This window comes from Salvelinus fontinalis, chromosome 8 (genome assembly GCF_029448725.1).
Source record: "Salvelinus fontinalis isolate EN_2023a chromosome 8, ASM2944872v1, whole genome shotgun sequence".
Lineage (NCBI taxonomy): Eukaryota > Metazoa > Chordata > Actinopteri > Salmoniformes > Salmonidae > Salvelinus > Salvelinus fontinalis.
This window is the reverse complement of record NC_074672.1, coordinates 32,801,865-32,873,953: the sequence shown is the minus strand read 5'-3', so window position 1 is coordinate 32,873,953 and position 72,089 is coordinate 32,801,865. Positions and strand designations below refer to the sequence as shown.

Here is a 72,089-nt window from a genome sequence, read left to right as displayed (position 1 = left end):
TGCAAACTTCCGACTTCAACTGTATGTCCGTAAACACTCCAGCCAGCTGGTCTGTGCATTTTCTGAGTATGCGGCTAGAGATACCGTCTGAACAGGCAGACTTGCGAGGGTTAACACGCTTAAATGACTTACTCACATCGGCCACGGAGGAGAGCCCACAGTCCTTGGTAGCGGGCCACATCAGTGGCACTGTGTTATCCTCCAAGCGGGCAAAGAAGGTGTTTAGCTTGTCTGGAAGCAGGGCTTCGGTGTCTGTTATGTGGCTGGTTTTCCTTTTGTAGTCCGTAATTGTCTGTAGAACCTGCCACATACGTCTCGTGTCTGAGCCGTTGAATTGGGACTCCACTTTGTCTCTATACTGACGTTTGCCTGTTTGATTGCCTTACAGAGGGAATAAATACATTGTTTAGATTCGGGCATATTGCCCATTACCTTGCCATGGTTAAATGCAGTGTTTTGTGCTTTCAGTTTTGCGCAAATGCTGCCATCTATCCACGGTTTCTGGTTAGGGTAGGTTTTAATAGTCACATTGGGTACAACATCTCCTATACACTTCCTGATAAACTCAGTCATCGTATCAGTGTATTTGTCATTGTTATTCTCGGAGGCTACACAGAATATACTGTATCCCAGCCCGTGTGATCAAAACAATCTTGAAGCGTGGATTCCGATTGGTCAGACCAGCATTGAATAGTCCTTAGCACGGGTTCTTCCTGTTTGAGTTTCTGCCTATAGGAAGGGAGGAGCAAAATGGAGTCGTTGTCAGATTTGCCGAAGGGAGGGCGAGGGAGGGTCTTGTAGACATCTCGGAAGTTGGAGTAGCAGTGATCCAGTGTTTAGCAGCGCGAGTGCTACAGTCAATGCGTTGATAGAACTTCGATAAAAGTTTTTCTCAAAATTGCTTTGTTAAAATTTCCAGCAACAATAAATGAGGCCTCACAAAATATGTTTTCCAGTTTGCATAAAGTCCAGTGAAGTGCTTTGAGGTCTGTCGTGGTATCGGCTTGAGGGGGAATATACACGGCTGTGACTATAACTGAAGAGAATTCTCCTGGGAGGTGATACGGTCAGCATTTGATTGTGAGGAATTCTAGGTCGGGTGAACAAATGGACTTGAGTTCCTGTATGTTATCACAATCACACCATGAGTAGTTAATAATGAAACGTACACCCCCGCCCTTCTTCTTCCCGGAGAGATATTTATTCATGTCTGCGTGATGAACTGAGAACACAACTGGCTGTACAGACTCAGACAGTGTATCCCGAGAGAGCCATGTTTCCGTGAAACAGAGAATGTTACAATCCCTGATGTCTCTCTGGAAAGAAATACTCGCCCTCAGCTCATCAACTTTATTATTCAGAGACTGAACATTAGCGAGTAATATACAAATATATGTTTGTATCGTGGTACAAAAAACATTCCTGTGCAGCGGTGGAAAAAGTACCCAACTCTCATACTTGAGTAAAAGTCAAGAAAATGACTCAAGTAAAAGTGAAACACGCCCAGTCAAATATTACTTGAGTAAAAGTCAAAAAAGTATTTGGTTTTAAATATACTTAAGTATCAAAGTAAATAAAATTGCTCAAATATACTTAATGCCTTAACTAGACTGCACCATTTTCTTTCTTTTTGTTGATTAGCGGATAGCCAGGGGCACATTCCAACACAGCCATAATTTACAAATGAAATACGTGTGTTTAGTGAGACCGCCAGATCAGAGGCGGTAGTCATAACCAGGGATGTTCTCTTGATAATTGTGTGAATTTGACAATTTTTATTTTCTGCTAAGCATTCAAAGTGTAATGAGTACTTTTGGGTTTCAGGGAAACTGTATGGTGTAAAAAGTACATTATTTTCTTTAGAAATGTAGTGAAGTAAAAGTAAAAGTTGTCAAAAATATAAATAGCAAAGTAAAGTACAGATACCCCAAAAAATGACTCGCTTGCTTGCTGTTTGGGGTTTTAGGCTGGGTTTCTGTACAGCACTTTGAGATATCAGCTGATGTACGAAGGGCTATATAAATAAATTTGATTTGAAGTAGTACTGTAAAGTATTTTTACTTAAGTACTTTACACCACTGCACATGTGAGAATGTTGTTCATTGACTAGAGCTCAGTGTTCAACACCATAGTGCTCACAAAGCTCATCACCAAGCGAAGGACCCTGGGCCTATACACCTCCCTCTGCAACTGGATCCTGGACTTCCTGACTGGCCGCCTCCAGGTGGTAAGGGTAGGCAACAACACATCTGCCACGCTGATCCTCAACACGGAGACACCTCAAGGGTGCGTGCTTAGTCCCCTCCTGTACTCCTTGTTGACCCAGGCCAAGCATGACACCAACAACATCATTAAGGTTCCTGACGGCACAATGGTGGTAGGCCTGATCACAGACAACGATGAGACAGCCTATAAGGAAGAGGTCAGAGACCTGGCAGTGTGGTGCCAGGACAACATCCTCTCCCTCAACGTGAGCAAGATGAAGGAGATGATTGTGGACTACAGGAAAAGGAGGTACGAAAATGCCCCATTCACATTGACAGGGCTGTAGTGGAGTGGGCAGAGAGTTTCAAGATCCTTGGTGTCCTCATCACCAACAAACTATTATGATCCAAACACAACAAGAAAGTCATGAAGAGGGCATGAAAAGGCCTTTTCCCCCTCAGGAGACTGAAAAAAATTGGAATCGGTCCACAGATCTTCAAAGAGTTCTACAGCTGCACCATCGAGAGCATCCTGACCGGTTGCATCACCGCCTGGTATGGCAACTGCTAGGCATGTGACCGTAAGGACATACAGAAGGTAGTAATTACAGCCCAGTACATCACTGGGGCCAAACTTCCTGCCATCCAGGACCTAAACTAAAAGAAATGTCCTCTCACTGTCAACTGCGTTTATTTTCAGCAAACTTAACATGTGTAAATATTTGTATTAACATAACAAGATTCAACAACTGAGACATAAACTGAACAAGTTCCACAGACATGTGACTAACAGAAATTGTAATGTGTCCCTGCACAAAGGGGGGGGGGGGGGGGGTCAAAATCAAAAGTAACAGTCAGTATCTGGTGTGGCCACCAGCTGCATTAAGTACTGCAGTGCATCTCCTCCTCATGGACTGCACCAGATTTGCCAGTTCTTGCTGTGAGATGTTACCCCACTCTTCCACCAAGGCACCTGCAAGTTCCCGGACATTTCTGGGGGGAATGGCCCTAGCCCTCACCAACCGATCCAACAGGTCCCAGACATGCTCAATGGGATTGAGATCCGGACTCTTCGCTGGCAGAACACTGACATTCCTGTCTTGCAGGAAATCACCCACAGAACGAGCAGTATGGCTGGTGGCATTGTCATGCTGGAGGGTCAAGTCAGGATGAGCCTGCAGGAAGAGTACCACATGATGGAGGAGGATGTCTTCCATGTAACGCACAGCGTTGAGATTGCCTACAATGAGAACAAGCTCAGTCCGATGATGCTGTGACACACCGCCCCAGACCATGACGGACCCTCCACCTCCAAATCAATCCCGCTCCAGAGTACAGGCCTCGGTGTAACGCTCATTCCTTCGACGATAAATGCGAATCCAACCATCACCCCTGCTGAGACAAAACTGCGACTCGTCAGTAAAGAGCACTTTTTGCCAGTCCTGTCTGGTCCAGCGACGGTGGGTTTGTGCCCATAAGTGACTTTGTTGCCTGTGATGTCTGGTGAGGAACTGCCTTATAACAGGCCTACAAGCCCTCAGTCCAACCTCGCTCAGCCTATTGCGGACAGTCTGAGCACTGATGGAGGGATTGTGCATTCCTGGTGTAACTCGGGCAGTTGTTGTTGCCATCCTGTACCTGTCCCGCAGGTGTGATGTTCGGATGTACCGATCCTGTGCAGGTGTTGTTACACGTGGTGTGCCACTGCGAGGATGATCAGCTGTCCGTCCTGTCTCCCTGTAGCGCTGTCTCAAAGTACGGACATTGCAATTTATTGCCCTGGCCACATCTGCGGTCCTCATGCCTCCTTGCAGCATGCCTAAGGCACGTTCATGCAGATGAGCAGGGACCCTGGGCATATTTCTTTAGTTGTTTTTCAGAGTCAGTAGAAAGGCCTCCATAGTGTCCTACGTTTTCAAACTGTGACCTTAATTGCCTATCGTCTGTAAGCTGTTAGTGTCTTAACGACCATTCCACAGGTGCATGTTCATTGACTTCTGTGGGACGGTTGAGCTAATGTAGGCTAATGCGATTAGCATGAGGTTGTAAGTAACAAGAACATTTCCCAGGACATAGACATATCTGATATTGGCAGAAAGTTAAAAATTAACTGCACTTTCCAATTTACAGTAGCTATTACAGTGAAAGAATACCATGTTATTGTTTGAGGAGAGTGCACAGTTTTAAACATGAAACAACAAATAACAAATTAGGCACATTTGGGCAGTCTTGATCAAAAACATTTAACAGAAATGCAATTGTTCATCGGATCAGTCTGAAACTTGCACATACACTGCTGCCATCTAGTAGGCAAAATCTAAATTGCACCTGGGCTGGAATAATACATTATGGCCTTTCTCTTGCATTTCAAAGATGATGGTACATGATAGATCTTTTACAAGATCTAACGTATTATATTCTCAAACATTCCTGTCAAATTTCCACAAACAACTTCAAAGTGTTTCCTTTCAAATTGTACCAAGAATATGCATATCCTTGCTTTAGGGCCTGAGCTACAGGCAGTTAGATTTGGGTATGTCATGTTAGGTGAAAATTGGGGTCGGGTTCTTAAGAGTCAGCTGAGGTTAATTGTTTATGGTTCATTGAACAAGCATGGGAAACCCTTTACAATGAAGATCTGTGAAGTTATTTGGATTCTTACAAATTATCTTTGAAAGACAGGGTCTTGAAAAAGGGACGTTTCTTTTTTTGCTGAATTTATATACTAGACAGTGTCAGAGGAAGGCTCAAAAAATTGTCAAAGACTCCAGTCACCCAAGTCATAGACTGTTCACTCTGCTACTGCACGGCAAGCGGTACCGGAGCGCTAAGTCTAGGTCCAAAAGGCTCCTTAACAGCTTCTACCCCCAAGCCGTAAGACTGCTGAACAATTCATCAAGTGGCCACACTGACTATTTACGTTGACCCCCCGCCCCCTTTGTTTTTACACTGCTGCTACTCACTGTTTATTATCTATGCATAGTCAGATTACCCTTACTTGTATGTACAAATTACCTTGACTAACCTGTACCCCCTACATTGATTCGGTACCGGTACCCCCTGTAAACAGCCTCATTATAGTTATTTTATTGTGTTACTTTTTCTTTTTTTTTTACTTTAGTTTATTAGTAAATATTTTCTGTTGGTTAAGGACTTTTAAGTAAGCATTTCACACTAAGGTCTACACCTGCTGTATTTGGCAAATACATTTGATTTGACTTGAGATCCTCTCAAGCTCTGGTTGGATGGGGAGCGTCGCTGCACAGCTATTTTCAGATCTCTCCAGAGATGTTAGATCGGGTTCAAGTCCGGGCTCTGGCTGGGCCACTCAAGGACATTCATGGACTTGTCCCGAAGCCACTCCTACATTGTTTTTGCTGTGTGCTTAGTGTCGTTGTCCTGTTGGAAGGTGAACCTCAGCCCCAGTCTGAGGTCCTGAGTGCTCTGGAGCAAGTTTTCATCAAGGATCTCTGTACTTTGCTCAGTTCATCTTTCCCTCGATCCTGACTAGTCTCCCAGTCCCTGTCGCTGAAAAACACCCCCACAGCATGATGCTGCCACCACAATGCTTCACTGTAGGGTTGGTATTGGCCAGGTGATGAACGGTGCCTGGTTTCCTCCAGACGTGACTCTTGGCATTCAGGCCAAAGATTTCCGTCTTGGTTTCATCAGACCAGAGAATCTTGTTTCTCATGGTCTGGGAGTCCTTTAGGTGCCTTTTGGCAAACTCCAAGCGGGGTGTCATGTGCCTTTTACTGAGGAATGGCTTCCTTCTGGCCACTCTACCATAAAGGCCTAATTGGTGGAGTGCCTGAGAGATGGTTGTCCTTCTGGAAGGTTCTCCAATCTCCACAGAGGAGCTCTGTTGGTGTTACCATCGGATGTTGGACACCTTTCTTATCAAGGCCCTTCTCCTCAAATTGCTCAGTTCTGCCGGGTGGCCTGCTCTAAGAAATATAGGTGATTAAAAACTTCTTCAATTACAGAATGATGGAGGCAACTGTGTTCCTGGAGGCCTTCAATGCTGCAGAAATGTTTTGGTACCCTTCCCCAGATCTGTTCGTCAACACAATCTTGTCTCAGAGCTCTGCAAACAATTCAAATCATGTTCAATTAATTGACTTTACCACATGTGGACTCAAATCAAGTTGTAGAATCTCAAGGATGAGTCCAGTGAGTGTGCAAAAAGCCAGTACAAAAAAGGTGGTCAATGCAAATAGTCTGCGTAACCATTTGATTACCTGTTCAGCAGTCTTATTACTTGGGAGTAGAAGCTGTTGAGGAGCCTTTTGGACCTAGACCTGGTGCTCCAGTACCGTTTGCTGTGCGGTAGCAGAGAGAACAGTCTATGACTTGGATGCCTGGAGTCTTTGACAATTTTTAGGGCCTTCCTCTGACACCGCATTTGTATAGAGGTCCTGGATGGCAGGGAGCTCGAACCCAGTGATGTACTGGGTCATACTCAGTTCCCTCTGCAGCATTTGCCAAGCAGTTGCCATACCAAGCGGTGATGCAGCCATTCAAGATGCTCTCAGTGGTTGAGCTGTATAACTTTTTGAGAATCTCAGGGCCCATGCCAAAATGTTTCATCCTTCTGAGGGTGTAGAGGCGCTGCCGTGCCCTCTTCACGACTGAGTTGGTGTGTTTGGACCATGATAGGTCCTTAATGATGTGGACAATGAGGAACTTAAAGCTCTCAACCCGCTCCACCACAGCCCCGTCGATGTGAAAGATGGTTGTGCTTGACCCTCTGTTTCCTGTAGTCTACGATCAGCTCCTTTGTCTTGCTGACGTTGAGGAAGAGGTTAATATCCTTGCACCACTCTGCCAGGTCTCTGACCTCCTCCCTGTAGACTGTCTCATCGTCGTCTGTGATCAGGCCTACCACCATCGTGACGTCGGCAAACTTAAAAATGGTGTTGGAGTCGTGCAAGGCCAAGCAGTCATGGGTGAACAGGGGGTACAGAAGGGGGATAAGCACACACCCCCGAGGGGCCGCAGTGTTGAGGGTCAGCGTGGCGGATGTGTTGTTGTGAAGTCCAGGATCCCATTGCAGAGGGAGGTGTTTAATCCCAGGTTCCTTAGCTTTGTGATTAGCTTGGAGGGAACTATGGTGTTGAGCGCTGAGCTGTAGTCAATAAACAACATTCTCACGTAGGTGTTCCTTTTTTTACACCCTAAAAGAAACATTGTATATGCACGACTGGACAGTTGTTGGGATCATTATTTTTTGTTATGTCCCCAAAATATTCCCACCAGACAGTTCTCACAACCTAGTGAAACATTCTGTGAACCTTTATGAAAGAATAGATTAAAAGGTTTATAGAAAAGTTATTGCAACATCAGGCAAATGTTTCATACAAACATAAAAACTTTTGTGGAATGTAACAGATGTTTTGCACAACATTTCAGTGAATGTTAGAACATTGCAAGGATATTTCATATAAAACATTTTTGTTAAATAAATAGATTTTGTTAGATGTTAGATCCCTAACTAGAACTTAATGGGAATCTTAGCTAATGTTCTGGGAATGTTCCCGGTTTACTGGGAGGTACCTTCTTTTGAAAATATATATTGTGACACATTGGATCTAATACAGTTGAAGTCGGAAGTTTACATACATCTTAGCCAAATACATTTCAACTCAGTTTTTCACAATTCCTGACATTTAATCCTAGTAATAATTCCCTGTCAGTTAGGATCACCAATTTCTTTTAAGAATGTGAAATGTCATAATAATAGTAGAGAGTTGTAACGGTTTTCTTCGGTGGAAGAAGGAGAGGACCAAAGCGCAGCGTGGTAATTGTCCATAATGTTTAATTAAAGACAATAAACTGAACACTTCCAAATACAAAACAACACACGTGAAAACAGAAAACAGTCCTACCTGGTGCAGAGACACAAAGACAGAAAACAAAGGAAATAAAGGTCAGAACGTGACAAGAGTGATTTATTTCAGCTTATATTTCTTTCATCACTTTCCCAGTGGGTCAAAAGTTTACATACACTCAATAAGTAATTGGTAGCATTGCGTTGGTAGCACAAACGTTTCGGGTAGCCTTCCACAAGCTTCCCATAATAAGATGGGTGAATTTTGGCCCATTCGACCTGACAGAGCTAGTGTAACTGAGTCAGGTTTGTAGGCCTCCTTGCTCGCACATGCTTTTTCAGTTTTGCCCACAAATGGTCTATAGGACTGAGGTCAGGGCTTTGTGATGGCCACTCTAATAGGTTGACATTGTTGTCCTTAAGCCATTTTGCCACAACTTTGGAAGTATGGTTGGGGTCATTGTCCATTTGGAAGACCCATTTGCGACCAAGCTTTAACTTCCTGACTGATGTCTTGAGATGTTGCTTCAATATATCCACAGAATTTTCCTGCCTCATGATGCCATCTATTTTGTGTAGTGCACCAGTCCCTCCTGCAGCAAAGCACCCCCACAACATGATGCTGCCACCCACGTGCATCACGGTTGGGATGGTGTTTTTCAGCTTGCAAGCCTCCCCCTTTTTCCTCCAAACATAACGATGGTCATTATGGCCAAACAGTTCTATTTTTGTTTCATCAGACCAGAGGACATTTCTCCAAAAAGTACGATCTTTGTCCCCATGTGCAGTTGCAAACTGTAGTCTGTTTTTTTTATGGCGGTTTTGGAGCAGTAGTTTCTTCCTTGCTGAGTGTCCTTTCAGGTTATGTCGATATAGGACTCGCTTTACTGTAGATATAGATACTTTGTATCTGATTCCTCCAGCATCTTCACAAGGTCCATTGCTGTTGTTCTGGGATTGATTTGCAATTTTTGCACCAAAGTACGTTCATCTCTAGGAGACAGAACGCATCTCCTTCCTGAGCGGTATGATGGCTGCGTGGTCCCATTGTGTTTATACTTGTGTACTATTGTTTGTACAGATGAACGTGGTACCTTCAGGCGTTTGGAAATTGCTCCCAAGGATGAACCCGACTTGTGGAGGTCTACAATTTTTTTTCTGAGGTCTTGGCTGATTTCTTTTGATTTTCCCATGATGTCATGCAAAGAGAAACTGACTTTGAAGGTAGGCCTTGAAATACATCCACAGGTACACCTCCAGTTGACTCAAATTATGTCAAATAGCTTATCAGAAGCTTCTAAAGCATGACAACATATTCTGGTATTTCCCAAGCTGTTTAAAGGCACAGTCAACTTAGTGTATTTAAACTTCTGACCCACTGGAATTGTGATAAAGTGAATTATAAGTGAAATAATCTGTCTGTAAACAATTGCTGCAAAAATGATTTGTGTCATACACAAAGTAGATGTCTTAACCGACTTGCCCAAACTATAGCTTGTTCACAAGAAATTTGTGGAGTGATTGAAAAACAAGTTTTAATGACTCCAACCTAGGTGTATGTAAACTTCCGACTTCAACTGTACATAAGAAAATCAAGGAAAATATCACTTCAAGCAGGGGGAAATGCCATGACTTTCAAAGATAAAATCATTTCTATTAAAGAGCAACAAAACCTTGCCCTTACCAAAGATACCTGCTCCTGATAACATGTTGTTCTAGGAAATCCAGATCCAGATTGCTCTTAGATCCTGCAAACTGGACTAAAACCAACATATCTCTATAATCTTTTATGACGCTTTTCATTTTCTCAGAGACAGAAACATGTTCTTGCCTATAGCTAGAAGATTTAAGACATTCCTACTTGTACAGACTCTGTCCTCTGTGCTCTACGGGAGTCCCTGAATATGAAAAGAAGACTAATGAAAAACAGAGCATCACCTCAGTGAGCCAAGATGGACGTGTTTTCCCTTTAGGTTCAAGCCGGTTCTCACATTTTGACAAAAGACAGAAAGTCATACTCATTTGTAAAAACCCTGCAATTCATCATTACATGTTTCCCTGGGGGAGTGTTGACTAAATTCATTTTTACTGGTTCATTAAGAGAACCAAGATGTCAAGCCCTCACATAATCGGGCCAAGGAGAGGGATCGATTTGAGCATTTAAAAAATACGAAAATCTAAATTATTTTTTATGTCTGTGACGATGGGGTCAGACCCAACCATCTGGGTTTGGTGGGGGACATGGGGTGTTGGTGGGCGAGCGAGAGAGGGGCCTCTGTAGACCGTGTACAGGAATATGATTGGGGGTAGATACGTGTGTGTGTGTGTGTGTGTGTGTGTGTGTGTGTGTGTGTGTGTGTGTGTGTGTGTGTGTGTGTGTGTGTGTGTGTGTGTGTGTGTGCGTGTGTGTGCGTGTGTGTGAGACACACACGTGCTGCACCTCTCTCAGCTGACTCTGAGAATATGTTTGCGTGGGACAAGTCCATGAAGACCCATCCATCACGGAGGCCCAAATACGGCCTGGGCTTCTGGTGACATGGGGTTAACAACTTGACACTAACTGAGCTGGGCGTAGCCTAGTGAACTGGGGAGGACAGCACTTAGGGAGGAAACCTACAATACTCTACATTTCCGTCTAAATCATCTATTGATGTCAATGGATGATACAAATGTGGGTTCTGGTGTAATTCTGTCTAGATGGAGTTGAGATTGTAATGAGGGATAACTGAAAACAAACATCTTGGTATCTTCACATGGCCTTTTGTGTCCAGTTCTCAGGACAGAACAGAACTGGGGACTGTGGGATGTCATTGTGGGACTACACAGACACTGTGTGGGATGTCACTGTGGGAATACACAGACACTGTGTGGGATGTCACTGTGGGACTACACAGACACACTGGGCAACTGGAGCATCAGATGTAGTCTCAATGGGCCTCTTCATAACTGGTAATACGGTACAGTGCTGTAGTGTAATCTAAGCCTGGGTGATGTTATTGGGTGGGCTTTTTAACACAGGCCCCATTTTAATTGCACTTAAAGCAGAATGGCAGAACATCAATCTTGATGAGTAGATCTGCATAGCCGTTCTCCCCAGACCAATCTATCACCATCCACGCCGGCAGGGTAACCCCCCCCCCCCCCCCCAGCACACACACACGCACACACACACACACATACATACATACTCTCTCCCCCCACCTCTTGCCCATTCCATCATTCCATCTGCGCCTTTCCCATTGAGGACTCTTCTAATACAGTCATTGGCGCACACAAACGCACACACACACAGTATACAAATAAAATAAATGGATAGTGGTCTCTTGTGTGTATGTAAGGTAAATCAAAGTGTACGGTTAATGCCCTCCTTGTGGTTGGCAGAGCTCTGGACAGACCAGGTGATGATGTCACTGAGTAGAGATGGAACTGTCACACCTTACCCCGTAATTCCACAGCATTGTGTGAAAACCTATCCAGAAATATCTCTCCTCTGTGTAACAGCTAGTTGCTCTGCCAAAGTCAACACACCTATAGCTGGGATGTTTGTTTAAGGTAACACACACTTCTGCTGGACACAACTGAGCAACATTATGGAGTTTGTTCACACTCCAGGCCTTAATGCTCAAATCAGTTTTGTTTTTACAATTTGTTTTGGAATACTGACTGTCCAAACAGCAAATGACATGTGACCAAATTGCATTGTTGTATGTTAAGACAGCAGTCATTATGCTGCCATGGCTACGCCAGTTGTCATAATAAACTAGGGGTGTGTGCGTAGTGGTGTAGGTTGATTGGTGGTGGTGCTCGAGCTTCCTATCACTCAGAAGTTAATGAAGCAATCTAAGGTGACAACAATGCCTGCCATGGACGTTTCTCAGTTGCTTTGAATGTTCAAAATCATAGTGTAAGAACACTTTTAAAGCCTTGAAGGATAAAATGATCCAACTTTCAAAACAAGTAATTTTTTGAAAGCCACAGCAGTCAACTAGCTGGCCAGGTAGCTGTGTAGCTTTCTAGCACATTCACTCATTTGTAAACGATTAACAAGCCAGTTAGCTACCACAAGTTATTGTCAAACTGTCAACAGAGTACCTAGCAAGCAGCAAGATATGTCAAATAAATGTCTAAAAACCACTTGAGGGAAAATAAATCACATTTGACTATTTAGACACAAGTCAAATGTGTATCTGATTTCAGACCACGTACTGTAGGAAGGTGGTTTGAAATGTGGCTTGAAATATCCAATTCCATGTGCTTCTTGGCTGTTCATACTACAGGAAAAATAACAGATTCCAATCAGATATGCAAAAAAAATTGGATTTGAGTCACTTCAAACTGCCAATGTGAACAAGGCTTTAGAGGACCTGTCAAGTTATTCAATACGTGGAACTGGAAGGAACTCAAAATCCAGAGATACAAAATGAACGAACAGAGGGGCTTCAACCGGGGCTTAACTTTCTGTGCCATACAGGTCCAGACCTCTTTTCAGAGGCGGTATATAGTTATAGTTATACTTATATACAGGGAGGCTTCATCAATACAATTAAGTATGTAAAGGGCATAATGATACCTTATTAATGTGGCCATAGCCTGTCCTCCCACTCCTGTCTGGATGGAGAGACATTAGCAGGGATCTCAATCTGGACTGGTTCACACATATCAAGATTTAATGACCCAGCTAATCAAATGTGGATGGGCTTGAGATTGCAGGTGACAGAGAGGAGAAGAGGTAGAGTGAGGGAGGTGGGGTGTGGAATGTATGTGCGCCTACATAACAGCATTAAGGAATTTAACATGGAAAACATGAGCAAAAGTCTAAAATCTCAATTTAAAAGAAGCAAAATGGTAACAAAATGAAAATTAGGAAAGGTGGTAAGAAAGGAGAGTGGGAGGGGATGAAAAATGAGAGTAGTATGAGGTAGGTGAGGAGTGGGAGGGTGGGAGGGGCCTTGGTCCTGCTGCTGTAAGCCTGTGTGAATGGCCCAGTAAGATGGAGTGGACAGGCTGTATGGGAGCAGCTGAAAGGACCCTCTTTCCTCTACATGATAACTTTGATCCCCTGGCTCCTCACACCAGTCAGCAATATTGTTAAACGGCGCTGGGTTAATACTTTAACCAACTCTCAGCATGAGGACGAAAGGGAGGGGCCACTGGGCCACTGTGCCACCCCCCACACACAGGCAGGCACACACACACACACACACACACACACACACACACACACACACACACACACACACACACACACACACACACACACACACACACACACACACACACACACACACACACACACACACACACACACACTCTATATAAAAAACATGCTAATGCTGTGTGTTTCCTAATACCTAATATTATACTCTGCAGAGTAACCTGTATAGGCTGTAAGCATACCATAGTAACACACTACATTATGTACACTATAATAAAAAAACTGCTTATTCAGCTAGAGGGTGAGATAGAAAGAGACAATGAAATAGAAGAGATACAAAGTTGAAAATAATACAAAAAAGTTAACAACAAAGAGAGATATAGGGAAAGCTCATCACTCTGTGGCCCTGGTCCTCGACAGAAAGGGAAACCATGACTTCCTGAAGATGACAGGAAACACAAAGGCAGAATGTTCTGTCAGCACATCCCACTCACACAGACAGGTTAATGATTCTGTACCTAATACTGAGACACAAGCGGGGTGGGGGGGGGGGGTGAGGAGGAGAGGGAGAGAGAGAGAGGTAAGGAGAGGGATAGAAAAATAGATAGAGAATGGAAAGAGTAAAAGAGATGGAGGGAGGGAAATCATCTACACTAAGGCCCTGATTACAGGTGTATTAGGAATGATGGGCTGTTTTTGTCTTTTTAATTCCCCCTAATATGACCCGGCCCATTCCATAATGAGGCAACACAAAAGGTACATGTCAAACACGGTTAACACACAACTCTGATTTCCCTTATATGGCACCTGTGTATTTATGTATAGAAATCTTCCATTTAATATAAAACAAGGTTAATTGTGTCAAAGCAAATTTGCTCATCTTAATTTTACATGTTAGACTGGATTGTTGAATCAGATACCATGGGAAACAAAATATGGAAACTGAAAAGTCCCCTTCCATCTACTGCTTTGCCATGAGAACATTCCTCTCCTCTCTCCAAGACATCTATCTTTATTTGTGTACACTGCTGGATGTTCATGTTACCACCCACGCGTGCATCTGTATATATGTGTGTGTGTTTGTGTGTGTGTGTGGGTGCGTCCGTGCATGCGTGAATACGTGTGTGACAGAGTGGACGTGCTCTGTCACCAGCAGCATAGAGTTGACGCTTCCTTTACATGGCAGCTGCAAGGTTCCAGTGACGTATCAGTCAGCAGAACCATTGATCAGCACCAGGGTTAATCATTGCTGGTGCAGCCCAGAGGAGAGGGCCTGCCTGGGGAGAGCCTGGCTAGGCGAGTGGGAGGCTTCACCACAGGAGGCTCAGAGCTCCAACACTACAGTTTAGAGGAATGCCAATGGGGAAAACTGTATTTCTGTACTCTCTATATGCTTATGTATTTTTATATACATATCTGACATGTATATTGCTGGTCAGTAAAACACCTCTTTGTGATGGTGAGGTTGCACCTCGTACGTGTGTGCCTGTGTGGGCGTGGGCATGGGAGTGGGAGAGAGAGAGAGGGGGGAGAGAGAAAGTGCATAATGTGTGTATAGTGTGTGGTTGGGGGCTGATAGGGAGCAGCTATATAATCCCCCACCAAATGGACGGACTTCCGAAATGCGTGCAATGTGAAGCCGGATCTGTGCTGTGTCTACTCAGCACAACCTATTCACTCCCCTGAGCTAGAGAGTTAATAATTCAAAAGAGATCAGGAGAAAGAAGGGATATGCCTGAGTGACAACATAAAGAGAGGGATAGGAGAGAGAGTGTGTGTGAGAGAGAGAGAGAGATGAAGGGGTGGAGGGAGAGATTGAGAGATGGAGGCAGAGAGATGAGCAAGCGAGATGGAGAGATGGAGAGAGAGAGATGAGGAAGCGAGATGGGGAGACGGAGAGAGAAGAGAACAGGAAGATTGAGAATTAGAGGAAAAAAGAGAGCTCATTTATATCACTTTAAACCATGTAAAGAACTGCAGTGTTCTTCTGACTCAAGCGGTTACCCTTTTATGAAAAATAATTGAACAATTCAAAATAATGTCCACGTGTCACGTGCGTTGATGACATAGTGTTATCTCTACTACACCTTAAGTCTGGTCATATAAGACCTGTAGAGAATTTTCCATTCATTGTACAGAATGACGGCCTGTCTACATAGGACAGTAGCCCCGACAACGTGTCCTCAGGTCCAAGTCTTCAGAGTGGAGGAAAAACAGAGGCATAAAACCTTTACTTCAAGCCAGGAATCTGCTGATGGCACAGATACACAAACACAGGTTGAGAAAAGACAAAGGAGAATCTGTCAGGCACATTGCGACATCACTCCTTCTTTTCATCACTCGTTTTGTCTGAGGGCCATCCCCGTTTCACCTCCCCTCTGCCCCCTACACTTGGCAGGCAGAGGAGACGTTAATGTTTAGCTGGGCAGCGGTGACAAGACTGACAGCACTCTTCTTTCATGGAAGACAGGATGAGAGAGAGTGAGAACTAGGGAAAGAGAGAGCATCAAAGCAGGACAAAGAGAGGAAGGAAGAGAGTGGGAGAGTGGAGAGAAAAGAGAGAGTGAAAGAGTGAAAGGACAGAACTTTTCCCCATCTCTCCATTCACAGTGAAAGGTTACATCACCAAGGTGGGCTGTGAAATGATGAAATTATGCTATTGTCATCTCTGGACCACCCTTCCCCCAACACACACAAAAACTCTACCTCCTTTCCTCCATCATCCACCCACACACACATCCCTCTCCCTTTCCTCCTCCTCCTCCTCCTCCCTCCACCATCTCGTCAGCAGTTTGATTCAGTACCTGCTGGGTGGTTACTCATTGAGCCGTTGAGACTCCAAGCAGCCGTGGAGGTGTATGGGTGTATGGGCAGCCACTGGGCAGGACCAAGGGGGGGCAACGCCACTTTGATTGACAGATGTGCCTGCGTCGTCCCAGTGCCTATTATCACAAAGCACAGGAAGTGGAGGGAGGGATTGGCTCGAATGCGAAAGGCGCTCTGCAGGGGCGGTTAATAATTGGGAAGCGTTGTACTATTAATGTGATGGAGAAAAGGGGCTTTGGAGGTGGACTGAAACTAGGGAGAGTTGAGTGTTGTTTTGGTTGTCAGATTGTGATGATGGTATTCAGTTAGTGGTGATCTGAAAGACAACAGCAGTACAAGTGGTTCAATTAGTTCATAGTGTGCTAAATCAAATCAAAGCATATTGGTAGCATACACATATTTGCAGTTATTGCAGGTGCAGTGAAATGCTTGTGTTTCTAGCTCCAACAGGGCAGTAATACCTAGCAACAATTAAAAACTATACATACATAACCCAGAAAAATCTAACAAAAACTTAAGAAATTAAGAAATATCAGAACGAGCAATGTCAAAGACCGAAATATAAACAAAAATCCCAGTCCCTGCAGCCTGCAAAAATGTCAATGATTTTACTTCCAGTTCATAGAAGGACAAGGTGCACAAGGTGCACATATGTAATGATCGTGCTGTTTAATCAGCTTCTTGATATACCACACCTGTCAGGTGGATGGATTATCTTGGCAAAGGATAAATGTTCACTAACAAGCGATGTAAACAAATTTGTCCACAAAATGTGAGAAAAATAAGCTTTTTTCTGGGACCTTTTATTTCAGCTCATGAAACATAGAACAAACACTGTACATGTTGCAGTTATATTTTTGTTCAGTATATATGCATATAATGTAATAATAATAAAAATAACAAATAAATAGATATACATATAATGGTGTGTAAAGACAGTATGGACAGTATATGAATAGAAAAGGTGTGTACACCAGTAGTTATTTAGGATGAGCCTTGATTAGAATACAGTATGTACAGTGCATTCGGAAAGTATTCAGACCACTTGAGTTTTTCCACATTTTGTTACGTTACAGCCTTATTCTAAAATTGATTAAATATTTTTTTTTGTCAACATCCTACACACCCCATAATGACAAAGCAAAAACAGGTTTTATACATTTTTGCAAAAAATAAATAAATACGGAAACATAACATTTACATAAGTATTCAGACCATTTACTCTGTACTTTGTTGAAGCACCTTTGGCAGCGATTACAGCCTCGCGTCTACAAATACACTTGTATTTGGGGAGTTTCTCCCATTCTTCTCTGCAGATCCTCTCAAGCTCTGTCAGGTTGAATGGGGAGCGTCGCTGCACAGCAATTTTCAGGTCTCTCCAGAGATGTTCAATCGGGTTCAAGTCCGGGCTCTGGCTGGGCCACTCAAGAATATTCAGAGACTTGTCCCAAAGTCACTCCTGCGTTGTATTGGCTGTGTGCTTAGGGTCGTTGTCCTTTTGGAAGGTGAACCTTCAGCAGCAGGTTTTCATCAAGGATCTCTCTGTACTTTGCTCCATTCATCTTTCCCTTGATCCTGACTAGTCTCCCAGTCCCTGCCGCTAAACAACATGGTGCTGCCACCACCATGCTTCACCGTGGGGATGGTGCCAGGTTTCCTCCAGACGTGATGCTTGGCATTCAGGCCAAAGAGTTAAATCTTGTTGTCATCAGACCAGAGAACCTTGTTTCTCGTTATCCTTCTGGAAGGTTCTCCCATCTCCACAGAGGAACTTTTAAGCTCTGTCAGAGTGACCATCGGGTTCTTGGTCACCTCCCTGACCAAGGCCCTTCTCCCCTGATTGCTCAGTTTTCCCAGACGGCCAGCTCTAGGAAGAGTCTTGGTGGTTCCAAACTTCTTCCATTTAAGAATGATGGAGGCCAACGTGTTCTTGGGGACCTTCAATGGTGCAGATATGTTTTGGTACCCTTCCCCAAATCTGTGCCTCAACATAAACCTCATGGCTTGGTTTTTGCTTTGACATGCACGGTTAACTGTGGGACCTTATATATACAGGTGTGTACCTTTCCAATTCAAGTCCAATCAATTGAATTTACTACAGGTGGACTCCAATCAAGTTGTAGAAACATCTCAAGTATGATCAATGGAACCAGGATTCACCTGAGCTCAATTTCAAGTCTCATAGCAAAGGGTCTGAATACTTATGTAAATAAGACATTTGCTAAAATGTCTAAAAATCTGTTTTTGCTTTGTCATTATGGGGTATTGTGTGTAGATTGATGAGGAAAATGTTTTATTTAATCCATTTCAGGATAAGGCTGGGGCGGCAGGTAGCCTAGTAGCTAGAGCATTGGGTCAGTGACTGAAAGGTTCCTAGATCGAGTCCCCGAGCTGACAAGGTAAAAATCTGTCGTTCTGCCCCTTAACAAGGCAGTTAACCCACTGTTCTTTGGCCGTCATTGTAAATAAGAATTTGTTCTTAACTGACTTGCCTAGTAAAATATATTTTTTTAATAAAAGGCTGTAACGTAACAAAATGTGGAAAAAGGGAAGGGGTCTGAATACTTTCCGAATGTACAGTACATACTGCAAAAAGTGGGTAAAATAGCATGTAAATATAATTAAAGTGACCAGTGTTTAATGACTCTATATACTGTACATAGGGTAGAAGTCTACCTACTCGGTGAACATTTACAGAAGTTTGACAATTCTGTAGTTAAACTTAGAGTTCAACTCTATTACACTTACAAATCATTGCAGGTATATCATATTGATCTAAAACCCTACTAATCTAAAATGCTAATATTGGGAAACAGATATTCATATTCAACACACTATCCACAAAAATCTCCAGTATTCCTTCTATATTCTTTCTAGCCAGAGGGCCTCCATTTAGGCTACCCCCATCACTAATAGCTCAATATAGCACCATAATACTTGTCACACCGTGTGGGGGACGAGATGGTATATGTGTGTATGTATGTGCAGATGGGGGGTCGTTTCCCTCCAGATCTGTCTGAAGTTAATGGAGAAGGTGCTTTGACTGGCGTGACAAGTTAAGTAGAGGGAACGGGGCCATTGTCTTTCAAATCAGCTGTCACTGGGCTCGCCTTTCAGCAGTTTGACTCACTACCTGCCTGGTTAATGATCGAGCCGCTCACCGCTGCTGGAGGTGTAGGGCCCACCAACCCGCCACTCACAAGCACGCACGCACACACAAACACACACACACACACACACACACAAACACACACACACAACTCCTTTAGGACACACAACAGGACAACAGCTGATTGACAGATCAGCTAACTGTGGTGCTTTTTCAAAGAAAGAGAGGAAGGTGATTTAAATTAAAGGGAAGAATAAGAGGGAGAGGAGGTGTGTTTGTGTGGGTGGATGGGAGGGAGGGAGGGAGGGAGGGAGGGAGGGAGGGAGGGAGGGAGGGAGGGAGGTTATGTGTGTGTGTTGGGGGACAGAGGGAATAAGGGAGAGGGGGAAGAACATATAAAGATGCAAAAGGTCCATTACTTATTGTTCTGTATGTTCTTAGCAGTCTCTCCGTGAGTAGCTTCCTCCCTCCGAACATATCCTATCTGGCCATCCGGCAGAACTTGTCCTGTCTCCAGACGAAATAATGCTATCGGGCTAACTTGTCCTATTTGCCTGACTTATCCTTTCTGGGTGGCTGGCCGAACTTATCCTATCTGGCCGGCCAAACTTATCCCATTTGGCCAACTTTAGCTACCTGTCCGGATGGCCGAATGTATCCTAATCTGGCCAGCCGGCCAAACTTTTGCTACCCGCTGACTTGTCCAACCAACTTAGCATAAGTTCGGCCTGAAGGCCAGATAAGTTATCAGAAACCTGTCCTTCTGGCCAACTTTGCCTATCTGGCCAGCTGACCAACCTTCTCCTATCTGTCCGGCTGGTCGAACATATGCCATCTTGACGAATTTATCCTCTCCGCCCATCCGGCCAAACTTATGCTATCTGTCCGACTTGTCCGATCTGGCCGGCTTGAGCTTTCTGGCCAAATTTCCCTGTCTGTACAGGCGGCAAACTTATCATATCTGTCCATCCGGCCGACCTCAGCCTGTCTGTCCGGCTTGTCCTATTTGGCTGACTTGTCCTATCTGGCCTACTTTACATGACTAACTGACTAACCCTATCTGTCCGGGTAGTCAAATGATCCTATCTGACCGGCTGGCAGAACATATCCTATCTGGCCAGCTGGACAATCTTAGCAAATCTGTTCGGGTGGCCAAATGTATCCTATTTGTCCAGTTGGCCGAATTGGTCCTATCAGACCGGCCGGCCGAAAATATCCTATCTGGTTAGCCGGCCAAACTTATACATTCTGGCCGGCAGAACATATGCAATCTGGTCAACATATCCTATTTGGCAAACTTGTCCTATTTGACCGGCCGTCCAAACTTATCCTATCTGGCCAGCTCGCCACTCATCTTATCTGGCCTACTTGTCCTATTTGTTAGGCTTGTCCTATCTGACTGGCCACCTAAACTTGTCCTAGCTGTCTGTCTGGCTGAAGATATGCTATCTGGCCAACTTCTCCTATTTTTTACATATCTGTCTGGGCGGCCAAACTGATCGTATCCGTCCGTCCGACAGACATTATCCTATCTGTCCGGCTTGTCCTATCTGGCCAACTGTCTCTATCTGGCCAGCCGACTGAACTTATGCCACCTGCCAAATTAATTTATCTGGCCTGACGGCTGATGTTATGCTATCTCAACCTATCTAGCCTGCCTGCCGAACTTATGCTACCTGCCTGCTTGTCCTATCTGGCCAATAGACGTATCTGTCCGGACGGCAGAAACTATCATATCTGTCCGACTTATTCTATCTGTCTGACTTGGCTTATCTGACCAGCCGACCAACATTATCCTATCTGTCTGGATGGCGAACTTATGCCATCTGGCCGAACTTATCCTCTCCGTCCGGCCGAAATAATGCTATCTGCACGAATTGTCCTTTCTGTCCGGCTTGTCCTATCTGGCTGACATAAATGTTCTGATTGACTTTCCCTGTCTGTCTGGGCGGCTGACCTTATCCTATCTGTCCGGCTTGTCCTCTCTGGCCAATTTATTTTTTGTCCAACTTTCCCTATCTGTCCGGGTGGCTGAACTTACAGTATCCTATCCGTCTGTCCGTCCGGCCGACCTTATTCACTCTGGCCTGCCGGCCAAACATATCTGGCCAACTTAACTTATCCGGCCTGCCGGCCAAACATGCTATCTTCACCTATCTGGCCTGCCGGCCGAACTTATGCTACCTGCCGACTTGTCATATCTGGCCAACTTAACCTATCTGACCGACTTGACCTATTTGGCCAGCCAGCCAAACTTATCCTATCTGTCCGGCTGGTCAAACTTATGCCACCTGTCCGACTTGTCTTATCTGAACATACACACAGTATGAACGTACACACTTACATGCTGACCACACCGCTCCTATCGAGTGCGCAAATGTTGCAAAATACATTTACACATGCATGTTATTTTTTATTTATTTATTTATTTTACCGTTATTTTACCAGGTAAGTTGACTGAGAACACGTTCTCATTTGCAGCAACGACCTGGGGAATAGTTACAGGGGAGAGGAGGGGGATGAATGAGCCAATTGTAAACTGGGGATTATTAGGTGACCATGATGGTTTAAGGGCCAGATTGGGAATTTGACCAGGACACCGGGGTTAACACCCCTACTATTACTATAAGTGCCATGGGATCTTTAATGACCTCAGAGAGTCAGGACACCCGTTTAACGTCCCATCCGAAAGACGGCACCCTACACAGGGCAGTGTCCCCAATCACTGCCCTGGGGCATTAGGATATTTTTTAGACCAGAGGAAAGAGTGCCTCCTACTGGCCCTCCAACACCACTTCCAGCAGCATCTGGTCTCCCATCCAGGGACTGACCAGGACCAACCCTGCTTAGCTTCAGAAGCAAGCCAGCAGTGGTATGCAGGGTGGTATGCTGCTGGCTTATTCAATCAATGCACCCACACTGCTCGCGTGCGTCAACGAGTTCTGCGTAGCCAGGAGCTAAAATCGAACGTGGTTTTATTTGTGACGCTTGACGCGCTGCAAGTCCCGCCTCTCCCATCTTCTCATTGGTTTTTAGGAGCATATACCCACATGGGTGATTGAAAGAGAAACTGAGGTTCACACTCCAGTCCAGTTGGTGGTGGTAATGCACCTTAAAATTGGTTACCTACCTCCATATGAAGTCCAAAGAAGAAGAAGAAGCGTGAAGTAGGAGAGATTACTATTACCACCTTTTATCTGTGGATTAATTGTCTGAGTAGAGGACCTTGTGCACTTCAGGTAAAATAACCCAGGACAAATTAGCTAGCAACAGCAAGCTGAATTGCCATAAATGTTTAATGCTTTTCGACCGGCCCCCAAATTAATATAGTTGGTTCAGGGTTTGTTTTGGTATTTCAGCCTGCGTGTCCTGATCACATCTGGTGTGGGTGGAAAAAATCAACATGCACGCGATGGCACACACACGAACGGTCTGGTCAGCATGTTAGAAAAAGAGGGTTTTGCAGCTGTCAAGTGCCTTGCTCAAGGGCAAATCGACAGATGTATCACCTAGGCAGCTCGGGATTCGAACCAACAACCTTTTGTATACTGACCCTTGAGGTTAACTACTAGGCTGACCTCTGTGGAAAGGGTTCTACATGGAACCCAAAAGGGTTCTACCTGGAACCAAAAGGGTTCAACTTGGAACCAAAAGGGAACCTTCAAAGGTTCTTCCATGGGGACAGCCAAATAACCCTTTTTGTTCTAGACAGCACCTTGTTTTGTAAGAGTGTAGCATCTTCTTTTTACACTGAACACTTTTTTCCCTTTATTCTCTGATGACATGGATATTCATCACTGCGGCTGCTGAAACTTATCAAAGCCAGGCCAGACCAAATTGTGCCAAGCCACAACAGACCAGGCCAGAATTAACGTGAGCGTACACTCATCTTTGCTATTGTATGTGTATGTTTCTGTGGAGAAAACAAAAACAGACAACAGACAAACAATACAATTGAAGTGCAAATATTTTGTGAGCGTGTGTGTATGTGTGTGTGTGTGTGTGTGTGTGCATGCACATGTGTGTTTGTGTGTGCGTGCTTGCTTTCACATGTATGAATGTGTGTGTTGAGTTTGTGTGTGTGTCACAATCAAACAGAGCGTTAATGGCGGTAGAGCTCTCCCTTCGGCTGTAGTTTTACAGTAAAGAGCAATAGAAGGGAAAAGAGAGAGAGAAAGAAATGAAAGACATTCCGACGCATAATGAGCAACTCTTCTGAAAGTGAAATTGCCTCCCCTGTTGGACATTAAAGCAGTTGCAGCCCCCATTTGGGTCCCCCCAATCCCAGCTCACCCACCCCCTGGTTCCCCCTTGCATGCCCATGGAGACTTGATTTCAAATGGAAAAATTAATGGGAGAATAATAGCCCAGGGCCTAGCTCCTTCCCTAGGCTGGCGTCTTACTTCGTCTACTGAGGCAAGGGAGGGGGGAACAACATTTTGCTCCATTCCGCCCACTTGGCCTGGTATTCCACAGTGACACACACACACACACACACACACACACAAACACAAACACACACACTCCTGGGATCATACCCCCCTACACTTACACCTCAGAGGGCTTAACTCTCAAATATTGGTAAAGGGGCTGTGCGGATTTCAAATAAATAAATAAATGGAGCAATGATTAGCAATTCCCCCGACAGTCCTATCAATGCGTTTTATATTCATTTTCACTTCCAGGAGAATATTTCTGCTGCTACAGTGATTCTGTGCACTTCCAAGCTTTAAACGCGACCCCCAGACTTTGGGATGACTTAGTTTATAGAATGTGTGAAGTGTTATTCATAGGAAAAGCTCTGAGAAAGAGTGATATCTCTGAATTAGTTTTTTAGTTTTTTTATTTAACTAAGCAAGTCAGTGAAGAACAACTTCTTATTAACAATGATGGCCTACCCCGCCCAAACCCAGACAACGCTGGGCCAATTGTGCACCGCCCTATGGGACTCCCAATCACGGCCGGATGTGATACAGCCTCTGAAAGGGACATGATATTAGCTAGACACCATTTTTCACTGGGCCATTGGTTACTAACCACTAATAATGTTAAAGCTCTTTGTTTACAAACTACTGGCCACATACACATTGTTACTCTGAAAACCTGGGGACCCTACCTGCTAAGAAAGTAGTCCTGGAAACAAACAGTACGTTGAAGCAGATTCAGAGTTGGTTCCAGGCATTATTAAATCAAAGTTAAGACATTATTGCTTTCAGCCTTATAACAGGAGCCTGTGTGTGTGCTCCTGAGTGTGTATGTAGGTACGCATATTGCAGTGTCTGTGTAGGTACACATACCGTAGTGTGTGTGTGTTTGCATGTGAATGTGTGTGTGGTTGGGGTAGGGGGTCGGTAGTTGGGAGTTTAAGAGCGGAAGAGGAATCGGTGTAGAACTAGTCTTGATGTTGGGGAAGCCCGCAAGCGTTTTCTGTTCAAACATTTGAGAGGACTAACCTGCCAAGCCGAAGCCGAGAACGAGGAGGTGGTGCCTGGGCGGCAGGATTCCCGCGCTTCCTGTTTCTCCTGACTTTGAGGAATTTTTATGGTGAACAAACTCCCAAAGCTCCACTCACACACCCCGCCACATATACCTGGCTCAGCAAAACTAGAAAAGAGAGAGAGAGATGGAGAGAGGAAAAGAGGGAGAGACAGAGAGATAACTTTCCAGGCACAGAGGTACAGAAAGAGAAACCTTGAAGTCACCTTGAGTTCGTTGGTACCAAACAGATCTTGAGAAATCTTTCCAGACTGGTAGAGAAAGAGAGAGCTTTTTCTATGACTCACACTTCTCACATTCTATAAACTAAGTAATCTCAAAGTCTGGAGGTCGCGGTAAAAGGGGGGATAACTTTAATTTGCATGCATTTTTAAATGATTTTTGAACATTTCAACATATACAGACTTGACCCAATGGCCATGGAATTAAAGTGCAAGCGCACTACCACCTTTGCCATAAAGATCCAGGCCACTTGACAGAAGCCGTTGTACTGGAAAGTACTGGACATAACGATGAGTCCAGGGTGGTGATGCTGCTACTCCTTCAGCCTAGTGCTATAAACACACAGGTCAACCCATTTGATGACATAAAGGTCCAGTGAACCTGAGCACGATGAAACCAAAGGCCGTCTTAGACACTGGTCCTGCTTGCCAAACCACCCTCTTGACGTGGCCTACACACTACACAGTAGTGCCAGAGACAGAGATGAGACACCTCAGGTGAACACTGTGCTGTTCAAGTCTCCGTTCACAGGTTGAGATACTTTGAGAGAACCCAAGAACGAGAGAACAAAAGAGAAAGAGGTAAAACAAAAGAAAAGTGGGTGGAAGTGTGTCTGGGGTAGCATCACATGCCGATGCTGTGACACACATCTGAAACAAATCGACGCCCTCTCTCCTCCCCTCTCGCAGTGTGCCTGCGGGGCCGTGTAGCGTTAATTGCTGCCTCTACACAGCCCCGAGTCTGCCACACACTATCTAATGCTCGCATCAAAGAAATCACGAGCTCAACTTTATGAAATTTTTATTCAATATGTTCACTTCTCTTCCCTTTTCCCTCTTTCTTCCTATTCCCCACCTTGGCCCTCCTCTCCCTTTCCACCGCCGCCACCAAACAGACAAGAGTCTCCCTACCATGTTTTCAGCTTTACTTCCTTCCTGCCCAGAAGCACTGCTGGTGAATCTCGTTAGTTCTCACACAGTCAACTTCTCCTCTCCGCTCTGCCAGGAGCTAAAAACCTGATCGGGGAGAAAAAGGGAGAGAACGAGAGAAAGGAAATAAAAGAAGAGGGGAGGAGAAAGGGGGGCAGAGATGAAGAAGTTTGGCTGCTGAGGTATTCCACAGAGCTAAGTGGGAGATGGTTGATATCACTTAACTAATGAGAAACAAGATGCAGAGAACGACACAAAGGAAAGAGCAGATAGCAGAGGGTTATTCTCTCCTCTCCCTATGGACATAGTCAATACACACTGTGCTACAAGGCTCTTTCATCATTCTGACTGTTTTATTTGGATCCACAATGGAACATTGTGACTCTTAAAGAACCTATTTTCATCATATTATTTATGCATTTGCAGGACATGAATCCATAAGAGTACTTGATCCAACAATCTATTCAGTGTTCTTCATCTTCACATACATCAGCGTAGATTCTAAGCAATCCTAGCTTTTCTCTTAAACCATCCAGATGTGATCATCATCCCTATTCCCTTTGTAGATGAATTATAAGTTAACATTTTACTTAGTCTGATCTCCTACCTTGCCCCCAAGTAGACAGTCAGGCATAATCATGGTTGGCTTAAGATTGATGTACCTTACACATTACCAACTCTTTCTCTCACTCACACACACACACATTTGGTCATCCATCAGAGCACGGAGTGTTGTTTTTGCCCCCACATAGCTCACTCTCAGGTATAAATCACATAAGCTGATTTCAAGGTTCAATGTTTAAATAATTAAAGAGCTTTAATTTATCAGGATTTAGCACATTCAGACAACAGAGAGAAATAAAAAAAAACTAATGAAAAGGGGTAGAGGGATACAGAAGAGATTCTTAAATAGAGTATTTGGAGAGAAAAAAAACAAGACATGAACACATTTATCACACGTATAAAGATTTTTATTGGAGAAAAAAAACAAAACAAAAAAATCCTGGTATAAAGTACAATTATGCAAAACCAGAGTCAGCCTCCGAACCAGTGCTACTTCAGCTGAGCGTGATTTATCCTATAGTTACCACAGGGTCGTAGATTTTAAACGCAAGGCTTACTTAAGAAAATTTACACAATGAACATTTCTCAAATTATAAACAAAAACCTTCATTAACCTAGCTATTTATTGATTGATCGTAAGGAAAATTATGCATTTCATTATTATTTTCAACCCCCACTTATGAAAATCAGGCAAAAATGTAAATCATTCAATTTCAATGTTATTTTTCCCCTCATACACATTCCAGGCATAGAAAGGCCTCACCCTTTGAAGTTCCATCATTTCCTTGACCACATAACTGATCAATGTATTAAAACTTAGTCGATGTATGTTTTATGAACTTGTGGCAGAAACTCTGGCATAATGTGAAAGCTCTGTAAAAGAGATCCAGTAGCTCTACAAAGCCAGAACAAATCATTTATTAAATAGGATACGCTTTCACAAATAAAAGACACTTGACTGAAGCATCTGAAGTTGTCATCCAAATGCTCACCATCAACATTAGGGCCATGTTCCAGAGGAGAAGGGTAGCAGAAAATGTTTTGAAATAGAAAACAAAATGTTTTCTTATTGAATAAGTTCGTACCCTAAATATGTTTTCTTATTTCGCTGCTATTGAAAGCCACCCAGCTATGGCAGAGCAAGGGTGTCACCCAGGAGTTAAGGTAAGCAGGCTTTTGATGCAGCCCAGTACTTGATCCATCTTATCGTGGTTCATATTGAAGACTATGAGTAGTTGATTATTCGAAACAGGCGTGTGTGTGTGTGTGTGTGCGTAGGCTAGTGCTGGACCGGAACGAAAGCCTGCACTCCTAATAGCAAGTCTAGAGATGATGCTGGAAATGGCACAGTGCCTCTAATGTTAGATGGAGAGTGATGGAGCTCTACTGCCCTCCTTTGGCCAAACATGGGGAACTACAGCCTACAGGGGGCCCATAGCAGTGCATCAAATCCAATTGTCCAAAGATAAACTATTTAAATGACAGATACTGCCTGATTGTGAGGTTCATACTTAATATCTTAACCAATCAATACTAAATAAACTTACAGACGTCTTAAATGAAGGCCATCTACCAGCAAGAGGGTCTAGCATGCGCCTCGAAAACCGTGAGAGGTTACACGGAGGAATGCCACATTCAAGGAATATGGCTCTTATGTCACATGCATAGAAGTCCTACTCTCAGAATGCAGCCTCTATCACCATATTCAGTAGTCTAGGCTCCGAAGCAACACACTGACCCATGTCTCTACTTGGGAGAAAATCAAAAAGGATACAGTAAAAGACAAAAACACTACTTAAGTTTCTTGTGTGAACAAGTGTACACCACAGGGAGAAGGTTTGACACTCAGACATCTATTCTCATCAGGAAAAGTATTTAGAGTACACATTATATAAACACATTCCTCCTGGAATAAGAGTTACTGGCAGTTTACACCTTACAATGCTTTCTCGCATTGAAGAACGAAGTCTCATTGCATTTTGTTGGCAAAGGGTAGCCACCTAGTGGTCAAAGCCTCTTATTGCAGAATCAACAGTAGCAAACTAACATAACTTTGGGAGTCCAGGTACATTAGGCCTACATGACAATGTTATCAATGAACAGATCAAATCATAATGACTCAGTGGATTATGACTGATCTTACAACACGCTTCTCTGGAGAGATACAGGGACATCACTCTTCTACCAGTCCTACACCAGAAAGCACATTAACTGTGTTCAACTTGTATTGGTTTATTTATGTTTGAATGATTATTATCTAATATTAAAGTGATAAGAGGAGTTGTTCGGTAGGGCTCAAAGCTTCCTGGTTATGCAGGCAGGAAGTTGCACCCACCCTTAATATTATGTTGCCTATGGTTATACCACTAGCCCAGCTCAAGGAGGGTGCAGTGCAATTCCCCCCCACCCAAATCCCCTTTTCCTCCTTCCTTCAGACATACACCACCTCAGTTCTCCATGAGGGAGCGCTGTAGAGCCTCCTGGATCATAGTGTGTTCGTCTGTAGAGTAGTCCTGGAGAGAAAGGAGGAGAGAAGGGGAATAATTAAATAATAAAAACAGATGTGTACGATAACTGAATTGTGGCCACTGCGTCTTAAGATCCACTTACGACAAAGGTGTCATAAGAGAAGGTGTGTCTAATCTTGAGGTGCTGGAAGAAGTCAGCGCTCCTGTAGTTAGGGTCTCCCCAAGGCATAGAGGCACAGATAGGACACACCTGCAACAGAATAAAACATTATTCATCTGGACACGAGTCTTTAGCACACCCTCACAAGTAACATTAAAAACACATTGTGTTAAAGCAGCAATAGACATGCACACTCACACCAGCCTTTCCGTCAAATGTACGTCCAGATTTTTACAGGCTTTATCAAATAGACACCCAATTGAATGCCGTCTCACGTAGGCTAATGCTTATTTAGGAGGGCCACCTGCCGATTTACACCACATGAAAGTGACTGCAATGATTATTGAGCTGAGTCTCAAAGAGCCGCCAGTCAGACACGGTCACAGCGATCAGACACGGTCACAGCGATCAGACACGGTCACAGCGATCAGACACGGTCACAGCGATCAGACACGGTCACAGCGATCAGACACGGTCACAGCGATCAGACACGGTCACAGCGATCAGACACGGTCACAGCGATCAGACACGGTCACAGCGATCAGACACGGTCACCCCAAATAGCAACAAGATCTCAGTCTCACTTTAGTATTTAACATTATGCAACATTATTTTTTAGCTCCTAAACCAGATTAAAAGACAGCAGTAAGCTGCATCATTCACTTAAATACTCCTTGTTGGTCGAGTAGTATGACATTCTGTCAATTATATTTTAGGAAGATTAATCTAGCAAAATATAATTAATGGTGAAGGGCACTGATATGGAAAATCTATATAGCATTTTTTCAACACTTCTCCCCTGTATGCACACAGCAGAGTCTTTCACAGACTGACTGGCGTGGCCTGGTACCAGTTGAGACAATTGCAAGTCTATAATTTTTTTATCAGCCAAAAGTCATCAATTACCGGCTAACGTAAATGCTGTGACACACCTAGACATTCTCATGCCCCCCCACCCTCCACCACACCCTGCTTCTAGAAAGGCACAAGCTATGACTATACACCTTGGCAGGTATTATTTCCTTTTCCCCCGCTATAACACTAAAGTGTGTGTGACCGTCAGCAGCTAGGAGGGGACTCTGGTACGGTAGTAAGTCATACAGGCTCCTGGCAGATAGCTGTGTGTGCGATGATTTAGGACCTGCTCTGCAGAATGATTGAGGAGCACAGTGGAGCGGCTCAAAAAGACTCACACCATACGCACACATTCCAAAGCACCTGGTTTTACAAGCCATCCCTATTCCATACTCCCCCCCCCCCCCTCCCATCTTTCTGTCATCTTGTTTTCCTCTCTTGGCTTTCTGTCAAGCTCTCCCTTATTCTCTCCCTCCATCATTCTCACTCTTTCTATGCAACAACTCCTGTTACACCCGTGGCTGAAGCAGGTTGTCACAGACTGCATGCATTAACAGTAACACACCATCTTTGTCCTCACGCAATGAACAAAAAAATGCTGGGGGGGGGGCAATTATCAGGTGGGTCACATTTCAGTGAGGACCCCTTACCACGTGGCGCGTGTCCCGGGCATGCTGGGAAGTGCAGTGCTCCACCAGGCCGTCCTGGTCAAGGTTCTGGCAGTTACAGTACGGGCAGGAGAAGGTGAAGCGATTCGGCAAAGGGCTGGAGACAGAGGGGGAGAGTTACAGTAGGGGCAGAAGGTGAAGGGGTTGGGTACAGAGCTGGAGAGACAGAGGGGAAGGGGAATGAGGACATGTTGGATATGCTAAAGCAGTGCTTCCTTTGTTTGTATTATACATGACCATGGTCTCTATAGACGAGCTAGCTGACAAATCTGGAAAAAAATGTGAACGCTTCACTGGGACAGAAGGCGGTGTGTTGTGAATATGGATGGCCAGATTGCTAGCAACAGAGGTAGCTCGTTTCAGCTAGTTCTCCTGTTCTTCATACTATGTCTTGTTTTGAAATGTGACTGATGTTATGTCTATGCTAATATAGCAAAAAAAAATACAAAAATCACTAGCTAACCAACAACTGTAACAAATGTATTTGAGAGACTACAAGTGCTCATAGTTCAAATGTATTTATGTTTTCAATAAACATTGGAGACGACATGTAAACTACCCCCCCCCCCCCCCATCTGTGTTGTTGCAAAACAACCAGCACGTCTATGGGTCTGTGCCCTTCACTATGAAACTCAGTGTTTATGCAAGTCAAAAAAAAAGAAAAAAAAAAGTGGATATTTAGAGCCAATACAAAAGATGAGAACCTATAAAGATGGGTTGATCATCAATACATATATGAATTATGTAGTATAATATTATCTTTCTAAGTCCATTAGTGGACGATTGAACAGCATTTCAAAGCTGCTGTGCCACCACTCAGACTACACCCTCCCCGTCTCACCCGATAATGTTAGGCTGGGTTTGGGCAGTGGTTCTGACCCCCTCCTCAATGTACTCCTGGTACTTGGAGCAGGCTGCCGTGTGGCCTCTCATTTGGGACAGGCCAACCTGAGAGAGACAAGGAGGAACCAGGCCTCAGTGCTAATGGTAGTGTAGAATATTCAGAAACATAGACTTTTGTGCACATATACAAATACAGTGCATTCAGAAAGTATTCAGACCCATTCCTTTTTTCCACATTTTGTTACGTTACGTCCTTATCCTAAAATGGATTAAATACAAAATTCCTCATCAATACACACACACAACCGCCCATAATGACAAAGCAAAAGCAGGTTAAGAAATGGTTGCACATTTATTAAAAATGAAAACAGAAATACCTCATTTACATAAGAATTCAGACCCTTTGGTATGAGACTCAAAATTGAGCTCAGGTGCATCCTGTTTCCATTGATCATACTTCAGATATTTTTACAACTTGATTAGAGTCCACCTGTGTTAAATTCAATTGATTTGGACATGATTTGGAAAGGCACACACCTGTCTATATAAAAAGGTCCCACAGTTGACTGTGCAAACTGAGCAATCGGGGGAGCAGGGCCTTGGTCAGGGATTTGACCAAGAACCCAATGGTCACTGACAGTTCTTCTGTGGAAATGGGAGAACCTTCCAGAAGGACAACCATCTTAGCAGCACTCCACCAATCAGGACTTTATGGTAGTGCCCAGACAGAAGCCACTCCTCAGTAAAAGGCACGACAGCCCGCTTGGAGTTTGCCAAGAGGTATCTAAAGGACTCTATGAGAAACAAGATTCTCTGGTCTGATGAAACCAAGATTGAACTCTTCGGGCCTGAATGCCAATCGTCACATCTGGAGGAAACCTGGCACCATCCCTTCGGTGAAGCATGGTGGTGGCAGCATCATAATGTGGGGATGTTTTTCAGAGGCAGGGACTGGGAGACTAGTCAGGATTCGAGGGAAAGATGAACAGATTTAAGTACAGAAAGATCCTTAATGAAACCTTACTTAAGAGCACTCAGGACCTCAGACTGGGGTGAAGGTGCACCTTCCAACAGGACAACGACCCTAAGCATATAGCCAAGACGACGCAGGAGTGGCTTCGGGTCAAATCTCTGAATGTCCATGAGTCGCCCAGCCATCTCTGGAGAGACCTGAAAATAGCTGTGTAGCGACACTCCCCATCCAACCTGACAGAGCTTGAGAAGATCTGCAGAGAAGAATGGGAGAGACTCCCCAAATACAGGTGTGCCAAGCTTGTAGCGTCATACCCAAGAAGACTCAAGGCTGTGATCGCTGCCAAAGGTGCTACAACAAAGTACTGAGTAAAGGGTCTGAATATTTATGTAAATGTTACATTTCAGTTCCTTTTTAATAAATTTGCAACATTTGTCATTATGGGGTATTGTGTATAGATTGAGGAAAAAAAACAAAACATTTTAGATTAAGGCTGTAATGCAGGCCTCCCGGGTGGCGCAGTGGTCTAAGGTACTGCATCGCAGTGCTAGCTGCGCCACCAGAGTCTCTGGGTTCGCGCCCAGGCTCTGTCGCAGCCGACCGCAACCGGGAGGTCCGTGGGGCGACGCACAATTGGCATAGCGTCGTCCGGGTTAGGGAGGGTTTGGCTGGTAGGGATATCCTTGTCTCAGTATGTAAAATGTATGCACTCTACTGTAAGTCGCTCTGGATAAGAGCGTCTGCTAAATGACTAAAATGTAAAATGTAATGTAACAATGTGGAAAAAGTAAAGTGGTCTGAATACACTGTATATCAAATTCACTCCCTCGTCCTAATTCCCTTGACTATTCAGTGTTTTACAAATTGACAGCATGCTATACACAGAGACACACCTGTGCTCCACAGCCCTTGCAGGCCGCCACAGAGGTGTGTATGAGGGCATCTAGGTCAGTGGCTTTGGCCCAGTGACCCAGTGCTGCCCTGCACACGGCACACACTGGCTTTTGGGGCCGCAGGCACGCCTGCAGACAACTTTGACAAAACCTGGAGGGTGGAGGGAGAGAATGGAAAGGAGAGTGGAAGTGTAGAAAATCATTAATTGGCTAAAATGCAAGTAGCGGACTGAACTCCATGGTGAAGGAAGTTTCTGATGAATTTCAATGGCGTGGTCGAGACCAGGCTTGGTGGAATCTACGTCTGGCTACACCAATTTGCCAAGGTCAATACTTACAATAATTTAATATTATGAAACGCCCGCCTTATAGTCATGTTTGTCCTCTGTAGTGTGCTTTTCTTTGCTGAAATCCATACCTTTTATTTAAATAAACGTTAATCAAATACCAACACCGACTGTTTCCTTGTTGAGATTCAATGGACACATGCGCCGAGTTGCCGTCTTTGAGCAACAGCAATTAGAAATGGCAGTATTAGATTAACGTTTATTGAAAAAGTATGGGTTTCAGCAGACAAAGAATGGCACGCAACTAAAGAAGGCAAACATAGACAAGCTGGGCGTTTCATAATAAAATGTTTTTGAAGTATTGACCTTGAGCGAATCGATTTAGTCGGAGCTAGACATTGGTTTAGTTAATCAGAAACTTCCTTCACCATGGCATGGAGTTTAGTCCGCTAAAATGAATGCAAACATATATTTATAGGTAATGTAATACCAACGAATTGTTCAATACAGAAGGAAAACGAAACTGAATGTTATACGTCTGGCATCACACAAATAAACAATGATGCAGATGATTAACGTTAGACCTCTATGTTCATCACCGATAGTTTCATACTTTACTTTATGAAATTTAATGACGGTGCGAATGTTTTATTACTAAATGCACTTCCGTCACCGAGGAAAAGTCCTGTCATGAGGACATTGGGTTTTGTAGTTCTTTAAAGATCTACATTAATGAATTTCACAAATCGTTCGACTACAAAACCCACGATTCTTGAACCCCATTTCTTGACGTAAACAAAACTGAACGTAAAGCAGATTTATGAACTTACAAATATCTTACAAACATTACATTGAATGCCAAAATAAACATTAATGGATAGCTAATTATTCATTCCTGTCAGAAGTAGTTAAGTTATGGGTGTACATACATGTTCAATCGTTTAGCTAGCCAGCTCACAACAGATCTTGCTGGTGGGCTGGCTAGTTTTGCCAAATAGCTAACGTTAGACAGCTCGTTAGCTTGAACTTGGACGATGTCTAGCCAGCTACGTTAATAGACAAAAAATATATATTTGTGTAAAGATACTCACGTATGTCCACAGTGTGTTGTGACAGGGCTATCAAAAATCTCTAGACAAACCGGGCAGAGGAACTCTGTCACGTCCCTGTCGCCTCCAGAAACATTTTTCTTCTGCTGTGCAGAGCTAAAGGATCCTAGCATCGCCATTTCTTCTCTCTCAGCTGTCAATTTGGGGGACCTATTGTTGCCTTCAATACAACTGGGTGTATTCATTAGTCGAATTCCGTAGCAAAACATTTCATCTGTTGCAAAACGTTTTGCAACAGATGAAAGCGGGTTTCCAATAGATAACACAAACGCAGTCAAAATTGGTAAAAAATCCTGAAAACAAAACGTAGCTTTTTGGTCGTAATTGAAAGTTAGGTTTAGGCCACCCGTAGCAGCTTTGGCAGTAAGAGGATGATTTCAGAGATACAGTATTATATAAATGTACACATTTCCTGTTGAAAACGGATGTAAGGACTCGGCTCAGGTCTCTTTTTACACCTGCTATGCTAGTTTAGGGTTAGCAGTATGGTGAAGGTTAGGGTTAAAATCTGATTTTAAGAAGATACATTGTAGAAATGGGCGGAGCTTAGGACTTTGTATCTGTTAATTAATGACGACTGGTTTACCGTTTATTCTAGGAACCAAACGGAAGCATATAACATAGCGAATGGAACCAAACAGGGAGTGACATACCTGAATTTGTCCAATATTAACTCTCGTTTTCTTTGCAAAAACGGTTACCGTTTTGAGTAAACGAGTTCTGATGCAAAACGTTTTGCAACAGATTAAACGTTGTGCAACATAATCCGTCTAATGAATACACCCCTGAAAACAAAACGAAACACGAGCTCATGCTGCGTTGATAAACAAGTGGAAAGGTGGTAATTACCAGGGTTGGGGAGTAACGATTACACGTAATCCGTTACATGTAAGGGATTACAAAAAACTGGTAACTGTAATCCGTTACCAGCTAAAATGTTGTAATCAGATTAATTTTGAACAACTAGATGATTACTTCAATCAATCAATCAATCAATTTTATTTTATATAGCCCTTCGTACATCAGATAATATCTCGAAGTGCTGTACAGAAACCCAGCCTAAAACCCCAAACAGCTAGAATGCAGGTGTAGAAGCACGGTGGCTAGGAAAAACTCCCTAGAAAGGCCAAAACCTAGGAAGAAACCTAGAGAGGAACCAGGCTATGAGGGGTGGCCAGTCCTCTTCTGGCTGTGCCGGGTGGAGATTATAACAGAACTATGCCAAGATGTTCAAAAATGTTCATAAGTGACAAGCATGGTCAAATAATAATCATGAATAATTTTCAGTTGGCTTTTCATAGCTGATCATTAAGAGTTGAAAAACAACAGGTCTGGGACAGGTGGCGGTTCCATAACCGCAGGCAGAACAGCTGAAACTGGAATAGCAGCAAGGCCAGGCGGACTGGGGACAGCAAGGAGTCACCACGGGCGGCAGTCCCGACGCATGGTCCTAGGGCCCAGGTCCTCCGAGAGAAAGAAAGAGAGAAGGAGAAAATTAGAGAGAGCCAAGATTTTCAAAATGTTCATAAATGACAAGCATGGTCAAATAATAATCAGGAATAAATCTCAGTTGGCTTTTCATAGCCGATCATTAAGAGTTGAAAACAGCAGGTCTGGGACAGGTAGGGGTTCCATAACCACAGGCAGAAGAGTTGAAACTGGAATAGCAGCAAGGCCAGGCGGACTGGGGGCAGCAAGGAGTCACCACGGCCGGTAGTCCCGACGTATGGTCCTAGGGCTCAGGTCCTCCGAGAGAAAGAGAGAAGGAGAAAATTAGAGAGAGCCAAGATTTTCAAAATGTTCATAAATGACAAGCATGGTCAAATAATAATCAGGAATAAATCTCAGTTGGCTTTTCATAGCCGATCATTAAGAGTTGAAAACAGCAGGTCTGGGACAGGTAGGGGTTTCGTAACCGCAGGCAGAAACAGTTGAAACTGGAATAGCAGCAAGGCCGGGCGGACTGGGGACAGCAAGGTGTCAGCATGCCCGGTAGTCCTGACGTATGGTCCTAGGGCTCAGGTTCTCAGAGAGAAAGAGAGAACGAGAGAATTAGAGAGAGCATACTTAAATTCACACAGGACACTGGATAAGACAGGAGAAGTATTCCAGGTATAACCAACTGACCCTAGCCCCCCGACACATAAACTACTGCAGCATAAATACTGGAGGCTGAGACAGGAGCGGTCAGGAGACACTGTGGCCCCATCCGAAGAAACCCCCGGACAGGGCCAAACAGGAAGGATATAACCCCACCCACTCTGCCAAAGCACAGCCCCCACACCACTAGAGGGATATCCTCAACCACCAACTTACAATCCTGAGACAAGGCCGAGTATAGCCCACAAAGGTCTCCACCACAGCACAACCAAGGGGGGGCGCCAACCCAGACAGGAAGTTCACGTCAGTAACTCAACCCACTCAAGTGACGCACCCCTCCTAGGGACGGCATGAAAGAGCACCAGCAAGCCAGTGACTCAGCCCCAGTAACAGGGTTAGAGGCAGAGAATCCCAGTGGAGAGAGGGGAACCGGCCCTGGAGAGACAGCAAGGGCGGTTCGTTGCTCCAGAGCCTTTCCGTTCACCTTCACACTCCTGGGCCAGACTACACTCAATCATATGACCTACTGAAGAGATAAGTCTTCAGTAAAGACTTAAAGGTTGAGACTGAGTCTGCGTCTCTCACATGGGTAGGCAGACTGTTCCATAAAAATGGAGATCTATAGGAGAAAGCCCTGCCTCCAGCTGTTTGCTTAGAAATTTTAGGGACAATTAGGAGGCCTGCGTCTTGTGACCGTAGCGTACGTGTAGGTATGTACGGCAGGACCAACTCGGAAAGATAGGTAGGAGCAAGCCCATGTAACGCTTTAAAGGTTAACAGTAAAACCTTGAAATCAGCCCTTGCCTTAACGGGAAGCCAGTGTAGGGAAGCTAGCACTGGAGTAATATGATCAAATTTCTTGGTTCTAGTCAGGATTCTAGCAGCCGTATTTAGCACTAACTGAAGTTTATTTAGTGCTTTATCCGGGTAGCCGGAAAGTAGAGCATTGCAGTAGTCTAACCTAGAAGTAACAAATGCATGGATTAATTTTTCTGCATCATTTTTGGACAGAAAATTTCTGATTTTTGCAATGTTACGTAGATGGAAAAAAGCTGTCCTTGAAACAGTCTTGATATGTTCGTCAAAAGAGAGATCAGGGTCAAGAGTAACACCGAGGTCCTTCACAGTTTTATTTGAGACGACTTTACAACCATCAAGATGAATTGTCAGATTTAACAGAAGATCTCTTTGTTTCTTGGGACCTAGAACAAGCATCTCTGTTTTGTCCGAGTTTAAAAGTAGAAAGTTTTCAGCCATCCACTTCCTTATGTCTGAAACACAGGCTTCTAGCGAGGGCAATTTTGGGGCTTCACCATGTTTCATTGAAATGTACAGCTGTGTGTCATCCGCATAGCAGTGAAAGTTAACATTATGTTTTCGAATAACATCCCCAAGAGGTAAAATATATAGTGAAAACAATAGTGGTCCTAAAACGGAACCTTGAGGAACACCGAAATGTACAGTTGAGTACAGTTACTTCGAGGATTACTTTTCAATTCAGAAAGGATGTTTGCAGAAAAAAAACTGACACTTCTGTTTTTTTCAATGACATTCAAATCAGCATTGATTTGAATGTCAAATTTAAATCAAGTTTAGATCAAGTTTAAATTTGTTCCACCTGAGCGAGTCTGACCACAAGTCAGAGACCACCATGATGACACACCAAATGTGTTTTATGGATCATGGGAAAAGAGCAGGAATAGGCTTTTGTACAGTAGGCTACAGTACTAGCTATGTCTTCCAATGGTGCGACTGCTATCGGCATCCAAAGATTATCCAAGTTGAATAAACGCTTGCAGGTTCTGTCCACGAATTTCAAGGCTGTGTTGACACAATGACTTATCAATGACCCAAGACCAGCTCAGTTAATCCCTACCATTGTGACAATGAGTCGTCTTAATGCTGCATCAAATGTACATTATCCTAGGAGCGTTTGCAGACACAATGTAAGTAACTTAATTTATGTCCCCGTAATTGCCCTGAATACCTTTGTTGATCCTACAGCTATTGTATGCAGTAATCATGAGCCTATGAACCAGAGTGACACTGTTAGCACTGAGGTGGTGTGCCCTAGTAGGAAGATCACTTTGTGCAGCTCACCCTGCACTATCAGCTCCAATATAAATAACATGAGCAAGTCTGCTTCTGATAGTCTACCCAGTAAAGCATTAAAAGCAATCAAGCAACTCAGAAAAGTGCTAAAAAATAGACAATATTAACATATGCAGCCTGAGAAACAAGTCCATGAAGTCAATAACTTGCTTGTAACAAATGACATTCATATTCTGACTATCTCTGAAACTCACTTAGATAATACCTTTGATTATACAGTGGTAGCAATACACGGTTATAACATCTACCGAAAAAACAGAAATGCCAACGGGGGCGGTGTTGCGGTCTATATTTAGAACCACATTCCTGTAAAGCTTAGAGACAATATAATGTTACATACTGTTGAAGTAATATGGCTACAGGTTCATCTGCCTCACCTAAAGCCCATAAGCTACTATAGACCATCAAGTGCTAACAGTCAGTATTTGGATAATATGTGTGAAATGCTTGATAATCTATGTGATATCAACAGAGAAGTATATTTTATGGGTGATTTAAATATTAACTGTCTCTCATCAAGCTGCACACTCAAGAAAAAACGTCAAACTGTAACCAGTGCCCGCAACCTGGTTCAGGTTGTCAGTCAACCTACCAGGATATTTACAAACAGCACATCTTTATGAATTCTGCAGAAATTTGCTTTAAAGCAGTATCCAAATCCATAGGATGTAGTGATCACAATTTAATAGCCATATCTAGGAAAACCAAAGGTCCAAAGGCTGGGTCTAGTATAGGTTATACAATAAGTTTTGTAGTGATTCATATGTTGATGATGTAAAGAATATTTACTGGTCTGTGGTTTATAATGAGGAGCAACCAGATGCTGCACTTGACACATTTATGAAATTGCTTATTCCAGTTACTAATAAGCACACAACCATTTAAGAAAATTACTGTAAAAACGGTTAAATCCCCTTGGATTGATGAGGAATTAAAAAATTGTATGGTTGAGAGGGATGAGGCAAAAGGTATGGCAAATAAGTCAAGTCTGGCAGCCCAACTGATTGGCAAATGTACTGCAAATTAAGAAATCATGTGACTCAGATAAATACAAATAAACTATACTATGAAACAAAGATACATGATATAAAGAATGATAGTAAAAAGCTTCGGAACACCTTAAATTAAATTTTGGTTAAAAAAAACCTACTCGGCTACATCATTCATTGAATACATCATTCATGGGTCATTCATCACAAAACCCACTGATATTGCCAACTACTTTAATGACTTTTTCATTGGCAAGATAAGCAAACTTAGGGATGACATGCCAGCAACAAACGCTGACACTATGATGAATACACTGATGTGGGAGGTAAACACATCACACATATTTGGACACCCCTCCTTGTACAGTAAGTAACCCTAATATAAGTAATTAGCAGCAGCTAATGGGGATCGCTAATAAATACAATACAATACAATAATAATGTAATTTGATGTGCAAGTAATATTTATTTAATGGATGAATTAAATTGTAATTAAAATATACACACATGGTGCTATAGGATATATACATATTTTACATTGTAATACAATACCCACATTGTGTGCTGGAGCTATGGGTTTATTTTTCCACTGTCACTAGGCCTACAAATTGAAACTCGGACTGAATTGAATGGGGGATGCTAAACTACTTTTCACTGAAGAAGGGAAACGAGGTACAACATACAACTTCGATCGAAGACCTAAAATCATGCCTGACAAGACCAATGAAATCATAATGGTATCCTAATATAGTGTGGATACAGGAGTAGCCTATTCCACAATAATGTAACTATGTGCTACTATAATTTATCTAATTGATCAATTAAATTGTAAATCTGCATGGGTAGGCTACTTCATTTGATGATTACAGTATTGTACAAGGTAGATACAAGAGTAGCCTATAGTCTACAATAATAACGTAATTGAATGTGCTATGGTATAATTTATTTCATTGATGAATGAAATTGTAAATGGGGATGGTAGGCTACTTCATTCAGTGAATACTGAATGTCTTGCTATCTCTGGGAGTATGTTAATGAAGGCTTTTCAGCTGTTGAACTATGGCAATGTCAAACTCATTTCTAAATCGATCTTTCTTTTTGTCAAGAAGTGATGAGCCAGAGCAACCAATAAGCATCACTGCAGCTGTTGTACCCACCACCCCCACTGCTCTCCCACAAGCAACCACCTTCTCTTCTCCTGTTCAACTAATTTTACGTCAGACTGAAAAGGACAGTACATACAGCCCTGTGCTCATCTCATTGCAACATGATCCATCCAAGGCCTCAGCTGGATGCTTAAAATGTGAGAAATGTAAACGAGATGCGACAGTATTTTGTGTGTGTATGGATGGAGTTACAAGAAAATACACGAGTTTGATGTGCCTCTCTGTGTCAATCTTGAAATGCCATAAATGGAAGATGGCTAAGGAGATAGTGATGAAAGTGAGAACATACAGTATAAAAATAAAGACCCCCTGGGATCTAAAATTAGTGTGGGGTGCCCTCTGTCTCCTTTTTGTCCGTTTGAGGATACTACAGTCATCCCTGGTGGAGGTTCTTGGAACACCGCTATTTACGTCTGAGCAGAGGTTGTTGCGTGTTATCTTGTGTACCAGGCAGATTTTTGAGTACAGAATGAAATGGTGTAAACCTAACAGGTTGAACTTGTTGAGTACAGTCTTCGAAAAAGGGGTTCCAACAGGGTTCTTTGGCTGTCACCAAAAGAGAACCATTTTTGGTTCCAGGTAGAACCCTCTGTGGAATGGAGCCCAAAAGTGATCTACCTATGTGCAGAAAGGGTTCTACCTGGAACAAAAAGGGTTCTCCTATGGGGACAGAGGAAGAATCCTTTTAGGTTGTTGATAGCACCTTTTCTGTGAGTGTAGGCCTATATTGCAGTGGTGGTTCCGTTGTTTTCTGTAAAAAAGAATTGGCTCACTGGTGATGGGGAGTTAAGAAAATCAGAAATACTGTGAAACATTCCCACTTTTAGCATAGATTTGGCAGCAGGCAAAGTGACCTATGCGTGTTGAGGCATGTGTGATTTTTTTTATTTTACTAGGCAAGTCAGTTGAGAAACACATTCATATTTTACAATGACGGCCTACCCCTCCCCTAACTCGGACAACGCTGGGCCAAATGTGCGCTGCCCTATGGGACTCACGTCCGTTTGTGATCCAGCCCTGGATTGAACCAGGGTCTGTAGTGACGCTTCTAGCACTGAGATGCAGTGCCTTAGACCGCTGCGCCACTCGGGAGCCTCAACATTGACAGTACTGACAAAAAAAGACATGCTCACATGTAAACAAAAGAAAATGTGTCTAACTTGCACCGTTGTGCAATTATTAAAAGATACAAATAGCTAATCCTGGCAACCAATGTTCTAGCATTAATTTATTGAGGCAAGCAGATCAGAGATGTCAAGGTGGTACCCATATGCCATGTGTATATGTGACACATAAATATGTATTGGTCATATTTTTGATGTTTTAATTTATTTGTTCTTTTATGGAGCTATCCCTTGTATCATTTTCTAGGCCTCCTAGGTATTTGCATTTATAGGGGGAGCTGTGACTTGGAGTTTTTTTCCATATTTTATTTATTTATTTAACCTTTATTTAAGCAGGAAAAGCCCATTGAGACCCTGGGTCTCTTTTTCAAAGGAGACCTGGTCAAGAAGGGGGCAACAATCAATCCATTACATAATTAAAACATACAACAATACAATACAACAACATGATCCAGCCTAAAAAAAAGCATCTACACTCCTCTGTAAACAGAGTCTCCCATCAATATTTTAAATTAATTCAGTGGCACTGACATATCTAGATGAAGCATGAATTGTAGATTTTTCCATGCATCTGTAGCACAAAAAGAGAAGGCAGTAATACTATGAATGTTCTGGGGACTTTAAGTAGCAACCACCTAGCAGACCGGGTATGGTAACTGCTGGTGAAGGAGACCAGACTACAGAGGTAAAGAGGGAGTTTACCCAAAAGGGCTTGTAGATGAACACACACAAATGTATCTTTCTGCGCATATAAAGTGAGATCCAACCTACCATTTGGTACAATATACAATGGTGAGTGAGTGACTTGGCATTTGTAATAAAGCGCAAGGATGCATGATAAACAGAGTCCAATCTCTGTAAGATGGAGGAGGTTGCATACATACACAACAAGTCACCATATTCAATTACAGAGAGAAAAGTGTCCTGAAGTGGCTTGGTTTCTTCTTCAATATTGGAGAATTCCTACTACTGAAAACTACTAAAGTTTCTCAGTTTCATCATTTTACCCTATTAATTCAGTTAATGTAATGTGCAATGTAACTTTCAAAATATTGAGGCAACATGGTTAACTACATAGTCCATGAGTTTGGTGATCTTTGAAGGGAGTTTTAACCGAGGGAAAAACTGGTTTCACCATTGTGTGTAATGGAGGTTGGCTAGGTTGCTAATGGTTTACATGTAAGAGAAGGGATTAAGATGGCGTCCAAACTCTCTGTACTTTTTTTCAATGTTTTAGATCCTATTTGTTTTATTTTCTATGAACAAAGGCTCAGTTTAGTTCAGGTAATATATGTGGTGTCACGATAAATGTGTTAAAGTGTTCATATTTGTATGAAAATAGCTAATAACTATTCACTTTCTTGATGCTAGCCAAATTTTTCTTGGCTAAGCGCTAGCTAGCTCTAGGCTAGTTGGTTTCAGTCAATGTTAGCTTACATGTTAGTGGTTTATAATGTAATGGTTGTAGCATTGTTTCGCATAGGCCTCCAGTAATGTATAGATTTTTGAAATTGACACTGATACTGCAGTGAGTTATATATAATGTGATTGTGTAGATGTATGGTGACTCCAGGTTTGGATGAACGGACCAACTGTCATGGGCTAGTCCCTTGACGGGTACCAGGAATGGTGGGAGGACAACCCGAAGGTAATTCTCTTTGCACACAACAGCAGCTTCCAGAGTACTCACCCTATCGCTTGCTGTACGGACAGGAGCCACAGCTGTTTACTGAGGTAAACAATGCAATTGTATATACAATTATTGCATATACTGAAGTATTAAACATTTGTGATTAACTTAGTGTTGTTTGTCCATCACTATTTTTGTATTTATACAAAACTTCCACCACTTCACATGCATTTCAGTGATCAGTTACGTACTTTGAGATCACTGAAACTCCACCTGATGTGGTGGAAGTTATCGAACCAGATCAGAACGCCTTCGAGGACCATCTTCAGGCATGGGCTGAGGAGGATGAGGAGGATGAGGACCAGGTATAAATGATTACCCGCTGTTAATTTATTTTCTGGCCCTCCAAGAGATATATAAGAGATGTATTTGTAATAATCTGAAATATATTTGCATTTATTTCTATTATCTATCAAGGTGAGACTTAACATGGACAAGGAGCAGGAGAAACAGAAGGAGAGCCACCGGAGAATAATCAAGAAGGGGGCCAAGTGCTTCGACATCCAATCGAATGACTTAGCTTGGAAAAAGGACGAAAGGAAGGCGAGACCTGGGAAACCTCACTGCTCTTTCGCTCATAGCTAGGGTCACCATCTGTTAACTTCTTATGGCTGCAGGGGCAGTATTGAGTAGCTTGGATGAAAGGTGCCCAGAGTAAACGGCCTGCTCCTCAGTCATAGTTGCTAATATATGCATATTATTATTAGTATTGGATAGAAAACACTCTGAAGTGTTTTTATGTCTGTGAGTATAACAGAACTCATATGGCAGGCAAAAACTTGAGAAGTTCCACTTCCTGTTTGGATTTTTCCTGAGGCTGCTAGATTTTCAACCAAGCTCCCAATGAAATTACAGCGAGATATGGATGAGTTTTCACTTCCTACGGCTTCCACTAGATGTCAACAGTCAATAGAACTTTGTCTGATGACTCTAATGTGAAGGGGGGCCGAAGGAGACAGGAATGAGTAATCACTGCCATGAGGTGACCACGCGCGTTCACGTGAGAGGCTGCTCTGTTCCATCTCTCAACTGAAGTCAATGTAATTCTCCGGTTGGAACGTTATTCAAGATGTATGTTAACAACATTCTTAAGATTGATTCAATACATCGTTTGACATGTATCTACTGACTGTTACGGAACTTTTGGACATTTCGTCACGTTATAGTGGACGCGCTTTGTGACTTTGGAATTGTTTACCAAACGCGCTAACCAAAGTAGCTAATTGGACATAAATAACGGACATTATCGAACAAATCAAGCATTTATTGTGGACCTGGGATTCCTAGGACTGCATTCTGATGAAGTTCATCAAAGGTAAGGAAACATTTATCATGTATTTTCTGGTTTCTGTTGACTCCAACATGGCGGCTAATTTGGCTATTGTTCTGAGCGCCGTCTCAGATTATTGCATGGTTTGCTTTTTCCGTAAAGTTTTTTTAAATGTGACACAGCGGTTGCATTAAGGAGAGGTATATCTATAATTCCATATGTATAACTTGTATTATCATCTACATTTATGGTGATTATTTCTGTTGAAACGATGTGGCTATGCAAAATCCCTTGATGTTTTTGGAACTAGTGAATGTAACGCGCCAATGTAAACTCAGATTTCTTTATATAAATATGAACTTTATCAAACAAAACATGCATGTATTGTGTAACATGAAGTCCTTTGAGTGTCATCTGATGAAGATCATCAAAGGTTAGTGATTAATTTTATCTCTATTTCTGCTTTTTGTGACTGCTATCTTTCGCTGGAAAAATGGCTGTGCTTATTGTGGTTTAGTGGTGACCTAACATAATCATTTGTAGTGCTTTCGCTGAAAAGCATATTTGAAATCGCACACTTTGCACCCATGTGCAGTTGCAAACCACAGTCTGGCTTTTTTTTATGGCGGTTTTTGTGTAGTCTACATGGAGCTGGCAAATGGATTGAAGTAGTATTTACATGTAGATATGGTTAAAGTGACTATGCATATATGATAAACAGAGAGTAGCAGTAGCGTTAAAGGGTGGTTGGTGGATGGTGGGTGGTGGGACACAATGCAGATAGCCCGGTTAGCCAATGTGCGGGGGAACTGGTTGGTTGGGCCAATTGAGGTAGTATGTACATGAATCTATAGTTAAAGTGACTATGCATATATGATAAACAGAGAGTAGCAGCAGCGTAAAAGAGGGGTTGGGGGGGGCCACACAATGCAAATAGTCCGGGTAGCCATTTGATTACCTGTTCAGGAGTCTTATGGCTTGTGGGTAAATACTGTTGAGAAGCCTTTTTGTCCTAGACTTGGCACTCCGGTACCGCTTGCCATGCGGTAGTAGAGAGAACAGTCTATGACTGGGGTGGCTGGGGTCTTTGACAATTTTTAGGGCCTTCCTCTGACACTGCCTGGTGTAGAGGTCCTGGATGGCAGGCAGCTTTGCCCCAGTGATGTATTGGGCCGTACGCACTACCCTCTGTAGTGCCTTGCGGTCAAAGGCCGAGCAATTGCCGTACCAGGCAGTGATGCAACCGGTCAGAATGCTCTCGATGTTGCAGCTGTAGAACCTTTTGAGGATCTCAGGACGCATGCCACATCTTTTTAGTTTCCTGAGGGGGAATAGGCTTTGTCGTGCCCTCTTCACGACTGTCTTTGTGTGTTTGGTCCATTCTAGTTTGTTGTTGATGTGGACACCAAGGGATTTAAAGCTCTCAACCTGCTCCACTACAGCCCCGTCGATGAGAATGGGGGTGTGCTCGGTGCTCCTTTTCCTGTAGTCCACAATCATCTCCTTAGTCTTGGTTACGTTGAGGGATAGGTTGTTATTCTGGCATCTCCCGGCCAGGTCTCTGACTTCCTCCCTATAGGCTGTCTCGTCGTTGTTGGTGATCAGGCCTACCACTGTTGTGTTGTCTGCAAACTTAATGATGGTGTTGGAGTCGTGCCTGGCCATGCAGCCGTGGGTGAACAAGGAGTACAGGAGGGGACTGAGCACGCACCCCTGGGGAGCTCCAGTGTTGACGATCAGTGTTGCTCCCTACCCTCACCACCTGGGGGCGACCCGTCAGGAAGTCCAGGATCCAGTTGCAGAGGGAGGTGTTTAGTCCCAGGTTCCTTAGCTTAGTGATGAGCTTTGAGGGTACTATGGTGTTGAACGCTGAGCTGTAGTCAATGAAAAGCATTCTCAAACAGGTGTTCCTTTTGTCCAGGTGGGAAAGGGCAGTGTGGAGTGCAATAGAGATTGCATCATCTGTGGATCTGTTCGGGCGGTATGCAAATTGGAGTGGGTCTAGGGTTTCTGGGATAATGGTGTTGATGTGAGCCATTACCAGCCTTTCAAAGCACTTCATGGCAACATACGTGAGTGCTACGGGTCTGTAGTCATTTAGGCAGGTTGCCTTTGTGTTCTTGGGCACAGGGACTATGGTGGTCTGCTTGAAGCATGTTGGTTTTACAGACTCAATCAGGGACATGTTGAAAATGTCATTGAAGACACCTGCCAGTTGGTCAGCACACGTCCTGGTAATCCGTCTGGCCCCGCAGCCTTGTGCATGTTGACCTGTTTAAAGGTCTTACTCACGTCGGCTACGGAGAGCGTGATCACACAGTCGTCCGGAACAGCTGATGCTCTCATGCATGCCTCAGTGTTGCTTGCCTAGAAGCGAGCATAGAAGTGATTTAGCTCGTCTGGTAGGCTCGTGTCACTGGTCAGCTCTTGGCTGTGCTTCCCTTTGTAGTCTGTAATAGTTTGCAAGCCCTGCCACATCCAACGAGCGTCGGAGCCGGTGTAGTATGATTCAATCTTAGCCATGTATTGACACTTTGCCTGCTTGATGGTTCATCGCAGGGCATAGCGGGATTTCTTGTAAGCTTCAGGGTTAGAGTCCCGCACCTTGAAAGCATCAGCTCTACCCTTTAGCTCAGTACGAATGTTGCCTGTAATCCATGGCTTCTGGTTGGGGTATGTACGTACAGTCACTGTGGGGACGACGTCCTCAATGCACTTATTGATAAAGCCAGTGACTGATGTGGTGTATTCCTCAATGTCATCAGAAGAATCCCGGAACATGTTCCAGTCTGTGATAGCAAAACAGTCCTGTAGTTTAGCATCTGCTTCATCTGACCATTTTTTTTATAGACCGAGTCACTGGTGCTTTCTGCTTTAATTTTTGCTTGTAAGCAGGAATCAGGAGGATAGAGTTGTGGTCGGATTTACTAAATGGAGGGCGAGGGAGAGCTTTGTACGCGTCTCTGTGTGTGGAGTACAGGTGATCTAGAATTTTTTTCCCTCTGGTTGCATATTTAACATGTTGATAGAGATTTGGTAGAACGGATTTAAGTTTCCCTGCATTAAAGTCTCCGGGCCACTAGGAGCGCTGCCTCTGGGTGAGTCGTTTCCTGTTTGCTTATTTCCTTATACAGCTGACTGAGTGCAGTCTTAGTGCCCGCATCTGATTGTGGTGGTAAATAAACAGCCACATAAAGTATAGCTTAGAACTCTCTAGGCAAGTAGTGTGGCCTGCAATTTATCACAATATACTCTACTTCAGGCGAGCAAAATCTAGAGACTTCCTTAGATTTCGTGCACAGACTGTTGTTTACAAATATGCACAGACCGCCCCCCCTCTCGTCTTACCGGAGTGTGCTGTTCTATCTTGCCGGTGCAGCGTATATCCCGCTAGCTGAATATCCATGTCGTCATTCAGGCACGATTCCGTGAAACATAGGATATTACAGTTTTTGATGTTCCGTTGGTAGGATATTCGTGATCGTACCTCGTCTAGTTTATTGTCCAATGATTGTACGTTGGCGAGTAATATTGACGAAACGGCAGATTTCCTACTCGCCTTCTGCGGATCCGGACGAGGCACCCGGCTCTACTTCCTCTATTTCGCTTCCTTATGCGAATAATTCGGATGTCTGCCCTGTGGGGTGTTTGGAGAATATCGTGTGAGTCCTGCTTGTTGTTGTTGTTGTTGTTGTTGAAAAAATCTTTGTCTAATCCGAGATGAGTGATCGCTGTCCTTATATCCAGAAGCTCTTTTCTGCCATAAGATATGGTTGCAGAAACATTATTTACTTGTACACATGAACCAGATAAATGTGCTCAAATAAACATTACAGTAATGTTGAAATCTATACAGAATATAATCATAATGAGCAATATATATATATAGAATAGAAAATAGCCTAGCACCATAAATGAGCAATGCTAATAAACGGCTAATCGCTAACAGTCATGCTAAAATGCTCATACATTCCAATGCAAATGTTAACAGCAGTGCTAGCGGGAGCGCAAGCTAGCTAACAAGCTCAACACACAGTAATTATACACAATGGACCACAAAAATTAAGCTCTACATAATATGACACAGATCTCAATGCTCTTACGGTTAGATGCATGCACAATTAATTGGGGGCTCACGAGTGGCGCAGCGGTCTAAGGCACTGCATCTCAGTGCTGGATGAGTCACTTCAACCCGCTGTGATTGGGAGTCCCATAGGGCGGCGCACAATTGGCCAAGCGCCATTAGGGTTTGGCCGGTGTAGGCCGTCATTGTAAATAAGAATTTGTTCTTAACTGACTTGGCTAGGAAAATAAAGGTAAAATAAAAAATTAAAATAAACATCAGACATACAAGGATTCTGTCCACAGGAAGAAAAGTTCAGCAGGAGGGAAACTGTGAGGCTCGGGACTGGCGAAGGTCGAGAGCCCTGTGAAACACAACCCAACCAACCCGCACTGCTTGACACAATGCCCACTTAACCAGCCGCACCAATGTGTGGGAGGAAACACTGTACACCTGGCGACCGTGTCAGTGTGCACTGGGCCCAGCCCACCACAGGAGTCACTAGTGCCCGATGAGACAAGGACATCCCTGCCGGCCAAACCCTCCCCTAACCCGGACGATGCTGGGCCAATTGTGCGCCGCCCTATGGGTCTCCCGGTCGCCGCCGGCTGCGACAGAGCCTGGACTCGAACCCAGAATCTCTAGTGGCACAGCTAGCACTGCAATGCAGTGCCTTAGACCACTGTGCCACTCGGGAGGCCAGCAAACATGTGTCAGACCACACAGTGGGCAGGGGTCATAGACTAACTGGAACTGAAGTCCCGGGAATCAAGGCCACTGATAGGCTGTAGGAGATGTGGTGATAAGTATTAGGCGTGACCTTGACCAATAAAACACTAATACAATTGTGGGTCCTCTGAATGGGAGACTAAGCTGCCCAACTAGAACTAACCAGAAGGGAGGGCTAGAATCAGCTGATTTAAGCTGGCCATTTTAAAGGCCGCACCCAAATATGTTGTACAGATTTTAAATCGACAACAAATGGGACAAAGGGCAGACAGCCACAGAGAGGAATGACGTGAATACTTGTCGTCATTTAGAGAGGTAGAAATGTAGACCAAATGGGTGACTTGTCCAACAGAAGTCAGCAACGGCTGGTGGCCACCAGACAGGCCGGACCCAGGCAGAGGGACCAGGCAAGGGCACCAGATCAGGAGGTCGGGCCGCAGCAGCAGAGCTCGAGGATGGTGTCTGCACAGCAGATGGCGGAGGTTCGGCCGCATGTCTCAATGAAGCTCTCAGGACTTGAGACCACAGGTCCGCAGCAGCAGAGCTCGATGATGGTGTCTGCACAGCAGATGGCGGAGGTTCGGCCGCATGTCTCAATGAAGCTCTCAGGACTTGAGACCACAGGTCCGCAGCAGCAGAGCTCGATGAGCATCTCCAGACTGCAGATGGCAAGGCCGCCCCATCGTTGACAGGTGACGCCCCAGGAACAGGAGTTGGGGTCGGCTGGATCTCCACAGCAGCGACCGGCGGAGATCTCAGGACAATAGATGTCTGGACCACCACGTCAGCGAAAGGAGAGGGCTCTGGGGCCGGAGATGAGATCAGCTGGATCTCCACAACAGCAACAGGCGAAGAACTCAAGAGAGGAGACAGCTGCACACCTGAAAGAGGGAGAAAAAGACCCAAAGGCGGGAGGGAGCTGGACCCTGGGTCCAGGAGAAACTGACTGAGTGCCCAGAGCTGTTGACTTGGAGCCTGACAGAGCTAGTGACTTGGGGCCAGACTGGGCTACAGAATGTGAGCTAGGGGGTGCTAGATCTATTAGGACAGAAAGCTCTGGGCCTACTGGGATAGGAAACTGGAGACCCAGCTTAGCAGGAAACTGTGAAGCCACTAGGCAATCAGGGAACTGAGGGCTAACATACTCTGGACCTAGTAGGGCAGAAGGGGAGGTGTCTCCTACGATAGGACACTGAACACTTTGGTCAGGAGGGTCTCCCAAGGCTGGAGCTAGCAGGGGCTAGCAATAACCCCAGGGCTGAGAGGGGCTAGCAAGAACCCCAGGGCTGAGACTGGCAGGTTCCACCAGGCAGGGACTGACAGGGCCTGGACAGCAACACAGACAGAGCCCCTACAACAGAGACTGGAGGGGGCTCCCAGGGAGGAACAGGGAGACGTCTTTGGACAGCAGCAGGCTGGATGTCCAAGGTAGGACTAGGCAGATCCCACCAGACAGGGAGTGGCAGGGCTGGACTTGGCGCCTTCAGCAGCTACAGACGGAGATCTCGCATTATGGACCAACTGACATTCAGAGGTGTCAGCTGGAGGGTTCTGAAGGGTTCTCCCTCACGGTGAACTTCGTCACTGGAGAAGGCTGTAGGTCTTCTTGCTCGTGAACAGGAAGGGAGGTAAGGATTCATATTGGGTCCAGAACAGGGGTCGGTAGAACCTCTGTCACTGGAGTTGGCGATGACACAACTGTGGGAACCAGTTGAGACCCTGTGACAGGAGCTAGTTAAAGCACAGCTGTGGGAGTGGTGAGCTGAAGCTCCATGGCAGGAGCCGGTGTAGTAGGCCACACTACTAACTTGCGCTGCATTGTTGGAACAGGCTGGATCTGCACGGCTGGGGTTGGCTGGAGCACAGTGGTAGGGTGCTCTGCCAGGGTGCCCTCTGGTAGCTCCTCTGGCCCTGGAGAAAGCTGTAGCACCGCTGTGAAGGACTCCACAGCAGGGCTCCGATCTGAGACCGGGGGTAATGGTGAAGCTGATGTGGAACGGTGCTGTGTCTCGAGCATCTTCTGACATCTGGCGTCAATGAGCTGATTACGCTGGCGCCACAGAACCTCATTCTGGCACTTCTGGTGTAGTATTTGTTGCATGACGATCTCTGAGATGATGGCAACAACTTCTTGAGCAGCTTGGTGGAACAGGTCTCTGTTATCCCCCACTAAGACGTCTTTCAGTTGTAGGAGAAGAGAACTGTTGAAGGACTGGCTGAGACGGTCAGGTGACAACTGGCAGTGTCCAATAGGTAAGTACTAACGCCTGTGGTTGGGTGGACTGTAGGAACCTTCCATCTTCCGGACCACTTCAATGAGCTCTTCAATCTCGTCACACTGGCTGTGTAAACGCAGTGAGATCTCTCCGGTTTTCACTGGCGGTCCAAGCTCAGGTCGACGCTGATTCCGGTGATCTCTGGTTGAGGCTCGACGCTGATCTTGGCGATCTCTGGTCGACGTTAGCCTGATGTGGGAACCCGGTGAATTCGCAACCAATAAAAAGGCTGAGGCTCTGTCCTCTATTCTGCTGGTCAGCCTGAGTGGTGACTTGGACCGGTGATTAGTTGTTGAAGGTGAAGAAGTTGGCCACTTTGGTTGCTGTATAGTCCATCTCAAGTGCTCAAGAAACCCTCTAGCTGCTCTCCCTCGTAGGAGTAGCATGTGAATGTGTGTGGTAGTCTGTGCCTTGACTCGTAGCCATTGCCATAATTGTCGAGATATTGTAGCAGATGAGCTGGTCAGCGTGGACAGACCACATCTTGTGGAGGATATTCTCTGTTAACTGCCATCCTTGGGCTGTAGCAGTTACTGGATCCGGCTCGTAAGGACCATTGAAAAATAAGGTGTAGGGTTGTAGAGAATCAAAGTATCATGAATGTAATAACAAACCTTAGGTGCTGACTTAAGGCCAGTAGAACCCACTAAAAATGTTCGGTCAGAACAAGGATGAGGCGGATGTCCAGGTTAAGGGAGTTTATAACACTGCTATAATATGAATGACATGGCTGTATAAGCTACCACAGGCAAGTACATAACAGCAAGGGCTATACCAAAGATGTTCATTGTTATGCCTGCTGTGGTGCATAGCCACAGATATATAAGTCCTATTCACATGGCAATAGGATAAATAGCCTGTTGGACTTGTACACATTAAACTCAGGCACATTACAGTAATGTTGAAATGTACACATAATATAATTACAATGAGTATGAGTGATATATATACAATAGAAAATAACCTAGCTCCATAAATGAGAAAAGCTAATAAATGGCTAATCACTAACAGTCATGCTAAAAGGCTCATGCAATCCAATGTACATGCTAACAGCAGCGCTATCGCTTGATAACAAGGTTAACACACGGTAATTACACACAATAGACCACAAAACTTAGCTCTACACAATATGACACAGATCTCAAGGCACTTACGTTTAGATCCACGCAACGGTTTCCCGTGTGTATCAAGAATGGTCCACAACTCAAAGGACATCCAGACAACTTGACACAACCGTGTGAAGCATATGGCCAGCATCCCCGTGGATCGCTTTCGACACCTTGTAGAGTCCATGACCCGACAAATTGAGGCTATTCTGTGGGCAAAAGGGGGTGCAACTCAATATTAAGGTGTTCCTAATGTTAGTATACCCAGTGTATATGGAGGCTGTTTAGTGACAAAAATAAGGGGTTAAATTGATGTAAAAATTATCTCTCAGATATAGGACAGACACTGCAGAAGGGGACTATCTGTGGGACTATCTGTTCAATGTAATGAATATGTTATTCAATGTGTGTGTATGGGCTAACAGCAGTAAGGCTGTCACGTTCTGACCTTAGTTCTTTTGTTATTTCTTTGTTTTAGTATGTTCAGGGCGTGAGTTGGGTGGGTTATCTATGTTAGTTTTTCTATGTTGGTTTTTGCGTTTGATATGATTCTCAATCAGAGGCAGGTGTCGTTAGTTGTCTCTGATTGAGAATCATACTTAGGTAGCCTTTTTCCACCTGTGTTGCGTGGGTGTTTATTTTCTGTTCCGTGTCCCACACGGAACTGTTTCGGTTGGATATTTCACGTGTTGTTTATTGTTTTGTTTCAGTGTTCGATTGTTTTTATAAAGAGCATGAACACGTACCACGCTGCGCATTGGTCCTCCGATCCTTACTACCGTTACAGCCGGAAGACAGCCGTTACAGAAACACCCACCAACAAAGGACCAAGCAGCGTGGTAACGGGCAGCAGCAGCGATCGCAGGACTCCTGGACTTGGGAGGAGATTCTGGACGGAGAAGGACCCTGGGCACAGGGAGGAAGAAAGCCGTTACAAGGGCCAAATTAAAATGTTCCTCAAATAATTGTTTATATATTTTTGGGATACTTCAAGGGTTCTTAAAATTCTAAGTCTAATAGCTAAATGATCATTGGTATGACCTTCTTAAAACAATTCCATATAGTTTAGTAGAACCACCCTCCCTCAGCTAAAACGGCTTAGACTCTGAGTGTTACACCTCACCGAATAAGAATCTTTAGGTCGGAGAAGTCAGCTCTCTAAAATAATTGGTACATTTTAGACACTGGTAACTCAGAAAAACGAGCTCCGACTGGGAAAAATCGTGAAGGCAATGATCTTCACTCTGAGTTGGAAGACAGTTCAAAACAATTTTCCCAATCGGAACTCGTTTTTACCCCTGAGTTCCCAGTTGTCTTAAATGCACTGAATTTGGAGGCAGGAGATTTCCGAGTTGTCTTGAACGCACTTGACGCTCGAGTGTTGGGTTTGTAATTCGGAGTTGGATGACCGTTCAAAATATTCTTTCCAGTCGAAGCTTCCCCGACAGAGTTCCCATTTGTTTCTGAGTTCTGAACTAGGTTGAAGATAACACAGTTTAGGACAAGAGGATTCTAATACCCCATAACTCTACATAAATTAGGAATAATTCTAAGTAATGCTATAGCAATGGCGCTGGTCCCATGAATATGTTTATTTTCAAAAGTTTCCTCATGTAATTATGGGCAGATATACTCGACAATTCCCTCCTAACTGAGCTCTTTAAAAAAAAGTTTGACAAGCTTGGAAATCTGACTGACCTGTGAAAACGTTTTGTTTGAAATATAATTGTTATATGGGAAATACGGGCAATGTTTTGATATTCACTTTTTTTATGATAAACATTTGCATGATATATAATAATCTATTTTAGCCATTCCAATTATGTCGATGGAAAGACCAGAGCTTTATTATCATTACATGACTATGTATAATACACCAGTAGCTCGCTATACACACAAAAATGCATTGAAAACAAATACATGATGGTGGGCCTCGTCGTCTTTGTAATGTGGGAATGTCCTCACAACATGGACATAGATTGCGCATAAGGCATAATGTATAACATGTAGCTAGCTTTACTCTGAGTGGGCAGTTTTTCTAAAAATAAAATTCCCAGGCTCGTTGATAACCATGGCCAAGCTCCTCTCCAGAGAGTGCGCTTGCGCAATGAGGCGATGGGAATTTCCAGCATTAGGACGGAAAAGGTAAGGCGTTGAATGTTCGTGGCGTCTTTATGAAAAAAAAAGGTTTTACAATAGTAGAAACATAAATGTGTACAACTCGCTTCTAACTCTACTCATAAGTGGAAATTGTTAAATACAAGCTTCTCGTGCGATGGGAAGCGAGCTCACTAGCTTCGCATAGATGGGCGTTCTGTCCTGGGCTGGGGCCGGGCCCGGGCCCATGCCAGGCACAGACCCACACAGCTGCTAGCTAGTTACTGTGGCTAACGTACATTAACATCACGGCTTGCCAGTTCTGTCTTGTAAACGCCACTTTTACTGCGTACTCAGCTGATCACTGTGGTTAACGTTGTGTGGCGTTATTGTTCAATTCGATGTAGAAATGTTTTTAATGGTTGTGTATAGCTGGTGGGGACAGCGCATGCTAGTATAGCTAGCTACCCCAGCTTGTTATGTATTTTCAGATATTAGTTAGCTAGTAGTAGCTAGCTATCTTGCTACGCGGAATACTAGAACATCCCTTGCGCAGTTGGTCCTTTGCGTCAAGATTGTCAAATAGCCAGAGCTGCCACATACGGTGGTTATTGCATAGTTGGCTAACTTGTTCGAATTAGCTAATATTCGTTTGTCTAGTTTGTTAGCAAACCGTGCTCTCTAGCCAGCTAGCTCGAGAAGGTCCCAACTAATTAGTCAACGCAACATGTCTAACCTTACAACGCGCAGTAGCAGTAATTTACTGATTCCATTTTCCACGAAAATATAGCAATCGCTTGTACCTTTCGATTTAGAAATCGTTGCATGTCACTCTAGCTAGCGAATTTAAGAGCATCCCGAAGGGATTGCTGAATTGTCTATTTGCAGCACCATAGCTAGTCGAACGTTAGCTACATTGAAGCAAACCCGAATGTGAATGTCAATGATATTGCTGTGAAATGCAAATTTGAGATAAATGCATAAAAATGTCATTTTGGGTCAAAAGCTAACGTTTGTCATACTTAATTAACCCGCATACCATGTACATGTAGCCATCTGCATTTTTGAGCTTGTTTTTTTTTTTGGTAATTCATGCGAGGTGGATGGAGTGCAGTTGCTGGCTAAATGGTTATGAAGTGAACTGAGGGTAAAAATATCCTTGCTCCGATACATCCATAGTGCACGTTCACAATGTCAGTAGCAGAGTGGGTGTGTGACACTCGCAAGTCTAGGCTACATATTCCCTTTCTCTCACACACAGGCAACTCGGATAATGATGCTCTTCAAACCATTTGTTTCAATGGGCCATTTTGCATGTTTGGAACATTTTGCCTGCTGCTGCTTCTGAATCACCTGATGATGTCAGCATTGCATTCTCTTTGCAGGTTGGATGAGTCTAGAGAAAGAGGGGATGTGTCCCAAGCTCAATACATCATCCTTATTGGCACAGTGAAGCATGTGGTGTGTTCATTATCCAACATCATATCTCTCTTTGTCATTGCAGCTTGGAGTTGGTTCAGAAAAGGCCCAGCATCATACTTGTAGCCCTCTCTGCCCAGTGACCCTGAACTCACCTTTTGGTTAAATGACAGGGCAGAGGCTAGACCTCCGGATACATCTCAGGGCCACCAAACCGTCAACCACCAGCCCCCTCTGGCCTCATCTCATTCCCCACATTTTCCCTGGAGAGCCTACATGGACTGCCAGTTAAAAAAATAATCAGAGATGCCCAAAATTAGATGGTGGGCCTACAGGCAAGAGCCTAGCTATCCCAACCAGGAAGCAGTTAAATTCAGTCCTACTGATCCCCTCTCATCTGAAGCATAGCGACGGCTTCCTGATTGAGCTCGGAGGTGGGTTTCTCAACCTTCAGTGTAGTGCATTTGTGTGTCTGTCCTGAGATGTCAGCAGAGAGAGGCTGCTGAAAGTGTTGTCCGGGGCATGAGAGAGGGAGCGAGGAAGGGGTGTCACGGCTGAAGCAGTCCACTGCTGCGCCGCCAATGGATGCCAAACTGCAAGAGGACCTGTTCCGGAGGTACGTGGTGTGCCTGGAGAGGCGGCTAGAGGACGGAGGGGGGAATGCGGGCCTTGGGGGAAGCACCTTGGAGGGGGGCAGCGAGGCCCTACTCTCCACGGCCACAGCCCTGCTGGGGGCCTACCAACCAGACCCGGGCCAGAGGTTCCGCATGGTGCGCTTCTATGAGGTGGTGGAGAATGCCATTCGATGCCTGAGAGGCTGCAGTCTGCAGGGCCTGGAGAGAGCCTTCCTCACCCTGGAGACTGTCTGCACCAACCTGCTGCTCTTCCCCTGGAAGAAAGAGTTCCGCTGCATCAAGGTACAGCACCCATCATCTAAAGCTACTGAACTGGATGTGTTCCTGTCATCAGGCTTTGTGCAGGTGGCAGGATTGTTGTAGTATATTAAATGGTCCCCGAGGTTAAACATTGTATGCATTACAATTAATTTGCAGGAATGCTCCGTAACTCTGTCCTCCTTATCCCCACTTGTAGACCTTCACAGGCCCGTACGTCTACCTTCTCCAGTCTGCTGTGTGCGACGCTGATCTCCGCTCCCTCCTGCGTTCTATGGGCTACTCCCGCGACCATGAGCTCCAGTTCCACGTCCGGGACCACCCAGGTGGCCCAGCCCACCTCCGGCAGCTAGCCTTCGAGCTCTTCCTGGCCCAGGCCGAGTGTCGTCTCCTGGGGGAGGTAGTGGCTTTGGCCCGGGGTTCAGCTTCTGAGCTGGAAGCCCTAGAGCAACGGAGGGGCTGCCGGGATGACGCGGCCGGCTGTGCCGAGGTCCTCCGACGGCGAGATAGCCTTGGGGCCGACATGGCCAGGCTCTCAGTGCGACCGATGGACATACCTCACCCTCACCATCTGAGGAGAGGGGGAAGACCGTCCAAGTCAGTGGATGTTACGGATGGAGCTGGGAATTGGCACGCAGCCTCTAAGCCTGTCCTGAAAGCCTCTCTGAGCCTGAGGAAGGAGCCTCTGTTTGTGGATGCAGAGGAGGACATGAAGGATGAGATCATCAGGCCCAGCACCTCCACTTCCATGTTCTCTGTGACTGACCCACCTTCCTACAGCCCCGTGCCTGACTTCTTCCCTATTCAATCCCCGCCCTCGGTCGATGCTTACTCCTCTTACCACCTCTCCTCATTGGATGAAATTGATCTGTACACAGAGAGGGGTGGGCCTAGGGTTGGAGGTCGACAGACACCTTCCAGACCTCCATCCAGGGAGCCCCGGGATGCCAGGGATGGCTGGGCACTCAAAACCCACAGTGCACTCACCTCTCCGGGGGTGAAGTGTCAGGGTTGTGGCCTGGGCTGCTCCAGCCTGGTATCCTGCCCCAGGTGTGAAATGATCCTGTGCCAGGCCTGTCACGACATCGACCCCTCCCCCTGCTGCGGCCTGCAGGACTACCCCAACCCCAAATCGCCCCGCCCCATTGATGGTTACCTCCCCGTCAAGGAGAAGCTGTCAGTCTACTCCAACACCCACTCCCCACACTCCCACATACACCCTCACCCCCTCACTCCCCCTCACCCCCAGATGGTGGAGAAACCCCTCATGGCCACTAAGCTGTTTCCCTGCAAGTCGGTTGCCATGTCGTCTGCCATGGTAGCCAATAGCGACCGAGCAAGCCTGGGGGGGTCACGGTGCGGGTTCTGTAACAAGCCGGGTGCTTCACACACCTGCGTGAACTGCTCCAAGGTGTCATGTGACATGTGCATGAACCTGTACGCTAAAGATGTGTGCACGCGTAAAAAACCCCAGCATAGCTTTGTCCCCAACCACCAGCTCAACTTTAAGCCTGGAACCATATCACATCTGGTCTACCGATGAGCCAGGAACAACAGGGAGTGGACTCTCACTATTCAAACCTCTCTCTCATTTCTATTTCCCTCTCTTACCTGTTCCTGTTCTCTCTTCCTCTTCTCATTACTTTCTCACCCTTTGCTTGAACTCTCTTTCTTCCCTTCCCTGCTCTATCAGATGTATGGATCTGGAATACACACAGGACACATCATCATAGGAAGTCGTATCTCCTGCCTCTCTCTGCCTTGTTAAAAGATCAGGCTTTTTTTTCAACTGCTTCCTCTTCTTCCTTACCTCACCACCCCGCTCTAGCTTAGTCATGTGACGTCGTAGCGCTTCCTAACCTCTCAAATCTAGTCCTCTCCAAGCGAAACGGGAGAAAAGAGCAGGAGCCATCCGGCTTGTAGAAAAACAAAACACAAATGCTGACTTAAGTTCTCAGCCGAAGAGACGGTAGTGTCAGTCTTCTGGAATTGGATTATGTTCACTGAGGACCCTTTTTTAAACTTGAAAAACCAATGGGGGGGGGGGAAACCGTAAATGTACACTGGAATTCAATAGTATATATTTTCAATGGTTATTGATTCTGTAGATCAATGTAAGACTGTTGGGTGGGGATGGGTCTGGGGTGAATGTTTTGGGGGGATGCTTTAAAGGGATATTTTGAGAGATAATGGTCGGATGCCATAATAGTCTATTTAAAGAACAATGCCTTGTACATTTACCCTCAAATGTTTAAAGTGTATAGCTGAGGTTTACATGCTGCTCTTGAAATGTTGTTTGACTCCTTACTGGTAGATAACCTATTCTTGTATCAGTTTCTCCAAATGTGTTCCTCTATCTATCCATATTCACAACATATCTAACTCCTCAAGCTCAAAGTGCTACTTCACTGATAAGTCAGTTTCTATTGGAGGTGGCTGTTTTGAAAGCCAGTTAACTGTAAAACACCCTGGGAAATGAAGTCTTAAGCCGGTGACAGTCCCAGAACTACAACAAAACTTCACCCAATCACTCCAGCAGTGCAGGCATTGTCAAGCTATTTTCTATACTGGCACTTAGACACTCAAGGTTGAAGTTTCCTTTCCAGAACCATCTTAACCTTCAAATCCCAGGTGGAAAATCTCCAAACTGACTTAGATCTGCGTTTGGGACAACTTCTTCCTACTCCCATTTAGACAGCATGCACAGTACCAGTCAAAAGTTTGGACACTCCTACTCATTCCAAGGTTTTTCATTATTTTTACTATTTCCTGCATTGTAGAATAGTAGTGAAGACATCCAAACTATAAAATAACACATGAAATCATGTAGTAACCAAAGAAGTGTTAAACAAATGAAAATATATTTGAGATTCTTCAAATAGCTTTCCTTTGCTTTGATGGCAGCTTTGCATATTCTTGACATTCTCTCAACCAGTTTCACCTGGTTTCCAGCAGTCTTGAAGAAGTTCCCACATATGCTGAGCTCTTGTTGGCTGCTTTTCCTTCACTCTATTGTCCAATTCATCCCAAACCATCTCAATTGGGTTGAGGTCGGGTGATTGTGGAGGCCAGGTCATCTGATGCAGCACCATCACTCTCCTTGGTCAAATAGCCCTTACACAGCCTGGAGGTGTGTTAGGTCATTGTCCTATTGTAAACAGAGGTGGCAGGTAGCCTAGTGGTTAGAGCGTTGGACTTGTAACCGAAAGGTTGCGAAGTCGAATCCCCGAGCTGGCATGGTATCTGTCGTTCTGCCCCGGAACAAGGAAGTTAACCCACTGTTCCTAGGACGTCATTGAAAATATGAGTTTGTTCTTACCCTTTAACTAGGCATGTCAGTAATTTTTTTTAAATTATAGTCCCACTAAGCGAAAACCAGATGGGATGGCGTATCGCTTCAGAATGCTGTGGTATCCATCCTGGTTAAGTGTGTCTTGAATTCTAAATAAAATCACTGACAGTGTCAGCAGCAAAGCACCATCACACCACCTCCATGATTCACGGTGGGAACCGCACATGCGGAGTTCAACTGTTCACCTACTCTGCATCTCACAAAGACATGGCGGTTGGAACCAAATCTTTTTGGACTCATCAGACCAAGGACAGATTTCCACTGGTCTAATGTCCATTGCTATTGTTTCTTTTCCAAGCAAGTCTTTTCTTATTATTGGTGTTCTTTAGTAGTGTTTTCTTTGCAGCAATTTGACCATGAAGGCCTGATTCACACAGTCTCCTCTGAACAGTTGATGTTATCTGTTACTTAATCTGAAGCATTTATTTGGACTGGAATTTCTGATGCTGGAAACTAATAAATGTATCCTCTGCAGCAGAGGTAACTGTCTTCTTTTCCTGTGGCGGGCCTCATGAGAGCCAGTTTCATCATAGCGCTTGATGGTTTTTGAGACTGCACTTGAAGAATCGTTTAAAGTTCTTATTTTTCCGGATTGACTTACCTTCATGTCTTAAAGTAATGATGGAGTGGCGTTTCTCTTTGCTTATTTGAGCTGTTTCTGCCATAATATGGACTTTGTCTTTTACCAAATAGGGCTATCTTCTGTATACCCTACCTTGTTACAGCACAACTGATTGGCTCAAAAGCATTAAGAAGGAAAGAAATTCCACAAATTAACTTTCAACAAGGCACATATGTTAATTGAAAAGCATTCCAGGTGACTACCTCATAACGCTGGTTGAAAGAAAGTCAAGAGTGTGCGAAGGGTGGCTACTTAGAATCTAAAATATATTTTGATTTGTTTAGCACTTTTTTGGTTACTACATGATTCCATATGTGTTAAATAGTTTTGATGTCTTCACAATGTAGAAAATAGTATAAATAAAAACCCCGGAATTATTAGGTGTGTCCAAACTTTTACATTTACATTTACATTTAAGTCATTTAGCAGACGCTCTTATCCAGAGCGACTTACAAATTGGTGCATTCACCTTATGACATCCAGTGGAACAGCCACTTTACAATAGTGCATCAGATCTTTTAAGGGGGGGGGGGGGGTACTGTATGACCTGACACAGTTCAGTCTGTCTACCGCACATGGTCAAGAGAAAGCTGCAGCTCATACAAAACAGGTGTTATTTAAACTCCACTAAACATACTCTTGGGTGAAAGTCATGCCACTTCACACTTACAAGTTGAACATTCTGTTTGTGCTGAAATCCATATATGGTGAGTGATGATGTCACAAGTGTTTCTGGAGTACACATGACTATCAAATTCAGTCAAGTGGAAGCTTTAGCTTAATAAAGAGATGTGTTGATAAGGTTATAGATTTGAAAAGGACACAACACAGGACAAAAAGGGAAGAGCATTTCTGACTGATGAACCCAGCTGGCCATTGCTACCTTAGGCTATATTATACTGTCAACAATAACTCCAGCTAGAGAAGAGGGGTGAGCATCTATTAACTATTCTAAATCAATCTCTAGACCTAGGTATCAATCAATCAAATGTATTTGTAAAGCCCTTTTTACATCAGCTGATGTCACAAAGTGCTATACAGAAACCCAGCCTAAAACCCCAAACAGCAAGCAATGCAGATGTAGAAGCATGGTGGCTAGGAAAAACTTCCTAGAAAGGCAGGAACCTAGGGAGAAACCTAGAGAGGAACCAGGCTCTGAGGGGTGGCCAGTCCTCTTCTGGCTGTGCCGGGTGGAGATTATAACAGTACATGGCCAAGATGTTCAAACGTTCATAGATTACCAGCAGGGTCAAATAATAATATTCAGTGGTTGTAGAGGGTGCAACAGATCAGCACCTAGCCTGCTCTCAGTTCGGTATGTGCTTTAGTGAATTTCATTGTCATGCCATACACACAACGATGCTCAGAGAAGTTGGCTAAAGGACATTGAGCACTAGGAACAGGTTACTAGGCAGTTATTGTAGTTGTGAAAGGGTCTGGATAGGTAGGCTATTTTGGATATAGCTCAACCATCTCTGAATGGAATGTGCTGTTAAGAATGTGCCATGAGTGCATAGTTGGTAGGGACCAGGGAGGGATTTGTAATTGAGCAGCATATTAGGTCTGTCATTCACCTCTAATATCCTCTCATTTTAGAACAAGTCATCAAATAAGTAAGCCATATGGTGGATGTAAGAAATTCCATCATATTGCTCACCTCTTCAAGAGGAGCAATTCAACAGATCCCCAATGGAGTCTGTTTGTTTTAATAAGGCCAACATAAATCTCAAATTAAGCCTTCAAAAACTTAAAATACATCCTTTCTTCATTGGCATAATTGCTGAAGTGACTTGGTGAGATATATGTAGAGGAATGCTTATTTTTCCCAATTGCATTAGATTTGTTTTTACCTCATCTTTTATTTATTTTATTTTTTACTGCTTGATAGGTTTAAATGTCTTTCCGGAGTGGCCTTAGTGATCTCTGGAGTGAGTGTGGCGCCATCTGAACCAGAACCAGAGGCCAAGAGAACTAAACTGGAACGGTGAATAACACCATCCTCACACTGAAATCTCTTTTAGTTCAGTTTTGAGTTATTTTAAATGTTTAGCTTTGCCTTAGTGCAATTCACCTTTGACCTCTTTCTCCATCTAGTGATGTTTCCTAAAGGGCCAACGAGAGAATGGGTATCTCCCAATACTAATTTGTGGTCTCCTTTCCAAGAGCTCTCACCAGGGGCACAAAGCATCTAAGTAGGAGTGCTGATCTAGAATCAGTTTAGCTTTTTAAATCAAAGTGAGTAATATTATAGAGACAAATGCTGGATTAGCAGTTCTACTCAGAGACCCTTTGTGGATGTGGGCCCCAGGCTCTGAGAGGGCAAGGTGAATTGATCTCCATTTGGTTCTCACCTCCCAATGTGTGTTTGTCGTACAGACACAGATTATCACATATTTACAATGCCTGGATACATGTTAAACATCTCAGGAACCAATATGAGATCATTAAAATCTCTAAAGAATCTGTAGTGAATATGCATAACAGAAACATCCGTTGTCCTCGCAGACCCAAAGGAACACAGAGAAGAGGCCATTAAATTTATTGGACATAACCTACTCTATATTTTGGCAAGGGGAAACATTGAAACATTGAGCTATGGTGCAAAACTGATTAAAATGACAATTGGAAAAACTAACAGTAAGACCATGTTGAAATTTAACTGAGCGGCATTGATGTGTCATTTGATAGGGCTGAACTAAAATAATACATATTTGGATCAACATCTTGATTACATACTGTTGTTTATTTGGCAGCTGTTTCTAGTCTTAGTCATGGAATGCACTGATGAGTTATTTGAGCATATTTGGTCATCCCAAATGACACCTCTATTTCCTACAGAGTAGATCACTTCTGTCAAAAGGTTTCTAGTTCCGGTCAAAAGTAGGGCACTTTTTAGGGAATAGAGTGCCATTTGATAGGCCACCATTTTTATTTATTTTCCACAAACTTCCTATGTGACAGAGAAATCAATCATCCCTTGTCCATCTTCTCCCTCTGGTATTCTCACCAGTATGAAAAGTGGTAGTGTTGTCGATATAGCACTCCCCCTCATTCACCCCCCTCACTTCTCACCTCACCCTATTCTCGGCATGCTGTGTTGTTCCAGTCCTTAAACTCATCCTCACCCCCTCTCCTTCCCCTTTACCCGTTAACACTGAGGAGCATCACATAAGGGGCTTGTTCCACATTGCAGCCGACAGTACAGGCGACTGCCAACTGATTCATCTGCTATGACCCTTGCATCATAAATAACTACTCATTATTATTTGTAGATCAGTCAGTTACAATTTACCCATGATACATAACGTTTTTGATCCTACAGAACTCTCTGTAGAGGGGTTCAAACTCCACCAGTGGATGCTGGTGGGAGGAGCTATAGGACGGGCTCATTGTAATGGCTGGAATGGAATAAATGGAAAATATATCACATATGGAAACCACATCAACTCTGTTCCATCGATTCCATTCCAGCCATTACAATGAGCCTTTCCTACTATATCCCCTCCCACCAGTCTCCTGCACCCAACTATCATTACAGGTCATACAGGGGGGTGGGGAAGGGAAAATATTCAAAATTGTTAGTTGATGAAATTATATATAAATCTATCTCTAATATATATATATATATATATATAAAACGTCAATAAATAAATGCGATTTTATAAAATAATTTCAAGAATAAATAAAAAACACCTGTCTTTTGTCTTTTTTGTTCATTGTGCCCTGGGAAGTAACATCTCACAGCCAAGGGAGATCGCAGGAATAATAAAACACCAGCTTTCATAGCAAAACGTTATCCACCTGTTTCCACTAATGAATACACCCCAGTTGGTAACATTCCTACCTGGATTGGGTCATACCAACTCACTTAGCCAGAGAAGTGACATTGACTGTGTTCAAGAGCATCAAAACGACTGCAGGCGGCAGCCGACTGACTGATTTACCAAAACTTTGTGGCCATTAAGTTTAAAACATTAAGCTGTCGATTTCTGAAGTGAGTAGGCCTAATACACACAATACTTTTAATGACTGCAAAATGCAGAATAAATAGTGGACTTTGTAAACTAATTGTTTTATAGTCTCATCAACAAAATGCTTGTCTGAGAGGAAATAGATGCTAAGCTACAGGACTGTTTTGCTAGCACAGACTGGAATATGTTCCGGTATTCCTCCGATGGCATTGAGGAGTTACACCACATTAGTCAATGGCTTCACCAATAAGTGCATCGACAGAAGTCATGGATTACAGGCAACATCCGCACTGAGCTAAAGGCAAGAGCTGCCATTTTCAAGGAACGGGACTCTATCTCGGAAGCTTATAAGAAATCCCGCTATGCCCTCCGAGAACCATCAAACAGGCAAAGCATCAATACTGGACTAAGATCGAATCGTACTACACCGGCTCTGACGCTCGTCGGATGTGGCAGGGCTTGCAAACCATTACAGACTACAAAGGGAAGCACAGCCAAGAGCTGGCCAGTGACACGAGTCTACAAGATGAGCTAAACTACTTCTATGCTTGCTTCGAGGCAAATGGCACTGAAACATGCATGAGAGCACCAGCTGTTCTGGAAGACTGTGTGATCACGCTCTCCACAGCCTATGTGAGTAAGACCTTTAAACAGGTCAACATTCACAAGGCCGCAGGGCCAGACAGATTACCAGGACGGTGTCTTCACTTAAATGTTCAACCTCTCCCTGTCTGAGTCTGTAATACCAACATGTTTTAAGCAGACCACCATAGTGCCTGTGCCCAAAAAGACTAAGGTAACCTGCCTAAATGACTACCGACCCGTAGCACTCACGTCTGTAGCCCTGGAGTGCTTTGAAAGGCTGGTCATGGCTCACATCAACACCATTATCCCAGAAACCCTAGACCCACTCCACTTGCATACGGCCCCAACAGATCCACAGATGATGCAATCTCTATTGCTCTCCACACTGCCCTTTCCCACCTGGACAAAAGGAACACCTATGTGAGAATGCTATTCATTGACTACAGCTCAGCGTTCAACACCATAGTGCCCTCAAAGCTCATCACTAAGCTAAGGACCCTGGGACTAAACAGCTCCCTCTGCAACTGGATCCTGGACTTCCTGATGGGCCGCTCCCAGGTGGTAAGGGTAGGTAACAACACATCCGCCACGCTGATCCTCAACACAGAGGCCCCTCAGGGTTGTGTGCTCAGCCCCCTTCTGTACTCCCTGTTCACTCATGAATGCACGGCCAGGCACGACTCCAACACCATCATTAAGTTTGCAGATTACACAACACCTACAACGACGATACAGCCTATACGTAGGAGGTCAGAGACCTGGCCGTGTGGTGTGAGAACAACAACCTCTACCTCAATGTGATCAAGACGAAGGAGATGATTGTGGACAACAGGAAAAGAGGACCAAGCATGCCCCTATTCTCATCGATGAGGCAGCAGTGGAGCAGGTTGAGAGCTTCAAGTTCCTTGGTGTCCACATCACCAACAAACGAACATGGTCCAAGCACACCAAGAGAGTCATAAATAGGGCACGACAAAACCTATTCCCCCTCAGGAGACTTGGCATGGGTCCTCAGATCCTCAAAAGGTTCTACAGCTGCACCCTCGAGAGCATCCGGACTGGTTGCATCGCTGCCTGGTATGGCAACTGCTCGACCTCCGGCCTTAAGGCACTACAGAGAGTAGGGCGAACGGCCCAGTACATCAATGGGGCCAAGCTCCCTGCCATCCAGGACCTCTATACCAGGCAGTGTCAGAGGAAGGCCCTGAAAACTGTCGGACTCCAGCCACCATAGTCATAGACTGTTCTCTCTGATACCGCACGGCAAGGGGTACCGGAGTGCCAAGTCTAGGTCCAAGAGGCTTCTAAACAGTTTCTAACCCCAAGCCATAAGACTCCGGAACACTTAATCAAATGCCTACCCATACCACCCCCCCCCTCTTTTACACCGCTGCTACTCTCTTGTTATCATCTATGCATAGTCACTTTAATAACTACCCATATGTACATATTACCTCAACTAACTGGTGCGCCCGCACATTGACTCTGTACCGGTATCCGCCTGTATATTGTTATTTTACTGCTGCTCTTTGATTACTTGTTATTTTTATTTCTTATCCGTATTATTATTATCATTTTTTAAAACTTCTTCGGGATTGGTGTCCCTTCCACGGGACGGTTGAGCTAACATAGGCTAATGCGATTAGCATGAGGTTTTTAAGTAACAAGATCATTTCCCAGGACATAGACATATCTGACATTGGCAGCAAGCTTAAATTCTTCTTAATCTAACTGCACTGTCCAATTCACAGTAGCTATTACAGTGAAAGAATACCATGCTATTGTTTGAGGAGAATGCACAATTTTGAACATGAATAGTTATTAATAAAAAACTATGCATATTTGGGCAGTCTTGAGACAACATTTTGAACAGAAATGCAATGGTTCATTGGATCAGTCTAAAACATTGCACATACACTGATGCCATCTAGTGGCCAACATTTAAATTGCATTTAAATTCCTGGGTTGGAATAATACATTATAGCCTTTCTCTTGCATTTCAAAGATGATGGTACAAAAAAAATACCAAAGAACGGTTGGTTTTTTCTTTGTATTATCTTTTACCAGATCTATTGTGTTGTATTCTCCTACATTCCTTTCACATTTCCACAAACTTCAAAAGTGTTTCCTGTCAAATGGTACCAAGAATATAGATATCCTTGCTTCAGGGCCTGAGCTGCAGGCAGTTAGATTTGGGTATGTGATTTTAGGCAAAAAATGTAAACAAAGGGGGTAATCCTTTGCATTGTTGGTTAAGGGCTCGTAAGTAAGCATTTCACTGTAAGGTCTACCTGTTGTATTCGGCGAATGTGACTATAATTTAATTAGATTTTGATTTGATTTGAAATATTAATACTGCAACATGAAGCTGCACTAGCCTGAGCAGTCGCTAGCTATTATGTCGCTCCACTATCGTCTGGGCTTGATGTGCACTGCCGGTAATACATGCTGCAAATGCTTCTATTTCCTCCTTTAAATGGGTAATTTTTAAAATGGATTTTAATGGTGAAAAAGCAGGGAAAATATGCGTACTTTCTTTATGAAACACTTTTTTCCACCACTATGCTTGTGAGGCTATAACACCAATCGAGTCACAACAGTGTTGTTTACCCCAGCCTGAACGCCGGACACAACATCACAGGGGTATCCTACGAAGCAGGCTTGAGGATTTAGATAAACTCGAGTCCTTCAGAACTAACCTGCTCCTGGGCAGGTTTACCCCCGGCTAACTCCTCATACCCTGCATGAAATGACTGAGCCGCTAGTTGAGGGTCATTTAAATCAGATTCCCTGCCTCTTGTAAAGACTGCGTCGTCATCCCCTGAGGAAGACGACTGATAAAATATTTTATTAATTAAATGTTATTTTTTCTGTTAAATAGTAATTACACATTTAATAATGACAGAATGCATTTTAAACTTCATGCAACGTAACACTTGTATGACTTAATAAATACAAAATATCGATAGGAGTGGGAAAAAAGCTGCTTTTGCAATGATAAGCACATCAAACACGGTGTCACGTTCCTGACCTGTTTTTCCTTTTTCTTGTGTTTATTTAGTTGGTCAGGGCGTGAGTTGGGGTGGGTTGTCGAGGTGTTATTTTCTTGTTGGGTTGTTTGTGTTCGGCCGGGTATGATTCTCAATCAGAGACAGCTGTCAATCGTTGTCCCTGATTGAGAATCATACTTAGGCAGCCCGTGATTCACGTGGTGGCTGTGGGTGGTTGTATCTCGTGTCTGTGTTTGTACCACACGGGACTGTTTGCGGTTTGTCACGTTTGTTGTTTTGGTTATGTATAAGTGTTCGTTCTACGTTAATTAAAGATGACCACTTTCCACTCCGCATATTGGTCTGATCCTTGTCGCCTCTCCTCCTCGTCCGAGGAGGAGGATTACGACGATCGTTACACACGGCCTTAACGATGAGTAATAAGATAAAGACGGCACTTCTAAAAACCTCTGTCTCACCACAGTCTGCTGAATTTGCTAGATAACTTTTCTTTCATTTTGATTTGAACGGTCATCCAACTCGGAATTTCAACTCGGAATCTCAGGCATCTTTCAGGAATTCCGACTTTCCAACCTGAAGATCACTGATGTCATGATGTGACCTCGTTTTTTCCCCCCAAGAGTTCCACTTGTGTAAAATCTACCATTATGCCTATTTTGCCAGGAATTGACCATGTTTCTGCAATGCCAGACAAATTTTCATGATCGGGGGAAATCCTATGAACTTCAGTCAGCTGTCCTAATGAGCCCTCCCCAGCTAGCTAATGTATGCTTGTGGCTAGAAACTTCAGCGAGAATTTGAACCTGCTGATGTTGGGACAGTTGGGACCAGAGTGTTCAGAATTATTCCGTTTTTATCGGACTACAAAATCAACAAATTAGCTTTATTTGGCTGTCACTCTGGCCTGGTATTAGCTACACTGTCTAAAGTTAGCTATTTCCCTCAATTTCTGTAGGACAGCAGTGTGCCGGGCAAGAAGAACTCATGAGTGAAGGACACACTGCTTTGTTGTTGTGTTGCTAGCTTGTAGTACAAACTCTCCCCATTTAGCAGCAGTAGTAGACTGTATCACTGTGACATCCAGATGGTTACTACCAATACTAAAAGTAATTTATTGTGTAGGTTGCTATTCTACTCTAAATACAATCGAGTATGTAACAAATTGGTCAAGCTACTGCCAGTGATGTGATACAGCTGCATACAGCTGCCCGGTGAAGCAACTGCTGCCCAGTGGGAAGCAACAATTGGAGCACCTCGATACAACACTGTTGCATTGGTCATCAGACTGGCTTGCCATTACGTTAGCTAATTGGCCTGTCACTATGACTTCCAGATGGTGACCAATACTACAAGTTATTTCTCCCTCGCCCATCAAAATAGTGAAGCGCTGGAAAGAGCCATACTCAATGCTGCAGAATTGTTTTGAGAATACTGATTGGAATATGTTCAAAGATTCATCCACCCAGGACTCAGCCATCAACATTAAGGAATAAACATCGTCAGTCACAGGCTTCAATAAGAAATGTGTTGATGACGTTGTACCCACAATAACAATCCGGACATACCCCAACCAAAAACCCTGGAGGAATGGTGATATCCGTACAATGCTTAGAGCCTGTACTGCAGCATTCAATATCAGCACAACAACCCTGATGACTCTGATGCGTGCGACACATAAAAGGCAAGCAGGTATGATCTCCGCAAATCCATTAGGGAATCAAAAAGACAATACAGACTCAAACTTGAATTGATGTACGACAACTCAGACTTGCATTGCATGTCGCAAAGACTACAGACTATCATAGACTACAAAGGAAAATCCAGCTGTGTGGTTTCTACCGAAGCCTCCCTCCCAGACGAGCTTAACACATTCTATACTTTCTTAGTGTCAGATAATACCCAGACATCCAGGAAGAATATCGCTTCTCCGAGCGACCAGGTGCTTTCGCTCTCAGAGGCTGACGTGAGGAAAACTCTCAAAAGAGTGAATACTCACAAAACCGCCAGCATAGTGGCATCCTTGGCCACATCCTTAGAATGTGTGCTGACCATCTTGTGAGCGTCTTCTCAGAATTCATGGTTCTTACTATTAAGGCATGTCGTCCATGTGCTGATGCAACAAGTATCCCCAAACCATGACACTACCACCACCATGCTTGACCGTTGGTATGAGGTTCTTACTGTGGAATGCAGTGTTTGGTTTTCACCGGGCATAATATGACCCATGATACTTTTGACTCATCTGTACATAGAACAACAGAGTTTTGATGATCTTGCAGGTGCTTTTTGGCAAACTTAAGTCAACTTTTTGGACAAGATGGGTCCCATTATGTCTGGCCAAAACCAAACCTGCATTCCACAGTAAGAACCTCATACCAACGGTCAACCATGGTGGTGGTAGTATGATAGTTTGGGAATGCTTTGCTGCCTCAGGACCTGGACGACTTGACCTGGACGAATAGAAGGAACCATGAATTCTGCTTTGTATTCTGCTCCAGAGAATTCTACAGGAGAATGTCAGGCCGTCCGTCTGTGAGCTGAAGCTGAAGCGCTGCTGGGTCATGCAGCAAGACAATAATCGAAAACACGCAATCAAGTCTACATGAAAAAGGTTAAAAAGCAACACATTTCACATTTTGGATTGGACTAGTCAAAGTCCTGACCTAATACCAATTGAGATGTTGTGGCAGGACTTGAAACGAGAAGTTGAAGCTTGAAAACCCACAAATGTCGCTGAGTTAAAGAAGTTCTGCATGCAAGAGTGGGCCAAACTTCATCCACAGCGATGTGAGAGACTGATCAACAACTACAGGAAGCATTTGGTTGCAGTCCTTGCAGCAAAAGGTGGAACCACCAGTTATTGAGTGTAAGGGTGCAATTACATTTTTCACACAGAGGAATTGGGTGTTGCATAACTTTGTTA

At 44.1% G+C, this 72,089-nt stretch overlaps 2 protein-coding genes across 2 annotated transcripts; one reads left to right on the top strand and one right to left on the bottom strand.

Annotated features, from left to right (window-relative positions):
• Positions 1–26,720: 26,720 nt before the first annotated feature.
• Positions 26,721–35,088, bottom strand: LOC129861480 (E3 ubiquitin-protein ligase RNF114-like). The gene is made up of 6 exons (XM_055932864.1): positions 34,574–35,088; positions 33,196–33,346; positions 31,328–31,434; positions 30,469–30,583; positions 28,946–29,053; positions 26,721–28,848 (listed from the first exon to the last, which is right to left on the bottom strand). The coding sequence occupies exons 1-6, from the start codon at positions 34,798–34,800 to the stop codon at positions 28,783–28,785; spliced, it is 774 nt and encodes a 257-aa protein (XP_055788839.1). The 5' UTR covers positions 34,801–35,088; the 3' UTR covers positions 26,721–28,782.
• A 20,164-nt stretch (positions 35,089–55,252) lies between these two features.
• On the top strand, positions 55,253–64,321 carry spata2 (spermatogenesis associated 2). Its single transcript, XM_055932851.1, has 3 exons — positions 55,253–55,361; positions 56,818–57,649; positions 57,825–64,321. Exons 2-3 carry the CDS (start codon positions 57,314–57,316, stop codon positions 59,166–59,168), a joined length of 1,680 nt encoding a protein of 559 aa, XP_055788826.1. The 5' UTR covers positions 55,253–55,361; positions 56,818–57,313; the 3' UTR covers positions 59,169–64,321.
• The last annotated feature ends 7,768 nt before the right edge of the window (positions 64,322–72,089 follow it).

What these genes read in the sequence shown, in the direction of transcription:
- LOC129861480 (XM_055932864.1), bottom strand. Translation starts at nt 34,800, where the DNA reads ATGTTTTGCTACGGAATTCGACTAATGAATACACCCAGTTGTATTGAA. An exon ending in ACCCAGCCTAACATTATCGG is followed by an intron (nt 30,584 to 31,327) that starts GTGAGACGGGGA and finishes CTCTGTCTCCAG; the next exon opens with CCCTTTGCCGAATCGCTTCA. An exon ending in TCTCTTATGACACCTTTGTC is followed by an intron (nt 28,849 to 28,945) that starts GTAAGTGGATCT and finishes CTTTCTCTCCAG; the next exon opens with GACTACTCTACAGACGAACA.
- spata2 (XM_055932851.1), top strand. Translation starts at nt 57,314, where the DNA reads ATGGATGCCAAACTGCAAGAGGACCTGTTCCGGAGGTACGTGGTGTGC. An exon ending in AAGAGTTCCGCTGCATCAAG is followed by an intron (nt 57,650 to 57,824) that starts GTACAGCACCCA and finishes CCCCACTTGTAG; the next exon opens with ACCTTCACAGGCCCGTACGT.